Source organism: Zingiber officinale, chromosome 9B, assembly GCF_018446385.1.
Source record: "Zingiber officinale cultivar Zhangliang chromosome 9B, Zo_v1.1, whole genome shotgun sequence".
Taxonomy (NCBI): Eukaryota; Viridiplantae; Streptophyta; class Magnoliopsida; order Zingiberales; family Zingiberaceae; genus Zingiber; species Zingiber officinale.
The window spans coordinates 3234325-3305115 of NC_056003.1; the positions used below are offsets into that span (position 1 = coordinate 3234325).

Sequence of the window (70791 nt, forward strand, 5' to 3'; positions counted from 1 at the left end):
ATTGTATGGCAAGCAAGTCATGTCATTAATGTCGACTTATTGTTGTGGTGCAAATTATATAATTTCTATAATCACTAAAATTATTAGTTTATTTAAGAAAAATGTTTAGTCTATTGACTTGTCCTATCACTATCCTATCATTGCCGAATACTATACACATTAATATATTTGGGGGAAAAAAATACTTTACCCTTCAAATCTATTCGTTTTAGGCTAGTAATATCTTTATGTTATCTAAATATTATCAAGTTATATACACAAAAACACTTAAATCGTCTATATAAAATTTTATAAAATTAGAAGAAAAGGAAACTACGTGGAAGGATAGTAGAGAAGATGTCCAAGACTTGTTATTATTATTATTGTTATTTTAAAGGAAAGTTGGAGGCATCCAAGGATTGATGGGGACAAATCATTACCAGAATTTAGAAAAGATGGGGACACCATGTTTATTGTTGGGGGTGGTGGAGTCTTTTTCTTTGATTAAAATATTCCTCCAAACCTTTATTATTTTAATTCACAATATATATCTATATGTTTATGTATTAAATAAGTTATCAAAGAGGAAGAAAGTTTAGGCAGAGTACTTACTAGTCAATGATTGATTAGGCACACCGGGGGAAGAGAAGAAATGCTTTATATGACAAAAATTAAGGCTTTCAAAAACCTAAATAACCTTCTCTTATGCTAAATTTTAGCTCCTATTTATTCAATTCATTGTTTTTCTAAAAAAAATCCTAAATTTTAGCTTTGTGACGGTCCATTAAATCATTACAATTTGCTTAGGCTTTTAAACCCACTACTGAAGGATGAATCATGAAGAATCTTTCCAAATTCAAGAACAAAGGAAAAAAAAAGAAACATCTTTCAAATTGTACATGATCATGTTCATCATTAAGCTCCCCTCCTTTTTTTTTTCTTTATTGTTTATTTGACTCTTGACATTTTTGTCCACTGCATTGATTACTGAATACCATAGAATATTGATTCATCGATCCCATAGGCTGAAAGAGGATACACGAGCAAGGGCGTGGTTAGCGACCGGTGCAAGCATACGAATTGATCGCCAACAACCATTAATTACCACTCCATTCTTTAATCATCGTCGCTTCTCATAAATTTTGGAAAGGTAGGTGCAACGTAACCCCCCTTCCTTTAATTTATCTTCTTTCTTTTTCTTTCTTTCCTTCTTCCTCTTTAATTTCTTCCTTTTTCGTGGCCTTAAAAATCCACGGCCAGTACTCTATAATTATTATTCCGGCGTCGTGATTCATCAGCACGATCGGTTCCTCTGTTTTTGTTTTTTTCTTTATTTGTCTTCCGGATGCAAAGCGATCGCGTGCTGCAGAGGATGGAGACGGCGGCCGAGGCGGCGGCGGCGGCTGCGGAGGAGGAGGAGCAGCAGCTGCTGAAGGCGGAGATGGCGGTGCACCCGCTGTGGGAGCAGCTGCTGGGGGCCCACGTCGGTTGCCTCCGCGTCGCGACGCCCATCGACCACCTCCCGCTCATCGACGCGCAGCTGGCGCAGTCGCACCACCTCGTCCGGTCCTACGCCGCGGCGGCCGGCGTCGGACGCCGCCCGCCGCTCTCCCCCCAGGAGAAGCAGGAACTCGACGCCTTCCTGGTGAGCATTTTTTGTTCCCATCTTTCGCCGCCTCTATGAGTTCGAAAATATCACATCGCCTGCTGAAATTAATGTCGAAGTCGATCGAACAACCAGGCGCAGTATCTGATGCTGCTCTGCTCGTTCCGGGAGCAGCTGCAGCAGCACGTCCGGGTGCACGCCGTGGAGGCCGTGATGGCCTGCAGGGAGATCGAGCAGTCCCTGCAAGATCTCACAGGTAACAAACTAGTCGATTGATCTATTAACAATTTATCGATCGTTCGAATTCGAATTCGAACGGCATTTAATTAATTCACGCATCGACGATCGCGAAACCGAACTCTCACCGATTCGAGCTCGATCGCTTCGATCAATCTGCTGCGAAATCGACTCGCAATTGGTGGCGTTCGAGGAAGGTGGTGGATGGTGGGAGAAGGGGACCCAAATGCGTTAGTTAAATTAGGTGCGTAAATGGCGACAAGGGAGATCGTCGTCACGCTTGATGTCCCACCTAATTGCTTTGTATTCCTCTTCTTCAGCCGAGGAGCTCCATACTGTCGTAGTTTAATTACTCGAGAATACATGTGAAGAACAATTAATACAAAAAAGAAGAAGTATATATCACTGAGCGTGCGTGTGTAATTAGGAGTGATTCTGGAAGAAGGATCGGGAGCGACGATGTCGGAGGAGGAGGATGAGCTCGGGCAGTTGGACTGCCCTCTGGACGTGGGAGCGGATGGGCACGACATGATGGGATTTGGCCCGCTGCATCCCACTGAATCCGAGAGGTCTCTCATGGAGAGAGTAAGGCAGGAGCTTAAGATGGAACTGAAACAGGTTAGCAAATTAATAGTAGTCTTTGCAGCTAATTCACATTAATTATTAATGTTAGATTTTCATTTATCATAGTTTGGATTGAATTACTATTTATTGCAGGGATTTAGGTCGAGAATTGAGGACGTAAGAGAGGAGATCCTTCGGAAGAGAAGGGCAGGGAAGTTGCCAGGCGACACCACCTCAATCCTCAAGCAATGGTGGCAGCAAAACTCCAAATGGCCATACCCAACTGTAACTCATGCTCGACCTCCATACTACAAAATTGATTTGATTTGATTAATGCATTAATTAATTAATTAATTAATTTCTTCAGGAGGATGACAAAGCGAAATTGGTGGAGGAGACGGGTTTACAGTTGAAGCAAATTAATAATTGGTTCATCAATCAACGAAAGCGTAACTGGCACAACAATTCACAGTCAGTAACAACTCTCAAATCTAAGCGCAAAAGGTATAATATTATTATTACTATGTATAATTAATCTTTCTATAAGGCATAAATATAATTAATTAATTATTCTCACAGGTAAAATGAATGAATGTCAAACAGCTGTGACAATACAAGATTAACCACGAAGACCACTCTAATAACATGGTGATGCTCTGTTTACCCTAAATTACTTCTGTCAAATTGTAAATTAAAGAGTACAATACGTGGATTAATCGTAGCGCAACCTTGATGTGTAGTTACTTTGTCGAGCGAAAGTTGTATAAGCATTTAGCAACTGATTTTATTATGTGATACAATGTTTGATTGGACTTTAATTTGATTTGTTTAATTTATGTGCTTGTTTTCTGTTATGTGAATATGATTAGAGATGTAACTGTTATCATAATTATAGAAATATATTCGGAAAATCAAGTATAATATTTATCATGAAATAAAATTTCGGATAAGAGTTTTGATATAAAAATATAGTTAATAATTATGTATATTAATTTATATATAAATATTTCTTAGGGCGAGGAGTTGATTAGGGAAAATGGCTGGCGATACGGCCGCCACTACCCCGACGCTTTTCCTTCCGCCTGCTATCGTGAGCTCCGGATCGCTGAGGGCGGCGCCGCCGGTCTCAGCTGCCGCGATTTGGGAGACCCTCTTCCAGGTTCTCCGCTCCTTTGGCATTTCCCCTGTTTCTCGGGGTAAGTCCTCGTTCTCTGCATCGCTTCAATAGTAAGTCCTCCCTCGATCAGTTGCCCGACGAGATCGGGCGATTGAATACCTAGTCACCGCCCATTATCTAGCAGTTCTACCCCACCAACGGGGGCAGGACCTACAGTGACCTCATCCGCTACAATAGCCTCAGTCGACGAGGTCCAGATGATGGCCGATCTCACCAGGGGTATGCATGGATACGGGCGTTGCTCGGCTTCATGGCTGATGAAATTCGTCTTTATGGAGATCCTAATGTGCTGAAAATAGTCAAAAAATTTTGCAAGGAAACAGGCGATTGCCTTGAGGTTAACCAAGTTGAGCGATTCGAGCACCTGGTTGTAAAGGCAAGTATATTCATAGATGATGTGAAGAATGCACGCTTAGGAGAGTCCATTGTGGCATTCTCAATTGAAAAATTCACCAAGAAGTGCTGGGTTGTACATTGCATTGCCACGGACACCAAGCGGCAATAGACTAGATTGTTCGGTTACCAGGACAATGAATATGATGTCCTTGTGGCTGGTAATGCTGTGGGAATTGGTTCGAATGTTAAGATGATGGGTTTCATTCTGTTAGTTATCCAAGTATAATAGTGAATCAAAAGGTGCCTGTTTCTGCATCCTAGGTGAATCAAATAGCTGGGAGAGCCTGACGGAGAGGGAGTGTATATCCTGGTGGAGGCTTGTGACAGTGCCTTTGGTAAGGATGATATAACTATTTGGTCGAGTGCTTGCAGCAACCATTTGACGTGGTGCTGAAAGTTGGTCTTTTTTCCATTTTTTGAGCAGGTGGAGGTGCTTGCTGCATCGTTCCCAAAGGCTACACTCTGTGAGCAACAACTGTCGCCTTGATGGATAGAACGACCGCATCAGCGAAGGTGCAAACATGTTGGAGAAAGTACAGAACTTGTCTCTTCAAGATAACTTCAAGTTCTGTTTCTCACCTGTCAACGTTAAAGGATCCCAAGACAATGTATTTTCTCCTGAGATTTGCTCCAAACTAGCCTAAGTTTCCTGGTTAGTTAGAAATGGGATTCCAAAAGATTTTACTCAAAATGACACAGAACTATTGGACCTTGAAACAAAACATTAGGTCCTTTCAATATGCCTATGTTATCTTACCATTACAGCGAGGATACGTTCCAATGTATGCAGAAAGGCTGAGACCATGTCCACAAGCAAAGCTCTCTGGAATGCTAAATGCTTCCAAAGAAGGGTGACCATGATAAGACAGTATCCGTCGCCAAAGCTGGTTACGAAAGGCTGAGACCACTAACACAAGCATTTTTAATGTAAATCCCTATCTTAACTCCACTTTTTTGGGGTTGTATACCAGCTCTTACTTATCCAGTTTATCTAATTTATCTCTGTGTGGCCACCAATGCCTAGGTTTAGCATACTGTGTGGCCACCGATGCCTAGGTTTAGCATATCAGTTGATTTAATCTAAGCTTTTTGCCATTCTGATTTGTTCTTAGTTGTTTGAAGTAAATTCTTGCCCACATAAATTATTATGTTCGTTTTGGAAGTTTAAATTTTTTTTTTTTTTTAATTAGGGAAAAGAATGAATCCATTGAAACATTATTCTTCAACAGTTTTCTTCTGGCTAGAAGATACAAAGTTTCTATTGAAGTCCAATATACTAGTAATCTTTGTGATGCAAATGTAGAATTTTTTGAAGCAAGCAAATGTTAAATTCCAATTTAGAATAGTACACTTAGGAGTTATTTCTTCCTGAGTTAATTGAATTTTTAATTACTTTCTTTTTTTAACTTTATTTTGTCTATATTGCAACTGATGATTGAAAAAAAACTGTTTTTTCTGTTTTGGTAGAAGACATCAAAACCTCTAATGGCTTTGATGAAGTATACTCAGATGTTTGCTCATAAAAAATTGCGGAATTCTCATCCCGAAGGCATCCTCTGTCAAATTCTCTCTCTAATTTTTTGGTTTTCAGAAAAATGTCTCTGATGGTTCAGTAGCTGGTCAGTATTTCTCTCTTTGCTTTTCTTAACTAAGTTATGCATTTTATCTGTTTGTTTTGAATAGGAAAAAGTTGACTGCAATCCCAAATTTTTTCCATTGTTTGATAGTTTTTGCATAATCTGCTTGTTTGTGCATATCTTTAGCATATTGCATTGACATGCTATGGCACAAAAATGATTCAAATATCAGCGTCAGTTTTGGTTCCTATCTAATCTTAAACTCAGTGAATCATATAGACATAGAAACATTCTGCTTGACACTTGGATTCGTTAATAATCCATCTTGCACCATTTGTGCTTGGAAAATGATTCAGCATCAACTCGCTTTTGGTTTGATTGCTAATATGCAAAATATGGATGGTGGCATCTTCTATAACAGTGGACAACATTGCCTAATTCCTGTCTAGGGATTCTCCTAAATGATTTGCTAACTAAATTGACAGCACAGCTTTTGACATGAATATGAGCAACATTGAGTGAGCAGAACATGCATATTTTTCTCGCTTAGAAGATTGCATGAAGCCTAAACCTCTTCAATTGGCTTATTAACAATATTGTAATATAACATAAACATTCTTAAACAACCTCAGCATTATGCTGAACACGTTGTAGACCACCATGAAATTGCTACCATTTACAAGTTTGTAAACTCGTAGATATAGGCTATACTGTAGCCATTCTTTATATTTTCATTCTTAGTAGGCATCTGGCCTTCTATTTTCTCACGGTTAATATGGATTCAGTTATGAAAATACTGAGTTGTCATAAAATATGAAGCTACTAAAGTCGTGGAACATTATACTATTGTTTGTTCATGTTTGTTGCAATGAAATTCTGTTAGAATAATAGATATTTTCTCCTCATTCTATCTATCATTTCACTGTGAAAGTCCTAACTAAGATTGGGCACATTGATCTACTCCCTCTATTGAAGCCTATGCAAGACTATATTAAAAATAGTATTTAGTTCTTGTTAATCACTACTAATTACCTTCACTAAAGTTTTCTATGTATCTCTCTGCCCGTCACGCCTTCAACTCTGACATCAATCAATTCAACTTGTGTAACTATATAATATATTAATCACTTGAACATGTTTATGTTATCTTAACCTATTTTTCTGTTACTTCATCTACCATTAGAGCTATACCTGGTTCTTCGTTCTTGAATATCAATAACTTTGTTTTGCTATTTTATCTTTTATAGTAACCTCACAAATGTATCTTAATATTTTAATTTGCTACATTAATTCTTTAATTTTTTTAAATGCCCAACATTTTGACTAAACTACAACAAATCATACCACAATCTTACTGAAGTTTTTTTTTGGCCTAAGGTGAACAAAATAGTCAAACAAGACACCATAAATTCTTTTATATATATATATATATATATATATATATATATATATATATATATATATATACTATCTTAATTTTTTTTGCACTTCTCTACTATTGAAATTTTCATTTAAATCTACCTAAAACCTTTAGCTTCCAAACTCTCTCCACAATTCAATATACGAGTCTAAGCTATTACGTACACTCGTCAATTATCAAACTATCATCTACAAGTAATATTAACCAAGAAGACTTTTCTCAAATACGACAAGGAAATTCATGTAAAAATTTTGGACTTGGATCTAAACTTTGATGTAAATCTGTATGAAAATCATCTGTTGCACTACCAATTAGTTTTACCATTAGGATACGTTTGGTTGGGTGTAATGTAATCTTGCTTGTAATGTAATGTAATGTAATGTAATCTTGATTACATTACTACGTTTGGTAATGTAATGTATCTAATCTTTGATTACAAGGGTGATTATATTCTTTTGTTTGGTGTCCATTATTTTTTATAAGGAATGTGATTCGTATTATTATAAAATGACAAAAATATCCTGCGACCTCTACCGACGGTCGTTGCACCTCTGCCGGAGCTTGCGGCCACCGCCGTTGGCCTCCTCCGCCGTCCGCCGCCATCGACAATTGTCGGCAACCAGCACGATGACAACCGCCGACAGCGGCGGTAGAGGCGGGTGGCGGTGACAGCGGCGACATCGGGCGGTGGCGGCATCGGGCAGCGGCGGTCGACAACGGTGGGCGGCAGCCGTCGATGACAGTGGGCGGCGACCACGATGGACTAGGGGTATATTCGGCATTTAAATTTTGGTTAAACGGAGACCTCGTAATGTAATCGGATTATATAGTATTTGTTTTGTAATTCAGATTACAAAACTTCACTACCTTTTATAATCCATATTACATTACATTACAAGTTTAAAATTAAACCAAACAAAATAATCAACCTTGTAATGTAATCCTGATTACATTACAAGACAGATTACACTCTACCAAATGTAGCCTTAGTAACTATACTGTCATGCACATATCACTCATCATAGTATTATAATTGATTTACATGTGTTTTTGTCCTTCTTTTCATCCACCATATTATTCAGATGCAGATGTTTTCCATGTTGCTCTCCATATTGTTGATACGGCGAATAGGATCGGCCTCGAAGTTAGAGTCGAAGTTAAGAAAGCTAGCTGAATTGATGGTCAAAGTTAAGGACGGGTCAGCACTCGGGGCTTAGCATGGTCGGCTGAGCACTCCCATCGATCGGATCTTTATCCGATCTGATTCCGAGTCATCTCAGCTCGATTGAAGCCTGAGTCCTCCTGGCTCGATGGAGAATCGAGTCCTCCTGGCTCTATTGAGAACCGGGTCCTCCTGACTCAATGGAGAATCGAGTCCTCACGGTTTGATCGGAGCTTCTAGACATACGGCTCGACCGTACTCTTGTCCGATTGAATGCCGAGTTCTCGAGATGGTCAATCTTTCGCAGTTGACTTAACTTGTCCAAGAGCAATGTCCTACTAGACAACAGAGGGGACTCGGCTAGCTCACCGTTAAAGTATGACTCGTCATCCCAAAACCCCAATATCCCTCTTTGGCGTCTTGGGTAACCGTTGTCAAAGAATCAAGGGAATATTCTCTCTATAGTCTGCACGGTGGAAGTTTCCACTCTATAAGTGTAGGCGTGGTGGGCCCAATTTTGGAAAGGCTATAAAGTGTCAGAATGATTGGTTCTATTTTAGCAATGCATCGATATTCATGCAAAGAGGGAAAACAGACTATATAAGGGGTCTCCTCCTAATGGCACAGGTACGCAAAACAACACTACATTAAACTACACTATCATCGTTCATTGCTCTTCATCTTTTTCCTTCGCCCTCCATCTAACTTGAATGTCGGAGCTAGATAGGAGATTGGATGCAGTGAGGTAGATCGGCTCCCAGCGGAATTCACCCAGCCCTGGCACAGGGGCAGTTCCATCTGCCAGCCGATCAGAAAAGATAGAGGAGGAACGAGTCGGAGATAAAAGTAGTGAGATTTCCAACCTTTGTTGGAATAGGACATTTTATCAAAGAAGGCAGAGCCCGTCCAGGCTTGGAGGAGAAAAACGTCTGGTTCAGATTTCTTAGGATAATAGAAAAATAGAAGACTCGGGGAAGCAAGGGAACACGGTATAAATGAAAAGGGATAATGACCCCACACAATAACCTAATGGAGTTGGGAGCTAATTTTTGGAGGGGAATATGAAAATATCTATAAACTTCGGAGAATCGTGACTGGAAAAAAATAGAAGCATTTGTTGGCTCAAAGACAGTTATCCAGGTAATTTAGATGACAATTTTGTGGGAGTAATGTAGTTGAATGTGTTGATCAATTATTAGATCTAAATATATATATATATATATATAAGCTTGAAAATGTTACAATGCAGCTTAGATAGCTTGAATACATTGTTGAGCGTGGATGTATTAAGTTCTATGTTGGGCCAAAAATGAGAACAAGAATCAGCACTTTAAAAAAATTCTTCCCCATGATTTCCTGCTTTTCTATATACTCATTTCTACTTCACCTTTCCTTTTATTCATAATTTGTTTTCATTAGAATATGTAGGGAAATGGGAACTTGTATGCAGGGTTATGCTTCCTTGTAGACAAACTGCAATTTTTGGACAGTGCAAGGACTTATAAATTGCAAATTCTATGGATGTTTAGAAATTCCTATGAAATATTGGTTTCAAAATGTTCTACAGAAGATTATCTTATGTTCTTAGCAACCTTGTAATTATCATAAACTTTATATGATCAATTCAAGTGATTTTCCCATAATATATTTATAGCATTTTCATCCGTAGATGAAGTGTTCAATTTCTTTGTTTCATCTCAGGTATTTTAAGTTAGTCATATTTTCTTGCAATTTGTTAGCTTAGATTAGCAGCTATATATGTAGATAAGAAGTCACGCACAGAAGTACTTCTTAAAGGTCCAAAAGAATGGAACTGTTGCTCATGTACCACCACCTCGGCCCAAGCGTAAAGCAGCTCGTCCATATCCACAAAAGACGTCTAAGAATGGTTAGAGACATTACTATGTTTTTGGAAATTCTTTCACGAGGAGATACTTTGATATTGTATTACTAAACATTGCAGCTCCTCAAATAGCTCAACCAAAACCATTTCAAGTTACACATTTGCATGAACAAGGCTATGTCTATGGGACCAAGTCATCGTCCTTGCTCAGGAGCTCTTGCACTGGTGCACACTTCTCTTCCTAGGCAGTGGTCCCTCTTAATTCTTCTACGCATTGCATCTAAAAATAGTTGTCTTTTTTGTTCTTGTTTTCTTACAAATAACACAATAGATAATGGTCATTGATAGTGTCTAAAGTCTTTATTAATATTTTAATCAAGGCTCTTGATATGTAGAAGGTACACAACCAGGAGTTATTGTAGTTGAGAATTGCTGTTTGAGCAGTACTGAAAGCCCTTGTGCATCCCAAGCAAGCTGTGAAAAAAGCAAGCAAGGAAACCAAATAGCATTACTTCAGGGTGAGTAATTTTATGCATGAATTAGATAATTGGGTTGAACTTTGTGAAGTTGATTGAGTGTGTTTTTTTTATAATTATTTAGAGATGGTTCTATGTAAATTTCATCCAACTTAGTCGTCCAAGGTCTTAGCTTTCACATTTATCAAAATTTTACTCTCCTTGAGAAAACTTTCTAATCCCACACGGGGAAAAGGTGAGTTTCCTAAAAGTAGTACATGAACTACAGATCCTCAATCACAATTAATGATGTAGAATTAGTGATAGCTGAAACTCTTAATTTTGAAATTTCCATAGGTTTCACTATAGTCTTAAGCATTATTTGAACTATTTGGGGGTGGCTTACACATTTCTTATTCTTCCATAAGACTCGATGGCTATGTCAATAGCAATGCTCAAACCGATTTAGTTTTTTTTTTTTTAATTTAGTAGAGTTTTCGTTGGTCTTCCTCTGCCTTTACTAGAGATTTGTACTCATCTTACCATAACAGTGTTGTATAAACCTTTTAAACTATATATTGAATAGGTGGAAAGAACAAATGTTATTAGATGAATTCATAAATATAATTTGAATTGTATTCTGGATGGGTCAAGTTGATTATAAATTGCTTTGAGTCTTTATGATTTCACGATATCAAATTATAAACCTTGACTTTTAACTAAACTTTTTCTCTTTCTATATGAAGCCATGCCAGATTTTGTTCAGGTATACAACTTCTTAGGCAGTGTTTTTGATCCAAGTACAAGATGGCATTTACAGAAGCTAAAGGAGATGGATCCTGTTGATGTTGAAACGGTATGCCTCTATGTGTGCCTAATTATTCTTTGTTGCATGAAGGACTGCTTAATTATTCTTTATTGTGTGAAGGACTTCCGTATCCAATATATGTATTTATCATCACGAAGACTGTTACCTAGTTGGAATCCAACAGTGGCTTCAAACATGTCCATATCTGGAAGTCTATGATTAAGTAAAATGCAGAATGTAATAGATCTGAGATATCCTTGCAATGTTATTTTGGATGAAAGCTTAGTTACTTATTGCATACTATATAATTGATGACCTATATATTCTTTTCTTTAAAGAATACAGTTATTATAGAATTTGTTTTTGTCACTGCATTTCCTTGCAAATCTAATAGGTTAGTGCATTATTTCCATATATCAAAACTAATTGCCTAATTACCCTTTAGTCTTTTCTTTGAAGAATGGGATTATTATGAAATTCATCTTTTATTGTATTTAACTGCAAGTTTGTAGCTTCCTGCATTTATTGATAGTCAACTTGCACCATTTGCTAATAGGGATGGTATGTAGAAGCAAGTCGAGGGATGACAGTTTTGGTATATCATTAAAGATTATTATCGAAGCTAGAAATGATGTACGAGCAAAGTTGCAAATCTATGCCAATAAACCGGAAATAACTTGATCATCACTAACCTTCTAAATGGAGAGCTTGATCATCTTTTACATGAGGTTCAATTACATTTGACACTTGTCCTCCGAGTGGTGCATATCTAGCTTAAAGATACCTCTCTTGATCAAAGTTCATATTTTTATTTTGTTTGGTCAAACGGTTAGGCTCACCAACACATGATATGGAATAATTGTTGGTGCAACCTTAGGTCAAGGTTGACCTAGGTGACCCGACTCGAGTTGACCTGACTCGAGGTATATTTTGATGTTTGACAAGAATAGAGAAGTTGTATTTTGATGTTTGACAAGAATAGGAACTTGGGGGATTGTGGGTGCAACCTTTGGTCATTGAGTTGACCTGATTCGAAAAGTCCAAGTATGGAGACTTGGCACGGAAAGGTCCAAGCTGGCACGCGAAAAGTCTAAGTATGGAGACTTGACACGGAAAAGTCAGCAGGAGCTTGGCAGGAAAAGTCCAAGCAGGGAGCTTGGCACGGAAAAGTCCAAGAGGGAGCTTGCACAGGGAAAAGTCCAAGTATGGAAGCTTGGCATGGGAGGTCGGAGAGGGCTCGGTAGTTCGTTCTCCGGACTAGGTCGAGAGGGCTCGAGCTCGCTCCGGACCGGATGGAGTCGAGAGGGCTTTAGCTCGTTCTCCGACTAGGTCGAGAGGCCCAGCTCGCCTCCGACCGGATAGAGTCGGAGAGGCCTGGAGCTCGTCCGGACTAGGTTGAAGAGGACTCGGCTCGCTCGGACCCGACGAAGTCGGAGGGCTCGTGAGTCGCTCTACGGACTAGGTCGAGAGGGGTTGCAGTCGCTCCCGACCGGACGAGGGTCCTGGCTCGCTCTCCTGACTAGGTCGAGAGAGCTTGGTAGCTCGCTCTAGATCGGAAGGCTTTAGGTTTTTGGGAAATTGGATCGTCTCACCGACCGATCCGGTATATGGTATCCGATGGTCACGACCGATCCAGTTGATAATCGACTCTTCTGGTCTTCGATCGGTGACCGATGTAACCAAAAGAATGGGAGAAGGAATAGGAGGATCGGTGCGGACCGATCGTACTCAGCAACCACTCTCGGAGAGTTGGGACCGACCGATCGCTAGGCCCGATCGGCCCGCATCGATCAGATTTTCTGGACCGATCGGCCATGCTCGATCGGTCAGCCTAGCCGCGAAAGGCCAGATCTCCTTCGTCTTCTTCGCATGTTCATATAAGAGGGCTAGCTGCATATCTTCTTCCTCTGCTATCTCGAGCTTTGTCATCAAGCTTGGTGAGCCTCGCTAGGTTTCCAAGCGATTCAGCGATGTGGTTGGCATCCGTGAAGTTGCCGCTTCATCAACGAGAAGGCAAGCAAACTAGTGTTTTACATACATATTGTTCTTGACTTCTTGCTGTATTTCTTGTACTCTGATTTTCTGTTGCAAGAGAGATTGTGGCGAGGTTTCTCCACCCAGGTTTTGCAATTTCTCTCATGGATGATCCAAAACTATTTAAGTTAGAGGACAAGGAGCAGGGAAAGGACAATAGAAAATTTTTGAGCTATCTTTTCATTTCTACTCATTCATAGAGATTAAAAATTTTATTGATAATAAATAGTATCTTCTTTGTTATAAATTTAATTCTCTTAAGGAAAACTGGATCACTATTTAGAGAACTGGAACTAACCAAAATCTGGTTTCTATGAAATTTGTTTGCTTTAATCAGAAAAGCTATCTCATGATCTTAAACTTATTAAAACTTTGAAAAGAGATGAAGGGACCATGGTCCATGCATATACATTAAGAAGTGTTATTGATCCATAGAATGCTCAATAATCAATGAAGAAATTGTTAGTATTAGCCCTAGTACTAATATGAGATGATTGATAGGGTATTTTTATATTATATTTTATTAATTAATAAAAAGGAAAAATTGGTTATTATATTTACTTCAGTTCAGTGCCGAATGAATAAGTATAATAATGTCTTAGGGAAGTAGCTTCTAGTCTACAGCATATCAATTGGTTAAATTGATAGTGGGATATTGTAGATATATAGAACGCTACTCTTAACTATTCCTAATCAAGCATTAATATACAAGGACAATATTAATGCGTTGGGACTAGCATGTAGGTTAACAGATGACTTAATCTCATAAGTCATGGATATGAGATATCATGTTGACACATGGGTATATATTAGAAAATATGTACTGAATGATCCGTCATGAGAATGTTTCATGGATCGTTATATGAGTATCATAAACATTCTCATGTGACTATTGGTATGAATAGTCCATAAACCTGAAGTCACTACGATTCCCTATATAAGGAGTTGTGTACTTTAGTATCGGTAAACGTCACCTGTAACAAGGTGGACTATAAAGTCGATCACTGGGTATACAATAAGTTATGCGGAGGGATGTGAGTGATGTAGATGGGATCTATCCCTTCCATATGATGAAAGCGATATCTATGGACCCCTTGATTAGTAGGACATAAGAATGCATGGTCATGCTTAAATGAGTCAATATGTGATATTGAGCTTATTTGATTGAGTGTGTCTACTTATAGATCAAGAAACACAAAGATTGATAAGAGGATGACACAGTCTATGCCTCATTGATCAATCTAGATATTAAGGATAGAAGGATTGAGTCATACAAGATGATAGACACGGAAAGGTTAGGTTGGATCTCGACATTCTCGTCACTTGGGTAGCAATGATGCCTTGTTAGATGTCACTCATTGTTTATGTATGTAAAATAGTTTTAGAGACATTGTCAATGTTACGAGAACCTATTGGGTTACACACAAATAACAAGTTGATTTGGAGATGGTTCATATGATGGATCATTAGATTAAGTCTAATTCAAATTAGACTCATTGAGTTAGACTAAATTGGATCTAACTATTGGATTGAGTCCAATTCGAATTAGACTCATTAAGTCAATTCGGATTGATGATTAATGAATTAGATTCATTGAGTGATTTGATGAATTTGAATTCATGAAGGAAGAGGAGTGTTTAATTTAGACTTGATCATGCATTGGATGAAGAGTGGTCAATTTTGAATTGTTCATATATTGGATGTATTGGATGAAGACAAATATTAATGTCAATTAAAGCAATTGACATTAAGACAATTTCATGAATGAGTACAAAAGGGGTTTTGATTCATTTTCATGAAGAGACTTTTGTGTTCTTGCTCCTTTTCTTCCTTCTTCCACTCTTGGCCGAAATCTACCAAAGAGGTTGCTAGCACAACTTTTGGTTGATTTTCTTTGACACTTCTTGAGTTCGTGAGACGGACGGAAGACTTATTCGTGTGGATACCGAAAGGCGTGAACACTTGATCATGCCGAGATCCAGGCTATCGGGAGTTCGTGTTTACACAACAAAGATAACTCCCTTTAACAAAACTTAGTATATGGTTTTCCTTCGTATGGATCTTCTCGAAAGGAATTAGTTATTTTTCGTTGCGCTTTCTGCGTATTTAGCGCTCTAGTTTCCTAATGAAATTGCATGTTAAGGCTCCATTTGTTTCTGGAAAAATGTTAAGCTGCTTGAAACATTTACTGCATTTTCCAGTGTTAGAGCATCCACATCAGTTTCCCTATTACTATATCTAAAATTTAGGGTAAATGACTCACTTTATTAAATTTAGACAATCACTTTTCACTACACATTACATCAACTACCCTAAAATTTCCATCATCCTTAATTTTTTATTATTTTCTTCTCTTTTTTCTATTTTTTATTATTATATTTATGGAATGAGTGGAAGGAGAGAGATTGAAAAGATTGAGTGGAAGGAGAGAGATTAAAAAGAAATATTATTTTATTTTTAGGGTAGAGATTTCATTCCCTAAATTTAGAGAATCACTATTCATCAAATCTAAATTTAGGGAATGAATAGGGTATAGCTGATGCAAAGGTTTTTTAGCTATCTTATCTAAAATTTAGGGTAAAATCTTTGGATAGGGTAGCTGATGTGGATGCTCTTAGATAGCAGAAGGCTATGGCAAAATAAAAATGATTTCTGTGAAATCATGTCTTAGGAAAAGACTTTTCCTCTTGTAAAGGGAAGGTCATTTTCTGTGCCTATGGCATCATTCTTTATGAGATCATACAATTTAATAATAAAATAATGTCTTGTTTAAAATAATTACTATAATGATATTTAATTTCTAAAACATTTATAAAAAGAATATGGAACATGATCATAAATATTTAATGTTGGGTGGGAATAAATAATAATAACTTTTTTGTATAACAAAAAAAAGATGATAATAATTTGTAAAATATTATAAAGTAAAATAATATTGAAATATTTTACACAGCATGCAATGATTCACCTCTAGTAATATTTAAATGTTTTAAATTACTTTTAAGTTTTAACTGTGTCAAGCCAATGTTAACTTTTTAACTATAATTTAATCAATTTCATAATGATATATAGTTTAACTAAAAGTGATAAAAAAAATAAAGAAATAATGGAATAGAAGTAATATAATTGTTAAAATACTTATTTATTAAAAAGAGTAAAATAAATCAATTATAAATATAATCTTACTAACAAAGTAATTTTAATTATCAAATAATTCTATAAAAAATTGTTAAAATATAGTATAGCTATTAATGATGAAGTAAAAAAATATATATTATGTAAATGTAGGTATTAATAAATAATTAATATTAAGTGAAATATTCTAAAATTAAACTTTATAATTAATGCAATAAATTATGTTAATATTACAAAATTATTTCATTATGAATATAATAATAAATAAAATGGTATAAATATTAAAATGTTGTTAATAGAAGATTAATAGTAAAAAAAAATAAAAAATGATAGCCCGGTGCATGAAGCTCCCGCCATGCGGGGTCCCGAGGAAGGATCCATTGTACGCAGCCTTGCCTTACCCTACTTTTTTCAAGAGGCTATTTCCAGGATTCGAACCCGTGACCTTTTTGGTCACATGGCAACAACTTTACCATTGCGCCAAAGCTCCCCTTCTAATAGAAAATTAATAGTACTAGTAAATAATGCATTAATAATAATATCGTAATAATTATTGAATATTTCCAATAAATGTTTTGTAATTATGATAAATAATGTAATAATAAAATGGTAATCAATTTTAAAATACTAAATTAAAATACAAAATAATATCATGAATATTTAATTTTCTAAATAAACATAAAAATGTCAATATGGCGTGTCGCTTTTCTGTTGCATTTCTCATATTTGCAAGCAAACACCGGTAGTTGTTTTAAGTTGTTCACAACTAAACTAGGATACTGGAGAGCATTTTATTTGAAAGTGTTCTTCTCTGGAAATATTTTACATTAAGCAAATGGAGTCTAAATATTTTTTATGTTACAATCAGCTTTTTTTTGGTGCAAATACTGTAATGTTAATTCTGTAAAATCTGCTTTCCACATGCTTTTTTTATCTGGGAAATTATATTGTTGTTTAGTAGCTTCTTTGGTGTCCTTCATTTTAGATATGTTCTAATTGATCTTCATTTCAAAAGAAAAAAAATAATAAATCCTCTTCACTTTTTTTACTCAAAATTTTGATATGTATTCCTCTAATTTGTTATAGGAAGGGCTAACCACTTCAATTGTTTTCTAGGCTTTATTGTTAATGAGGAATCTGTCCATCAATTTGACTAGCCCTGATTTTGAAGATCATGTAAGTATCTTCCATTATTTGTCAAGTACAACTGCCACGACTTGGTTGCATGCTTGCATCTGTATCATTTTTGTAGGGTAGTTTGTTCATACATGATTGGCTGTGACTACACGCGTTCTTGTTCAATTTAGTATTTGATTTTATGTTAGAGCATTGATTGTAGCATTTCCATTTGCCCATGTCACAATGCTGCACCGGTTAGAATATAGTTATTTAGGCTGAATTATTGACCACTATTTATTGATCAAATTATGAATGAATGGTGGTCCTGTTTCCCCTGCTCTTTTTGGTATCTATAATTGTGCTTATTTATTTAATTTATTTGGGGCCATACGACTTGGGATGTGACCAGTATTTACAGGTCCATTCTAATCCAAATCATGTAAGATAATAAAAATGCATAAAACATGGTTGGGAGTGATAATAACCACTCGCTTTAAGAAAACCAAGATTCTAGTTACAGAGTCTCAAACACCTACCTTCACGTGGGACTCTAATTATAGAATTGACACCAAATAAGTGAGAGAAAGGTTGAGTATATGCTAATGGTTGTTTCAAGTCATTAGTGGTAGTAGTGTTATAATACTGGGCTTATTGTTTGGTTTCCTTGCATGGAAGTTGTTGATTTACTTAATGTATAAGTCTGTAGACAAATTAGAACAAGTAGCAATAAACTTGTGGCTTGACCTGAAACAGTAATTCAGAAAATTGTATTTGGGTTGGTGAAATCACTGTACTGCTACAATACAGCGTAGCTGTTTAATCTTAGCCTTTGAAATTGATATCCCCATCTAGTCCCAAGTCATCTCTGTCTTTGTATTGCAACCTGCGTGACAATTCTTAAATCATAAAAACAATCCCAATATCGACTCTCCTCGAACACTTTGGTACTTTGGCTGGCATCAGAACTCTTCAATGTCGTAAAGATATATTTGTTTGCTACAAACACCTTACGGGTGACTGGAATTACTTACATCTCTTTTATTTTCTGGAGTATCTGATTTATGTTTGCCGTGTCCACAAATTTCGGTTTTCTTTTGCATGTATATATCTATAAATCTCATAAGCTCGTGAACTATCTTATATCAACACATCTGGAGACATTACACTGGATGAAGTTAGGATCTATAGCATAATCAACCTAGCATTTGCTCCATTAGATTTCTATCACTGTCATGAACTTAAAAAGTTCGATTCATGCAGATGAAGTTACTGGCCGGGTATGGCTCTCAAGTGTCGGAACCTAAACCTGTCCGCGCTGACAAGCTACTAGTTGCTAATTAACATTCAACTACTGTTTGTACCTGCAAGATTAATCATTAGTTCTTGATTTGTTTGCAAGCCTCGTCTGAGTACGGCCTTAGCTGGTCTGTCTCCCTCAGTAGCTAGCAAGCAAATATCACAGCTAAAGCCTACACAAAATTGCGTACGATCGGACCAATCCTGAGGTTGCAGAATGCCAAGTGCGAATCTCCTTGTCGGATCGTTCCCCACCCACCACGTCCACTGCCAGGAGGACACACTCAACTAAACCCATTTCATCCATTATAGTCTCTGCAAAATAGATTCACATCACTTCCCTATTCATTCCTTTAACTGAAACAAGTATTCTCTGCATGTGATCGACACATTGGCTTGTAAGAAATCCTTCGAACAGTTAAATTTCTTCAGAGAATGTAAATTTAGTATGACATTAGGCTCGCCGGGGAGCTGCAAGTCTCGGGGCGGTGGCTCTGTGGAGGAGCTTCGGAGTGTGCTGGTAGCCGGCGAACACTTCCTCCCATATCTCCGCAAAGGCCTGGAGGATGGTGGTGTGGTGCTGCGGCGCGTTGAGCGTGAGCAACCGGCGGAGAAGCTCCTGTAGCTCCTCGCTGTCGACAATCTCTTTCTCCACGATCATCTGCAGCATCGACCTCCGAAACTCACCCAGCGGGTCCTTTGTCTCCCTCACCACAGCCACGCTTTCCTCCTCCACCCGCCGCCCGCCACCCTCACTGAAGCTACGCTTGTGCTGCCGCTTCCGCTGCGGCGGCGGAGTGCACTGCGCCCAGGACGCCACGTCCTGCTCTAGATCGCTGAGTTGGCGGAGTAGGCCGGAGACGCTCGGCGTGCTGGCGGAGCTCTCCACCACCTTGATCTCTGGATCCCAGTAGGAGGAGGTGGAGGGCGAGGTCATCGTGAGAGTCTCCCCCGACGACGTCGCCTCACGTGCCCTCTGCTGTGCCGGAGCCGCCGCCGCCGCTGCAATCGTAGATTTCGCGTCGGAGCTCGACGACGAGACCGCCACCGATTTGGAGTTCCGGCAGCCGCATCCAGCTAGGCCGATGAAGGAGCTGCTCCTCCTCCGCTGCGCGCTCATACTCTTCTCCTTCAACGCAAAACTACTTGGCGCTGCATATTGCAACTCATCAACGTTGAATTCACATCAACGAACAGAAGAAGAAAAGCCCCAAATTTAGCAATTCAGCGTACAATAGTAGCGAAGAACTCTTTGAACGGCATTCAACTGGTCCCTCCGATCCGTCGGATAATTTATGCCGCGGACAGCGATCGATCGATCGATCTCCCTCCTTTGCTACGCCCTCGTGGTTCTAATCATCGCCCTCCTCAAAGCATGGCACTCCATGGTGATGAGCTGCCCCGCATTGCCGCTTAAATGGGGCTCAGAAACCAGTAGGCTCGCGACAAGTGAAGGAGAAAGTCTCTGATAATCGTCACGGACACGATTATCTAAATATACCTTCTGAGCTTAGAAATTACTTGTTTCATAATTAAATCTTCGAGCATGGATAAATAAAAAAAATTAGAAAGGAAAAAAAAAAACACTACAGCTAAGATGTGCATGATGATGGGCTGCCGTCCTCGCACGGGAATAAATTAAAACAGGCATTATTAAAAAACAATCCTAAGATTTTCTCAGTCTCAGTTTTTTACTTTTTATCATCAAAATACTGAAAAGTATTCCAATGCTGTGTGACTCAGTTAGCGACCACAGTTCCTGAGAGGAGATGGCTTGTTTCAGTTGCCAATTGGAATTAAATGCAAGTAGGTAAAGGCTTCAGTTGGGGCGGCCAATCAGATTTCTAATCTGTCCTCTTCTGCGTTTGATGTATGAAGTTTGTTTTGATTGTTAATATCAGGCGCAAATCGACATTTTTAAGGAGATTGCTCAGGTAGAGCAGAGCAACGAGGGCCATTCTCAAGTTAGATTCTGTAGTTGAAATCAGAATTCCTGTTCTCAGAGGTTATCGACCATTAAGATCCTGCAATAAACTGTTTCACACATAATTTCTGTTAAATGAGAAGAAATCTTCAACAGTGACCTTAAAACGTAAACTCTAGTTAATGATGTTGGTGAAAAAAAATTCTCAAGGCTAGAGATTTTGTTTGCAAATCTGAATCGGTATATATAATAGTTGTTATGAGTGAGAAAGGTGACAAAGTGGGACAATTTTGGAGAGGAAATGAGTGTGACATGGAATGTGTTTGTCTGTAATCATCCCAACTCAATTGAGCTGGAGTCTCCCACTCTGCTTTAATTCAGATCCCATCACAGATCCAAGGATTTGTAGTCTTGGACATATTCATAACCAACCAAAAGAAAAAAAAAACAATTATCATTTAAATAAAATATACATGTGCTTCAGCTGTCCTCACACATCAGATTATTTTGTACATAATAAATCAACCTTATTCCTTGAAATATTTCGGATCCAAATGGCTCCATTCTATGCAATGCTTGAAAAGAAAGACAGAATTGGGCTGTTTAACTAGAGTTTGTCCAGTTCAATTAGTGGATTTGACTAGTTCAATTAGTGAAAACAAAGAAGAGAGATATGATTAGTGAAAGACTTTTTAGGCCTACAAAGAGAGCTTTGTGGTTCTTTAGGTTGATGTTTAACGAAAGAGAGAATGGTTGGATAAGTGATGATGTGATGCTCTCGCCTAGCTTATTCATCTTTCTTCGACCTCAACATTAAAAAATTGAGATGAATCATGCTTTGGCTTCCCCAGAAATGCCGACCAATATCTAATTGAAAAGGCCTTGATGGTCTAGTTGGTCGAGTATCTTGAGAATTAAATAGTTTGCAAAAGAGAAGAGAGACAATTAGAATTGAGTTGATTGCTTAAATATATTTCTTTAGTTTACTCGATCAATAAATATATTTTAAGAAGATGGAAATGAAATATGCAAGCCGGTTCATTTGGGGAACTTTTCATTTGGTTATAAAGAAACAAAACAACTATATATCAAGGCGAAAGTTTTATTGAGAAGCACAAGAAAATCCAACAGAATCAGTAGATTTACATTTACGGCATCACGGCATCTAGCTATAAATGTAACCGCAAAACCATTTGGTTTCTAAGTGCTAGTTTCAGTCTTCCAGACTATATCTTTGAGGCCTGAAGAGAAGTTCTTGTAAAACTGCATTGAAATGATCATTGTGATTATACATGGAAATGAAGTGAAAGAGAATGCAATTTTAGTTTTTGGCATACCTTGTGAAATTCCAATGTATCGCCGCCCGTTTTACGAAGCTCGACCATGTGAAGAGAAGGAGCTACCTCAAAAACCTGGAGGATAATTATGTTAGGATTCAGTAGGTATGAAGTACATTTTCCCCCTCTCCTTTTGGAATTTTTTTTTAAAAAGGAAAAAAAAACGTACCTATGAAATAAATGATCAGTTTACAGGTTAAGATATGCATACATTTGCTTCATTTGCAGCAAATGTGTGTATTTATTATGGATCGATTAATCCAGAGAATGTATGGTTCGAGCATTAATGTAGCTTAGAAGAAATCTGTTGCATGTACGAATTAACTCAATGCAATGTTATGTATTCATTGTTAATTTTGACCTATCACACGTGTACATAACAAAACCTTGAACTTGGGGCTAAACCAATCCTAATAATTTCATGAAGGATGGTACTGCAATTGATCTTGATTAAAGGCAACTGAAGGATGGTGAGAACTTAAGTATTTTACTTCTCTTGATAACAAAAAAAAATCTTCTTTTGCCCATGGATATAGGACTTGATTTGGCTGAATTAAGTTAAATTCTTTGTGGTAATCATCAATGATTAGGATCTCAAATTCCCAACAGACAGAACGCCAATAGTTAAATGAACAAAGAGAGGCTAATAAATTTACTTACCTCTGTCGCTACAGAAAGGTGCCCTTTTCGTCCAGACTTATCACCTTGTAATTTCATCTTGACAGAAGAAAAGTAGCAATAAGCTAGCTCAGAATACAGTTGCATCAATGTAGTCTCCGTTTAAAAAAGTAGGCATCATAGTTCATTATGTGAACTTACCTTGTAATTGTGCTTGCGCACTTTGAAACCAAGGGGTTTAGCAGCCTCCTCTAGCTTAGATAAGATTTCATTTGGAGGATGCTGAGAAGTGAAGCGTGTTTCTCTTTTGACTAGACCCTGTATACAACAAGGAGATATTGTTATCCTTCGATAAGCAGCACAACTGCAGGTGAAACAAATTGTAAAATGACAGTGGCAAGTTTAATTAAGGACTACCATATAGAATGATTTAATGCAATTCAATTGCCTATCGACCCAAGAGATATCTTCCAGTTCAGTCGAAAAGGAGATACTAAAATTACACACCAATCTCTCTTGAAAAACATTAGATGAGGCACCAAATCCATGGCTAGAAGATTCCATAACTTGGTTTACTTAAAAAATGGATCCATTTGGCTGCTTTTGCAATAAAATCAAAGAAAAAAATGTCCAACAAACATATGGCAAGCAATAGGCTCAGTAGAATGTACCATCTGCTTTTCAAACAAATTTCCCAGATTGAAACCTTGTGATCTAGAAATGAGTTCGAAGGCATTCATTGACTCTGGTTTTTCTTTCTTTTCTGTTACAAGATGTGCCTGAAATACATAACACAATAAACCAAAAAATGTAATTGTGAGTAATCATTATCGGATTTATCTGCATTTTGACATCAGAAATTAACAAATTGCTTGCAAAGAGGTGTCAATGGCTGTGCCCGGGCCGAGCATGCATCTGACTGGGCCCATGGATGCCTGGACAAGCATAAATTGCACTACAGAAAATTAGTTACATTGTGGGTGGCTCGACATGCATGACATGCCAGGTGTCAAACCAACTAATCTTCTTTTCTTAGCTAAAGTCGGCGTCATTGCGCACCTAACTCAACATATCAACCTCTTTGACAGCTCTACTTATACTAGCAAACATACTCATTTATGTTTAGTAATTACCTCTGAGTTATTGAAGACGGCATCAATATCATCAAGGCTCACATCTTCACCACGTTCAAAAGATGGTGGCTTATATCCTTTCTTGAACCATTCATCTGCTAAAATTTCTGGAATTGTTATTCTCTGTGATAAAAGAGCAAGGTGATATTAAGTTTCAAAGCCAAAAAAAAAGTTTGCATTTACATACTAGTAGTCACTGTAACTTCTCAATTTGGTGGTTGAAAAACAAAGGAAAGTAATACAATCAAAACTTACAGTTAGAGGATTTGGATCTAGAATACGAGCAATAAGTTTCTTTGCACCAGACGAGAACCAAGCTGGGAATGAATAATCTGCCTTAGAGATCTGTGGTTTAGGTGAATTAAGATGATACTCAGAAATAGGGAAATATGGACTTATTGATAAGAAAAACAATGATGCATCTACTGATATAACATTTTTACCTTTTTATACAAATTCATGATGTTCGGCTCATCAAAGGGCAAGTATCCAGCCATTAGAACAAATAGTATTACACCACATGACCATACATCTGAGGTTGTACCATTATAGCCTTTATCATTGAGGACCTGAAACCATTAGCAGATTCCAGTTGTTTACTGTAACAAAGCTGCAAAATGTGATCAATGAAAGAAGACAAATTTAAAGATAAACCTCAGGTGCAACGTAGTTAGGAGTTCCACATGTAGTATGCAATAATCCATCCTCCTAACCAACCAAACAAATATAGGATTACATAACATTGGACTAAATCAAGTGAAAAGAACTAAGTTGGATAAACAAGTCAATCCATGGGAATTCCCGGTAAACCAGGATTTGTTGGTTCAAAACATACATAAAATCCTGGTTTACCAACAAAATCACTTACCCGTATTTGTGGGGCAAATGCACTTAAACCAAAGTCAGAAACTTTAAGTACACCGAAAGAATCTAAAATCAAGTTCTCTGGCTGCAAATCAATCAAGTTTCATTAATTTTGGCTGAAGAACCAAGAAACACGTTTTCAAGAAATCCAGTATATGGCATATCCTAATCATTTGTTCTTAAATGAAAATTAGTGTATATGAGCAGACCTTTAGGTCTCTGTGGTATACACCTCTACTATGACAGTAGTCCACAGCATTGATTAGTTGCTGAAAATATCTCCTTGCTTCGTCTTCTTTTAATTTTCCATGGTTGACCTAGATATAAGAAATTTGATCTGTCAATAATAAGAAGATAACTGACTTCCTACTGAAATACATCTACTTAAAACTTTTAGTTGTTCCAATATTCTAGTCTCAACAATGTATCTGAAATGAAAATGTGAATTATGTTGTTAATCTGCAATACTGCATCTAACTTTCTGGACTATGGTAAACATTTGATATAAAAAAATCCTTACTATTTTGTCAAAAAGCTCGCCTCCATCAACTAATTCAAGAACAATGTATATCTTTGTCTTGCTAGCTATAACCTGGGAAATTAAGGTGACAATCAATACTCTCAAGATACAAATCCATTCACTTTACACAAAGTTGTTGCAGTTTCTGAAACAAGGCCATGAAATATATCAATATTTTCAGGAAAAATAAATAGATTCAGTGGATCCAAGTACATTTATTTTTAATAAAAATAAATAACTATCTACAAATATTAGATAGTCTCATACTAGTGCAATTTTTTACATCTTTTTTTTAAAAAATAAAATGTAACAGATATGCTTTCAGAATATTAAGAGACATGGACTAGATATATCTGGTTCTTCTTGGTGGAGCTGAATCTTTATTTCATCCAAGATATAAAGCATAGACATTCACATTTTGTGCATGACATTTGTTGATTATGTATAAAAGATCACTACTAGATATATACAAACAGATAAGTGTATGGGCGGTTACCTAAACTTAGTGTAAATGCATCTAACAACATCTTAATGGCTTCATACACGTTAGTATGTAAATGTAATCAGCTAAAATTGTAAAGGATATATGGTCAAGGGTTGGTCTGCCTTTGAATGAATGATGATGCTAAAAGCAAGTTGGTTGCTCCACGTATAGATGTGTGTATCTGATCAAGCCTACTTCACCTATCATGATGATCCTAGACTCAGATTCATATATAAGAGAAATATGAACCAAATGTACCACTACATTATCTCCTCAAAAACACTGCACGAGTTATCTAAAATTTGAAGTTGATAGCAAATATCACAAAGATAATAATTTAACCATTATTTACACTATGCTTTAAAAATAATGTGGTTACAATAACCATTAAATATCATCCAAATGATCCATAAACTATGTATGTGGCGTGTTTTCATGGTTCTATTAGTTGCCGATGTCATGCAAGACTATGGATTGATTGCTAAATTGGACTAGTAACAAAACCTCAAAGTTTAGTTAAATGATAAATCAGTTATATGCGGCACTTTATTGTGGATTAGAGCAACTTGGACATGGCACATGCCTACATTAATTGTTGTTTTTATTAGAACATGAATACCAATGTGTGACTAAACCCACAACAACAGTAATCATATTTAATTCTAATACTTTTAATACTCACCCTGAAGTTGGAGAAAAAGTACAAACTATGGACAAGTAGCTATATACACAAGAAAGTTCTGACAAGCAAAACATGAAACTGACACATGACCATGACGAAAGTTAAAACATAATAATCAGATAGGTGAAACCAAATCTTTGATAGAGCATGCAACCAATGATTACTTCTACCTTTGATCAACACATTGATAAAGAGAGTATAAATAAATAACAGATAAAGTGAAACCAGCATGAAGATAGATATTGGGTCAAATCTCTTAAGTGAACTTTTCTCAAAGTGATGCAAACCATAGCACGCTACACCCAATAGACTCAGAGAAAATGGAAAATGCAAGCACTCATGGATCCTAGAGGAAAGATGGATAGCACAACTCAACCCTTTGTTGTAAGTAGCAAATTGAGAAAAAGGCATTTCCTATGTTTAGGTCTTCACTGGAGATATATACTATAGATCATCCTTTGTTGTAAATAGTAAATTAAGAATAGGACATTTTTTATGTTCAGGTCTTCACCAGAGATGTATAGCACAATACCATACTGAAAACAATAGACTTTCTTCAGAAGAGTGCAAGAAGAAACCATACTATTTGTGTCTTCACCGACTCATGTGGCCAAATGGAACATGCAAACAAAATAGAGAATGTGCTCAAGCAGCCTTTCACGCTTCCATTGTGAAAGGGAAAGCTGCTGGGAAGAAGCAAGAAATATGAGGGAAGAAGATACCAAAAGAGAAAGTAGTAGATGTTTACAAATTTGGATAGAAAAAAAAAACTAGAAAGCACAAAAAAAGCAACATGAAAAGCAATTTAAGGAAGGAACATGCTAAGGAACTCTCTCTCAGGATGCAACCTGAAGTAGACAAGATTTAGCAGGAAGAAAACCAATAAATTATGTGCAATATAATAAAACATTCTCATAACCAATTTAGATGGCCCATCATGCATACATGAGAAAAGGACTACTAATAAAAATCCATGCTCGGTAATCCAACTGGGTTTTTGGAATTTCCCCTTGAGACGAATTTATCTAGAAGAGGGGAATCCCCCTGCCCCATCACCCCCTGGAGCTTTGACCCCTTCTCCTATCAAGCTACAAACCAAGAAGGCTCCTTGTACCAAGAAAAGTAGCCTTAAACAAAAAGAAGGTTGCTTCACCCAAAAACTTCTTGACCAACTGCATATTGACAATTTGTTATCAGAAATCAATGGTTTCGTCCCCCACTCCAGTGGGTGTATAGAAGGTCAAGCAAGCCCTTGACCAAAGTGAAATTTGCTTAGCTTGGTTCAGTATGCAAACAACTAGCTGTGGATTAATTTTCCATATTAACTGCACCCGTCTGCAGAGATGTTTCATTAGAAAAACATCATGTAAACCATTTTCTTGGTGATGGATCTAGGACTATGAACTCACTTGAAAATGAGTCCTAGAACTATTTTCTTTAAAGACTTTTTTGTCTGCTGATTTGATGAGAATCCCTATTTCATAGGAAATAAACATTTAAGTATATTTGAATGTGAAGGTTCAGAATACAAGATCCAAGCTAGGACCTAATGCTATCCATCTACAAATCTAGAGCACACAGAAGGATAGCTTAAAGTCATCAAACATTATAAACAGCAATCAGCTTCAAGTCACAATGAAGTTAAAAGCAATACTTTACAAGAACACTGAAAAGATACCAAATGCAAGCCAACTTTTCAAGATTATATTCTAAGAGTCCATATAATCTATATTTGAGATACCTCATGAATTTGGACAACATTTGGATGCTTAATCAGCTTCATGGTAGATATCTCTCTTTTTATCTGAATTGAAAAATGTAAGAAATATCAGGTCCTAAATACAAATTAGCTTTCTTATAAGTTTTGGGCAAAAGAATTATTTTGACATTTTGTTTGAAAAAAATAGTAATTCTTTTTCAGTCGCATAAAGCCATAAACGAGGTTAAACAGCAACAATGAATCGATTTTTTCCATTTGCTAAGACAAATTAGACATGACCAACATGGAAATGAAGAATAAAAAATGAATACACAATCAAACCGAGAACTAGTATGAAATTCATATTTTTCAGGGTCGCAATCAACCATCCCATATTTGCGGTTTTATCTCTTCTCACGTTCACAAATTTAGCCAGAGGCAACAAAGACTTACAATTGATCGAAGGAAAACGGTTACCGCGCCAAAATGGCACTTAGAAAACGGTTTTATAGATGTATAAAGTTTAAACTTCAATCTCCCATAAACACCAAAAACACCGATAATAAGATAACAAGACCCCCGCAATTCATCGCACGAGAAGAAAGGAAAGTTCAAACATAAGAACGAAACAAAGAATTGCGCAAAAGCCTTTTTTTTTGTTTTTTTTTTTAAATTCTCGTTCAAAGTATAGGAAGGAAGAAGAAACAGTAAAGCCAGGGGAGACTGAGCAGAAACCTGCTCGACCATCTTGTGGCGGAGGACATGCTGCTTGTCGAGGATCTTGATGGCGACGCTGTCGCCGGTCTGCACGTTGCGGGCGTACTTGACCTTGGCAAAGCTTCCCTCGCCGAGGGTCCGCCCGAGCTCGTACTTCCCCACCCTCGTCCGCGTCGCTATCCCTCCTCCTCCTCCTCCTCCGACGCCGCAGCCTCCGTTGCTCATCTTTCTTCCTTCTCCTTTGGTTTGCTCTTCTTCCTCCGGTACTCTACCTATCAATGGCGTGGAAGGATGGCTCTATAAATATCCGCGTGCTTAATTTAACAAAGGAAGAAGAGGAGGAGGAGGAAGAAGAAGAGGGTTCGGAGGTTAAACCACAAAGGAAGGAATTTTGGGAAGTGTTCCGGGTGGGACCCACCTGACCCCACCAATAATTTACCCGCCGCGTTTATTGATTGGTGGGTCCACATCATTTCTTCTTGTACGCGTGACACAGCTCCGACTTCCTTACCTTGCCCTCCTCTTTTAAAATTTCATTAATGCCCGTCTAAATAAATTAATTAAAAAAAAAGGGCGCCGTTAGTTAAGATCGCCCCTCGTTTTTAAAACATTAAAACTTCTCTTATTTTTTTAATTAAAATCATTTCAAAATAATTAAAATAATAATTATTAATTAACTATTACAATATACAATCATTAAATTTGATTTTACTGACATTGCTAAAAATATATATAAAAGTGTATTGTATGTAGTATTTTTTTTTATTAAATTAAATTTGAAAGCTAATTTAATTTTATATGTTATGAATAAGGGATGTTATTTTAATAATTTAAAATGGGGAGACGTATTCATGATTCTAATAATTAAGGAAGTTTTTTTTATTTTTATATAACCATTCAAATAGAACATAGTCAATTATAGCCTATTAAATATAAGCCATGCAAGTAGTAAAATAATTATTTTCAATTATTGGAGTACCGTAAAAAATCATGGACAAAAATTATAATAACGCCCAGCTTTATTTTTTTTTAAATCATAAAAATGACATTTCTTACATATTTTTACTTAATAGTAAAAAAATATTAAAAGTGTTCGTTCCGATCATCGTCTCCTTCGTAAATCACCATAAAAATTAAAAACAACGGTTCAAAAAAATATATATAATTTAAGTGAAAAAAATTAGTGAATCATTATCTCTAATCCAACCACTAAGTATCACAATTTATTTTATCCCATCACCGCCCATCCCTTTGTCTCATTTTACTAAATGCTATAGGAAAATATTACAAAATATGGAATAACAAATTTTTTTTCCCGATCCCATTTTACTTACCTGCGTAAAATATAATTAACAATGTATATTCTTATAAATATTTTCTTTTATATTTTTATTTGTTAGTATATTTCATAAATAGTTATGAGTGGATCAGGTGAAGTCAAACTCTAAGATAAGATGATAGTCAAAATTAAGGTGACAATCAAGGTTAGAATATAAATAGATGGTCAAGTCATTCTCATCGAGAATCAACTCCTCATTCTTCAACGCTAAGGTATTTAGTACGGAGTCGATTAGCTTCAGAGATGATCGGACTTAAGGACCTCAGTGCTTTATACCTCAGTGCCAAGGCACATCGAATAAACCTGGTTAGCTCCCGCAACGGTTAGGCATATAATACAACTCTCAGTATATGTTCGATCGGCTCAAGGGCCGGTCGGACTTACAGGACATAACTCCTCATCTCTCAGCATTAATATAGGGTATAGTTCTCTATCCCTCAGCATATGGTTGGTTGCCCTGAGAGCCGATCGAATTTACAAGACATAGTTATCTATTCTATAGCACTGAAGTAATTCTCAGCATATGGTCAGTTGGCTCCAGAGCTGATCAGACTTTCAAGACTATGATTTGTCGATCACAATGTCGGTCAGGTTTACAAGGCTCAACGCCCCCACTTATATATAAGGCTAATGTATGAGGTAATTCTCAGTACAAACTTAGTCGATCTAAGAATCGATCGTACTTAAAAGACTTAGTTCCCCATTTCTATTGTCAGTCTCTCATTATACAGCCGATCAACTATTAAGTCGGTCGAACTACCTCCAGTGGACAACATTGTCAAGGAGCTACAACAATACGTCAGAGAATAACAGATATTTGTCAAAGATTAATATTCTGTTGCTATAACATATACGTATTATAAAGTCTTCCTCGAAGGGTGACTATACATCTTCTATTACCTGCTATTCTAATAGCATATTCTCTTAGTTGTCTCATTAATGACAGAAGTTATAAGAAGTGATATACCGATAATGAACGATTCCTTGGAGGATGACTGTACATCTTTCAGACTGTATATCTTCCATCACCATACATATTCTGACATCAAATATTTCTTGTTATCTCATTATTGTGGAGGTTATGAGAGCCAACATAAAAGGGGTTATTACCATTGGTCAAGTACGCAAAAAAAACATCCTCATGCTTTACATTGCACGCACGTATGTATTGTTTATCTTTTTCTTCACTTTTCATTTGACTACCGTACTGACTGAGCGTCGAAGGGTTTGTGTTAGAACCCCCTCCTTGGTTCTCGCTCTAACGTTTCCTTTGCTCTCTTGATGGGGTGCTCGGGAAGGAATATCCTGGAGGAGTGCTAGGCGTCATTTTCTTCTCCATTCTAGAGTTTTCTCTTAGTCAATAATAAAGTCACCTTCCCAACACGCTATTTCCATCTCTTTCGGACATGATTAATCATCTATATTTTTTTATTAATTAATCTAGATATATGAACTTAATTCAATTAGTGTTGATGATCTTTTTCATTCAACGGATAAATTCGATAGTAGGAGTAATTTTTAATATGATAACTAATAGTTTAAACGGTTATCGCCCCTCTCACATTTTATTATTATATATCATTATTAAATGTCGAAAATTAAAATTGATAATATATTTATAAAGTTCATGACTAAGTTATTCATTGGTATCACTTCTACGAGGAAATATCATGATTTGAAAGGTTAAGTATTAAATTTTAAAAATAAAATATATAATAATAAACGGATGAACTAAATCGTAGGACACAAAGTAAGGAAGTTAAATTAAAATTGAATCGAGTTTGAACTAAATTCAACGAGTAAATATGGAGATAAGTGTTATGTTGGTTCAAATTGGAATTGATTTGAAGTTGAGTTATGACCGAATTAAGTTTAATGTTTAAACGAGTTCGAACGATTTAAAAAGAATTAAAATATTTTTTACGAAACTTTTCATTTTTTTTTCTCCCTCTTCTTCCTATACATGTTACATCTTAACTGTACCGTATGCCACCCCTTTGTTCATTTCTCTCTTTTATTTTTTTTCCTCTTCTTCCTAGTTTGCTTCTTCTCCTTGTCTTCTCCAGCGTTAGTAAACCTATAATTTTTTTCTCTCCTCTTCTGAAGCACAAGAACTTTTTTCTTCTCCTTTCTCTTCTCTAGCAAGCAACAATGTAAGCTATCCTCTTCTAGCAACAAGATCAAGTAGCCATCAACCCCCCTATCTTGTTTCTCTTCTAATATTTTTTAAGATTTTATTAACATAATAAAATAGTCATATCTTATTTTACCTTGCTTTATTTGTATTATTTCCAAGCTCACCAAAATTAAGTCAAGATTACTAACCAAGAAAATATATATATTTTTTTCTTCATCTCTGTTTTAGCTACGCCCCTGCTTCAACCTCTAATAATAAATTTGCACCAACAACAAACAAACAGCGTTAGGCTGGGAGAATAAAAAAATTCAAAAGGAAATAGAAAGGGCAAAATAGTACATTTACGACGAGCTAGTCAAAAAGTTGCAGAACAAACAAAGATTCCGTGCGACAGTAACACGTCCGTATGCGCTGCGTCCGCTTCCAACGTCGAAAGGGACGCCGAGCGAATGGCGCATCCATCTGCTCATCTTATCCGGCGGGCCCGGCCTGGCAAACGGATGGGAAATCCAACACGTTCGTTGGCGGTGGCTGAGGCGGCGGCGGCTTCATTGCCACCGCCCGAACTCTCTCTCCTTCAATTATTTGCTTGGCGTTGCGTTTCGATCAGAGATGCAAACTCAGATACTTCAACAAAAACATTCATTGTTTCATGCCTTTTCGGCGCACAGCTGATGTCGATGGCACCGCACGGAAACAATACGAGCAAAGACAGTCGAAGTAATTGGTTTAGTCTACAAAACGAATCAAAGTACAATTATACCCAGTTGTTTCGTTTTTGGTGTTGTGTTATGATATTATGGGCCTATCGATGGGCTCGATTGCTCTGTCGTGATACGGCCCAATTAACACACCCACTTTAGTTTAACTCTCGTCTATATGTTCATTTAATAACCTAATAAATGACCTTGAGCTCTGTACATGAAAGCTTGAAAACATTCGTTACTTTCCTTTACTACTTGTAAGGTTGTTGTTCTTTTTGAGAAATTTATTTATTTATTCTGGACAAACCTTTTAGTCATATATACATTTTTTTTTTTGAGTCTCATAATAGACATGCAAGAGGATGTCGCTACCGGTGTCGTTGGAATGATACCATCACCTGTTCTATGCCTCCCCTACTCATGATTCGTTTACAGATAAATCCATACAATCGTAGCTGTGATCGGGTTCTTGTGCTGCTCGCGAGCATTGATCTAGCTAACAAGACAACTCAGCAATTAATGAATCAATTATTCGTCTTGTTTCGTGAAGAGTAGCGCTACCGTTCTTCCTTCCCGATAAGAAATTGACTTCGCCAATTCATGGTGAAATAAGAGGTGGAAACGCGAAGAAAGTTATAGTACGAATGCTTCCCTCCTCCATCCCAAATATGAAATATTATATCTTCGTCGTCTCCTTCGCAGATGCGAAGAGAAGTGGGACAGATAAAAGAACAAGCTGGAATTGTTTGGATCCTGGTGTTTGAGCTGGCACTGACTTCTTCAACACCGAGAGCCTCTTTATTAAAAACAGCATGAGAAAGCAGAGGGTGCTGACCTCTGTCTCGCAGCTACCTTTTTCTGGTCTGGGCCACTGGCATTATACACGCATTAGAGAAGCCAAAAGTGCTAACGAGATGCCTAATCGGCTTCTCTTTGCTTGTATCTTTTTGCTCTGCTCTGGTCGGGATTGTGCTGGTGGTGAATGGTGATGGTATTGGTAGGAAGGGGAAAGAGAGCACTGAATGCAATGCCCGGAAGGAGAAGGAATAATGAAGGGAAAAAAAAAAAAAGGAAGAGAGAAGGACAAAGGCTGGACCGAGACCACGTGCTTCCTCCTCTTGGCCATTAATTACCCGTTCACCGGCGGATCTTCCCACCCATTTAATACCACCCTCACCAATAATAAGCCGCTCACCTACTACGCTCGTCTGCCATTACTGATGCCAACGGCCACGGTGAAGGCGGTGACCACACTCCGCCCTCTTCACCCTCGCCTGTCCTCGCGAATGGAGTGAACCGCAGTCTGAAAATGAGGAACCGGCTCTGCCTCGTTGTAGTCGTCGTCGCGCTCTTTTTCTCGTCGACTGGGGAGGCGCAGACGGCGGCGGACGCGGAGAGGGAGGTGCTGCTCGAGTTCAAGGGAAACGTGACGGCCGACCCCGGCGGAGCGCTCGCTTCCTGGGTCGTCGGGGGCGACCCCTGCCGCGACTTCGCCGGCGTTTTCTGCAATGACGCCGGCGCCGTCGTGAAGATCGTCGTCCACGGCGCTGACCTCGTGGGTGTTCTCCCGGCTTCTCTCTCCCGCCTACGGTCGCTCCAGATCGTGTCTCTCTTCCGCAACCGGTTCTCCGGCGGGGTGCCGGCGGAGTACGCTGCTATCCGGAATCTCCGCAAGCTCAACGTCAGCAGCAACCTCCTCTACGGCGGCGTCCCTGGGTTCTTGGGTGGCCTCCCCGGGCTCCGCCTCCTCGACCTTTCCTACAATGCCTTCTCCGGCGAGATCCCCACCGCCCTCTTTAGTCAGTGCCTGAGGACGCGGTTCGTTTCGCTCGCTCACAATGCCCTTTCTGGCTCGATTCCGTCGGACATCGCCAATTGCTCTAGTCTCGTTGGAATCGACTTGTCCTTCAACAATCTCACGGGAGAATTCGTCCCTCAGATCTGCCAGCCTCCAGCCATCAACTACGTCTCCGTGAGGCAGAATTCGCTATCGGGAACAGTCGCTGACAAGGTCTCGATGTGCCAGAGCTTGGAGCTTTTCGACCTCGGGAGCAATTCCTTCACCGGAATGGTGCCTTTCGATCTCCTTACCCTGCAAAATCTTAGCTACTTCAACGTGTCGTCCAATCATTTTCAAGGGGAGATTCCGGAGATCAGCGTTTGCAGTGCGAGACTAGGGTTCTTTGATGTCTCTAGCAACCAGTTGAGCGGTGGAATTCCACAGAGCATCACAAATTGCCGAGGGCTGAGGTATCTGGACGTAGGGTTCAACAGTCTAAGCGGAAGCATTCCGCCGGAGATAGGGAACATGAGGTCTCTCTCTGTTCTTAGGCTAGGGAACAATGCCGGCATTGGAGGATCGATTCCGGTGGAATTTGGGGGCATTGAGCTGCTTCAGATTCTGGACGTCCACAATCTTCAGCTTTCCGGCGAGATCCCTGTTTCACTCAGTCAATGCAGATTCCTTCTTGAGCTGTGAGTCATAGCTACCAAAATCTTCTCAATCCATGAATTCCTTTGAGTCTTATCTTTAGGCAATCAATGAGTGTCAATGTCACAAATTTTCAGGGATGCGTCCGGCAATCGCTTGGGAGGGGGAATCCCAGACACCCTTAATAACATTACCTACCTCAGATACCTAGACTTTCACCAAAACCAGCTCAATGGAAGCATACCATCAACTCTGGGACAACTCACATATCTTGAATACCTTGATTTTTCCGAGAATCATCTGACTGGAAACATACCAGAACCTCTTCGAGGTTTAACTTCGTTGAGGTTCTTCAATGTTTCTGACAATAATCTATCTGGACCCATTCCATCAGCATCTACAATCCAGCAGTTTACCAATATGTCATTCTTAAACAACCCATTGTTATGCGGCCCTCCATTGAGTACCCCCTGTTCTTCAAGCATCTCTCCTCGGAGAACAAGAGTATTGGCCACCCCTGCAATCATAGCAATCGTTGCAGCTGCTATAATATTGATTGGTGTCATTGTGGTCGTCGTCATGAATATCCGGGCAACTAGGAACAGGGAAATCCAGGAAGAGATCTTGGTTTCTGAGAGCACTCCTCCAGCTTCAACAAACTCAAACGTGATCATTGGAAAGCTGGCTCTTTTCAGCAAGAGTTTGCCATCTAGGTATGAAGATTGGGAGGCAGGAACCAAGGCATTGCTTGACAAGGACTGCATTGTCGGTAGTGGATCAATAGGAACTGTGTTTAAAGCCACATTCGAGGGTGGTGTTTCAATTGCAGTGAAGAAACTCGAGACACTTGGCAATGTCAGGAACCAGGAAGAGTTTGAGCAGGAGATTGGCCGTCTTGGTAGCCTCAGCCACCCAAATTTAGTAGCATTCAATGGTTACTACTGGTCATCCACTATGCAGTTGATTCTGTCTGAGTTTGTTCCTAATGGAAATCTATATGATCATCTCCATGTTTCACGCAATCTGAACTCAGGCAGTACTAGTAGTGGTGGCACGGGTGATTTGTTCTGGTCTAGGAGATTCAATATAGCTACTGGAGCAGCAAGGGCTCTTGCATATCTTCATCATGATTGTAAGCCCCAAATTCTACATCTTAATATCAAGTCTACAAACATACTGCTAAATGAAGAATACGAAGCTAAGCTATCTGATTATGGACTGGGAAAGCTGTTACCAATCCTAGGTAGTTATGCCTTGACCAAGTTTCACACAGCAGTAGGCTATGTTGCCCCAGAATTGGCTTCACAGAGCTTCAGATATAGCGATAAATGTGATGTCTACAGCTTTGGGGTGGTTCTATTGGAGATTGTTACTGGAAGGAAGCCTGTGGAAAGCAGAGGGGCATCTAAGGTGGTGGTATTGCAGGATTACGTGAGGGGTATTCTGGAGGATGGAACTGCATCTGATTGTTTCGATAGAAGGCTGAGGGGTTTCTCAGAGACTGAATTGATTCAGGTTCTTAAGTTAGGGTTAATTTGCACTGTGGAAACACCATCAAGAAGGCCAAGTATGGCAGAAATTGTGCAGTATCTGGAATCGATCAAAACTAATTCATGATCTGACTCTAAAGTCAAATCTAGAATTGGATGCCAACTTAGTGGATGTATAACTAATTTATGAACAAGCAACTGCAAGGGACCCATAAAGTTAGAAAATATGATTCTTTTTCCAATTCCCAATTTGTTCTTTGATTACACTTGTGATTGTATTTTTATGAGACCAAGATTTTTCTTGGAGCGGAGATGATTTTTTCATTTGAGGGAAATTGTTTATGAAACTCTTCAAATAGGAGCAATGCTTTAGACCATTAAGCTTTGTTGTTGGTTTTTCTAGTTGAACAGTGATATTTTGTTGAAAGAACACTAATTCTTGTTGAGACACAGATGACATCTTCTTTCAGTTTACTAGGTGGTTGAGATTAATACTGTCATCCTCAGCAGCCACAAGTCGGCAAAAAGGCAGCTGCGCCAACCCGTCTCAGGGCCAACACGGAATCCTCAGCAGCCACAAGATTGAAGCTTCAATGGTCCTGACACAGTAATTTCATCTTCATCTAATAAGAAAGTAACGAAGGTAAGAATCCAGCCAACTTGTCAAATGCCATTAACTTATTGCCGAGGTTGAGGCTTACTTGTTGATTACTTTTGTCTTGATGAGTAGGATGGGGTATCATTGCATGTGCTCTTGAATTCTTTGCTATTGATTTTGATATGGACACTTCTGACTCTGCCACTTCTCCTTTTCCAACACCCCAAACTTGGTTGCCACTCAACTGGCATAAAAAATTATCTTCAACTTGAATTGTGCTTGTTTGGTTCAAAGAAAACATTAAGAGCTGCAATTATAGCAGTTTTTTTTCTTCTTCAGAGAATGTAAAATTTAGTGGTCTCTTCTACTCCTAAATCAAATTGCTCCTACTCTTTCTCATACTTTCGTGTTACCCAACCATGAAATTCTGGCATCTGAAGCAGGAATTGTGCTTGCATATAATTAGTGTTCAGGAACACTAAGAGTCCAATTAAACTGCTTGTACAGTAGGAGAAGAAAAATCTGAATGATCCCTTACATTTGGTTGAATAAGGAAGCTTAATCCTTTTCAGGTAAGGCTAGCATCGTTTCATCCTATTTCATCCTCAAATCTCATCTCTTTGTTTGCTGATTTTGATCACTGCAGGGACTTGTTACGGCTTGTTCTCTACCAAGTCGTGCTGTCAAAATGAGAAGCAAAAAGCTAAGAGCACAGAGGTATTCGCAGAAGATGTCAACCTAATGGAAACTTCTATAGGAGGATATGTCCTATCTTTGCTGCTTTGGCAGCAAAGATTTTGGCAATTCTGTACATTTTCTGCCTCGATCTCAGACTGTGTTGATGTCCCAAAAGAGTAGGAAGAGACAGAAACTGATGAGAGTGCCTTGAGACTGCGTTAAAGAGTTTTGCAAAAGAGGTAAGCATGCATTGAATGACTCTGATTAGTTTCTGCAGTTCTGAGGCATCATGGACCATCTGAAGGTGATCCCTTTCATGGTCCCATTATTCAACTAATTCATGCTCGGAGTCTTAAGGCCTGGATTTGAGCCGTTGTCTCCATCTGAGAAATTTAAATACCATCAGTTGGGTTGTTTATTTGGAAGATCTTGTCGTTTAATCTCTTGTTTTTATGTGATATGGTTTTTTTTTAGAAACTGGGAAGGGGAACCGTTCCAAACAACAATAACACTTGATTCCTTTTTTGATTGAAATCAGGGCAACCCATCAGTCTACTTCTACACACTGCAAAGGGTAGCAAAGACACAGCATGCTAGCTCCTTTCTCCTGTTTACCTCGAGCGAAAAGTGTGCAGGAAGGGAAATTGAAGTTCATGGAAGAATTTCTACGTGATTTGTGAAAGGAAGAAGAAGCATAGCTGGATCAAAAAGACATAACTAGTGATTTTATTTTTTTAAAATATCAAACTGCCTTTGTGGGCAAGGGCTTACGTGGTGTGAGGAAGAGGTCAATTGGGTTAGTGGAGCTTTGGATCATGGCCGGCAGGATGCTGACAATGGCAATAGCCAACCAGTTCAAGATGAGGTTTATTGAGAAAGAAGATTGAAGATTAAAATGATCCTTTAAATATTCAACCCCTCCTCCATCAAATTTGTCTTCTCCTCTCCAGTTCTCCTTTCTTTGTGATTTAGATGTGTTATTAAAATTTTCTGAAAAACACTTTATTTGTGTCTAGTCACTTGAGAAATATTTTTTTTCCATCTAAAGGTTAGGTAGATCAAATAATTCAGCCCCACTTGGTTCGCCTAACTGGACTAATAGGCATGTTTGACCCACTTAGACTTCGGTGGGACTAATTGACAGTTTTGGTCCACTTAGATTGATTAGCTCGCCCAAATTACTTGGCTCATCTAGATCCTTTAGCCCGTCTAATTCAACCCAACTAAATGACTAACCTTGATGGGTTAATCGGATTGATCAATTTGAATGGACTAATCGATCTAACTAATTAATTTGTTGAACATAATCTAGGTTAGCTTGGCCCAAATGATCCACTAAGCTAGCTACCTTAAAGCCAATTCACTTGCCTCGGGCTATGCTATAGTGGAAGAACGTTCAATTATAATCCAAGTATTCATGGTTTAATTCTCAATTATGACTTATTTCTAAGAATTTTTCCTCTAAATAGTACTCATAATCAAGGGATGCTGGACTTCTAGACCGCCGATCATGAGCGCTTTCTAATTTACTCTGACAAGCAGACGAGAAATTTCTATGGAGGCAGGGCCAATCGTATCAGATTTGACGTTATCTGACCTTGTTAATATTTTTTCTTAAAATCAATCCACTTGCCTCCATGGGCTGACATAGATAATACTTACACGTAGTATTGTTGCAAAATGTTACAGGTCGATCCCAGTGTATGAGCAATACTTCACTGGTCACCTGACTCTATGGAAAGAGACAAATAGAGGATATTTATTTATTTATATTAGATATCTAGATCTTATTAATTTAAAGGTATGAGCTCATTCTATCCATCAAATAAATTTAAAAAATACGATAGCTCCTGAATGATGCTTCAGTTTCACTAGTAATTCAATCATCATAGATATCACTTCACTAATTTTTAGTCGCAAATATGTCCAGTGTAAGAATTAAACCTTAATTGTTTGAGAAATATACATATCTCTGACTCCCACATCCACCCCTATGGGGTAAGATTTGTCTTTTCTTTTTTTTAATCTAGGTATTTAACTATTTGAATCAACTAATTCTAGAGATGACTAATCTAATTCTATAAAAAAATTTTATCGATCATCAGAATAAATTAAAAAGAACTCATAGAAGTTTATCCGAACGACTAATATTTTTAGAATTGAAATTTGATTCTTAAATGTATGATTGACCTTTTGGAGAATCTAACCGCTATAGTAGCCAGGTGCCAAATTTATCCATTCATATGTAGATCCGTTACCATGGATCCTTCCCCGGGATCTCACATGGTAGGAACTTCGTGCACCGGACTATCCTTTTTTATATATAGATCCGCTACATTAATAGTCCCTCTATTATCGATCACATGGATATGAAATGAGGTACATACAAGTACATAAGTGTCAGACGTACGATGAAATAAATTTTAGATCACTAACTTTTACATCAAAAATACCATATACCCACTGCCTATGCTACACACTGAGAACTCAAATTTGTCCATTCAAATGATCACATGAACAACATGAATTAATAAACTCATAAATGATTATATTTTCATAGACGTTACTTATAATTCATTACAGATCATATAAAAAAGATAAATTATATAATTAATGGCCAAAGAAATTTATTTCAAATACATGCATCAGCTAAAATTTGATCTCTATCCTATTTTAATAAACCTACTATCCTCTAAACACTCATGGGGACATAAAATGAACTCATTAAACAAAGACTGAGGACTCCAACGGACAAATAACAAATCTATTTATTATTATATTACGACCCAAATTGTATTTTACTGTATTTTTAGTTTCGATAAATATAACCATCAATAATTTTCATTTATTTTTTTTAAAAAAGAAATATTGCTCGTCAATGCCACAGGCCCACAGCCCTCCGCTGCTTCCTGATCTAGCGTTCTCCACAAGACCTAACCCTCGGTATATTAACCCTACGGAGCTCGTCCCCAATCTCCACCTACCCTACCCAGTTCAAAGGTTCAACCGATCATGGCGTCTTCGTTGATGCTCAGCACGGCAGCTCGTCTTCCCTCGTCCTCGCTCGAGATCCGCGCCGCTCCCCGTCGCCGCTCCGCCGCCGCCTTCACAGTCCGCGCCGAGGGTGGAATCAACCCCGACGTCCGCAAGAACGAGGAGAAGGTCGTCGACTCCGTCGTCGCCTCCGAACTCACCAAGCCTCTCACCGCCTACTGCCGGTACTCACCCCGCTCTCCCGCTCCTCCTCTTCCTCCTCCTCCTCCATGTTCCTCTCTCCGACCAACTAAGCAAGCATTCTCATCGAGATCTGTTGTCAGGTGCTGGAGATCGGGCACGTTCCCGCTCTGCGATGGAAGCCACGTCAAGCACAACAAAGCCACCGGCGACAACGTCGGCCCGCTCCTGGTCAAGAAGTAGGCGAAGCCGCTGGGCAGATGAGTCGAGAAAGGGTGATTGAATTTGGCAAATAAATGAAGCACTCGATGCTCTGTTTTGTGTTTCTTTCTTGTGGAAAAATGCATCTGGTATTCTGGTTCATGCCCAAACACTACCGAATAGATCAGGGCTTTGTCCTTTAAAAGAGATCTCTTTTTTAGATTCAACATCAAGAAGAAGGTCTAGCTTATTACCCATCCGCATATCTTCACCCCCTCTTCCTTTCATCGGCTTCCAATTTTTTTAACCCTGCGACGGTATCAAAGAAATACGGAATGATGCGGTGAATAAGGTGGTCCGAGTCGGGTCTAAGTCCAAGTCAGTTAACATGAGAGTCAAAGTCAAATAAAGATCTACAGTAGGGGCTAACTCAGACGGTCGTCTCGACCGAGAGGTCATCCATCGGACCCTGGGGTCGGTCGGATGCCGAGCCCTTCATTCGATCGGATCCTTGGGTCGGCCGGATGCTGAGCCCCTCAGTATTGGTAAAAAATCTCTAAGTCGGGTCAGCGTTATCCAAAGCAAGGTTCACTTCATCGTTTGGGGTTAGCATAGTTAACTATTTTGACCGAATGATCTATCTGATCGGACCTATGATCTGATTGGACAAATTGGACATTTGGTCCAACCAAACTTTGGTGCCAAACGGAGAGGCTGAGCGAAGGATTGGTCCTCGGTGACATTCCTCAAATCCAATCGGGTTGCTCTTGTAAGCGACAACCGATCAGACTACATGAGAGACTCAGTCGGTTGGCCAGTTACGCATATTGAGGGTCCCTTAACTCAATGGTTTCATATTCCTTTTTGACATTTTGTGCTACGTATGACAAAGAATATTTTATATGCAAGTTGTACATTAAAAGCTTTCACCTTGCTAAACGCTGAGATTGCGGATATATTTTGGGAAAGCTATTAGAGCATCTTTATAGTATGTCTTTTTTAGAAACATTTTGATATTTATGCACAAATAAATAGTAACACTATAAAAGGGGTCTCCATCTACAAGCACAAGTATGCGACGCTACACAACTTTACATACTCATAGCTATTATTCATTTCTTATTCATCGCCTTCAATCGGATCATTGACTTGAGCATCAGAGGGCATGTGGCGAGGACTTCCTCCTTGATCCAGTTGCTAACGCTCTTTTGGACACGCAGGATCGTTCAGAGCCATCTTTTCTAGCTTGGAGTCTTCGCACAGTCAATACCAGAGTTACCTACCCAACACACCATCTCCACCGATCACGACATTTTACTGAATTGCTTTATGAACTTTCATTATTATTTGATATGGCGAGTAAGGCAGGACCCTCAAAGTTGGGTTCGATGTCAATAAAGTCGACTAATGTGGCTGTCAAAGTCAAGAATGGGTCAACTCTCAGGTCGTAAGTCAAGAATGTGTCAACTCTCGGGTCGTATCGATTGTTAGGACCTTGATGCCCAGCTAGAGCGGGTGAATAGCCGATCACCCAAGTCGTTCGCTCCCTACACTCGTTAGGACAGTGGAATATAAGAATGCGAGTAATATGAAAGCTAACTACTAGAAGACTATAAAAAAAAATACAAACAAACCGCTAACACATTCGTTTAACGTGGTTAGGATATTATGACTCATACTCTACGGCTGTTCGTAAGGTGGACGATCTCTCAATCCGTCGGTAGATCAATCCCCAGAATAATGGATCAAAAAGAATTTAGATATCTCCACAATGGTATGATATTGTCTACTTTAGGTCTAAACCCTCATGATTTTGCTCTTGGACTATACCCAAAAGACCTTATGCTAATGAAGATATCTTTTTTCTTATAAACTCATGATCTTTCCCATATGGTTTCAATGTCGGACTATTTTTACAACTTTGTAACTCCAACAATCCCCCTCAAATGAAGGACCGCAGGGCCCCCCTCAAGCGTCAGATCACTTTTGACCTGCTTAGGGCCTCCCCTCGAGTGTCGGGTTACTCTTGACTTGCTTAGAGTCTCCCCTCAAGTATCGGGTCACTCTTGACCTGCTTAGGGCTTCCCCTACTTCATTTAAGGTTTTGTTGGTGCGGTTTGCACTAATGGTCTAACTCAAGTTTTGATGAATGACAAGTGAGTTAACTTAGGTGTTGTTGTGATCTAATTACTTTACCGAGTGCGTAGGAATTGATGAGTCCAACAAATCGGGCACCAGGCTGAAATCCAGCTAGGTTCGCGGGACTGGATAGCTGGTGCAAAGTACAGATATGTCAAAGGGCCGACTGAATATATGACAGGAAGTCCGGTTGGGTCCGTGAGACCGGACAACCGACAGAAGTCCAGTTGGGTCTGTGGACCAGACAACTGACATGAAGACTTGGTGGGTCAGAAAACTAATCAAACCAACTGCAAGATGATAAGTAAAGGTAAGTCACTGGAGGAGAGTAACTTTGTGAGGACGCGTCCCAGTTGAGGGAGAGTAGACGTCGGTCCAGGTCAGGTCCATTTTGGATCCCTAACCTGAGACCTTGATTAGTTCCTGGTCCTGGAAGGACAGGAACTAATTACTACTTCTTATTTTTCACTATGCAAATTTTGTTTTGTAGGTTAGATATTTTAGTTTTGGACTAATACAACTTGCAGGGCAAAAGGAGCAAAAAACCTTTGGATGAACAGTACCTGAAAGCACCTTCAATGGCTATGGAAGGCACCTTCGCACTGTTTATGAAAGACGCCTTCAATGGCTTGAAGGTGTCTTCTGTAGGATAGAATTCAAACATCATTGCGGATAGAAGCTGGGCTGTTCGGGATCAGATTTCTCGGGTTGGAGGCGCCTTCAATGGCTATGGAAGACACCTTCTAAGATCTTTATAAGGATGCTTGCCCAAAGCTTCAAGCACAACTTATATACGAACTTCCACGCAATCTTTTGGGCTTCCAAGTGTTGCTACTTCATCCTCCTGTTGTGCTGTGAAGTTGCTGTGCCCGACAACCATTCCGAGGACTTCCGATCGCGAATGATAGACCAACATCGACAAACAAGCGTTCTAACTTCAATTCTTACTTGTCGGTAACGAAGCTATTTTGTTATATTTAATTTTGCACAAAGGAAAGTGTATCATGTTACACTTTTCTATTTCTTATCCTTGTACTCGATTCCCTCTTCCGGAGGTATGAAAGAGGTATTTTAGTGGATTACCCATCGATAGGTCTGCGGGACCTGGGTCTTGGAGTAGGAGTCGCCGAAGGCTTCGAACTAAATAAATCGACTGTGTTTTCTTATGTTCTCCTTTTTTTACTTAATTTCCGCTATGTGTACCTTTAATTTCAAAATCAAAAAGATGAATTTTCAAAACCACGTGATTCACCCACCTCTCACGTGTGACTCGATCCAAGAAATGGTATCAGAGCAGGTACCACTTTGAATTGGTGTAATCACCAATCAAGCAAGGGGGTATTTTTTTTCTCTTTCAGATTTTGAGCTTTTTCAGTATAGTCCATACTGGTACAATTACCTTTTTGGATATTTTTTTTCATTGCAAATGACTCTGAATTGGTGCAACACCAATCGAGTTTTAATATATTTTCTTCTTCTCCCACACTACTAATCCAAGACCTAGTCTTGGGATTTTTTTACATTTTTCTCTTTTGTGTGCAAGGTTCATGGCCCAAAACGAGGGATATTCTACCGTACATCCTCCCCTCTTTAATGGTGATGACTTTTCATATTGGAAGAAATAGATGGAGGTATACCTGAAGACCGACTTCGACCAATGGTTCAGTGTCACTAAAGGATACAAGATGCCTGTTGACAACGCCGGAATTCCAATGGACCCGAAAAATTAGAATCCGAAAATGAAGAAGAAGGCCCAAATTAATTTCAAGGCCTTCAACACAATCCAGTGGGGGCTAATAAGGAAGAATTGAATCGCTTGGCCCACATGAAAACGCGAAGGAGCTATGGGACAAACTCATAGAACTACACGAGGGAATCAACGATGCAAAGGTAACAAAAAGGGATCTGTTTTTAAATTATTTAACATAAAAATGTAGGAAAGAGAATCTACGAGTCAACTACATGCGAGGATAAAGGACATCCTCAATGGACTTCACACAATCGACCACCAGATGGAGAACCGAGATCTTATAAGGTATGCTCTAAACGCATTTCCTCGATATGCACTGTGGACATCTATCGTGAATACCTATAAGATTTCAAAGAATTTGTTCAAGTTAAAGTTAGATGAACTTTTTTGTGAATTAGAGCTACACGAACAAACTAACGCCAAACCTGAGAAAGATGTTGCTTTTATTGCAAGAACATCAAAAGAAAACACTACAAAAAAAACAAGGGCTTTAGAACCAATTTTTGGACCTTCTGAAGCATATTCTAACCGATTCAAATAAATTTGAAGTGGTTCCATTATTGACTCAATTTCATTCGCTCCTAGCGTCTATTGTACCACAACAACAGCTGGTGGTGAAACAAGAATAACCATTCCTAAAAGAATTATTCGAAGGGGTTATAAACAGCCCCAACAGGTAGTCACAGAAGCGGTTGTTTAACCGCTGGTGTTTCTAGTCTTTGGAAGTGGTTGATAACCGGACCTATAAACATGCATCACATTCAATTTTCTAGCGCTGTGGTTGCTTTGTTCTTGAGGCAGTTAACTAACGCTTTAAATTAATATATAGGAGCGGATATTCAGAATGCTTGTACAAACTTTTAAAGTTGTTGTAAACTGTTTGTACATCCATGGGCACTGCCATACAAATTAATATATGTTATCCCCTGTCTCCTTTGTCCTCTTGCATTTCTTGTCTGTTCCCGGGTCGAGCGGTTTGACTGCTCGGCAGGCGTGTCACTTCTGTCGCCGATTATAGGTATCGGTCCGACCGGGAGGACTCCCGATCGTATGCTCGGATGAGATTGCTCTTGCCTGTCTCTGCTGCCTTGTGCCCCGGCTGAACGGATAGCCCGCTTGGCCTTGAAACCTTCTTACCTTGAGCATCGGAAACCCGACCCTTAGTCGGGTTGTCTTTTATTCGGCGGGGGGATTCACGGCCGGTCGGCATGCTGCGTCCGGTCATCGGCCTGCTTCGTCCGGTCGGTCGGGTCTCGGGGTTGAATCTCTAGACTTTTGACCTCTACGTACCGTTGACCTTCCGCCAATGAGGATCCCCTGTCCTTACCATCGGATCACATGCCTCCCCTTCAAGTCTAGTCGAAGGAGGCACTAAGTCCGACTGACTGGACTACCGGTTGGCCGGAGTGACACCGCTTTCCCCCTCTCTGGAATGTTCCTCCTTACGGCCGTTCGCCTTCTTACTGTTGCTGGCGACGGCCAATGCTGGCGCCCTTCGGATCTCCTCGTAATTCATGCAAATCCTCTCCATTAAGACCGAGCACGCGCGCTGCACGCCGTAATGGCGCTCATTAAATGCGCCCCTGTGGCCTGGTGCCACGTGGCGCCTCCGCTGGCGTCATCGTACGGCTCGGCGACGTGTCCGAGGGGACATCGGCGGTTTGAAATGAACGGCCCGATGTGGGCCTCGGTTCTTGTGACCTGCATCCGACGGTCGAGGTCGATCAGGCCCGACCTTATAAAGCCTTCACCTTCTTCCTCCGCCGTACCCTCGCCTTCGCGTGTCCCGCAACCTCCCTCGGTGCTTCAGCTTTCCGGCGACTCCGCTTTTCCCTTCTCCAACGATTCTCCGCCTTCTTCCTTCGATCCTCACCTCCTTTGTAAGGTTCTTCCTCCTTTCTTCCTTTCATCCCTGTGGTTTCTTCGCATTCACGGCCGCGTTTCGCCCTTTGGTTACTGTTTTGCTCCTTTTTTTCTCTTGCGCATTTGCTTTCCCTTTTGACTTCTGCTTCTTCCATTGCTCTGGCGATGGCAAGCTCCTCTCAGCCTGCGGACCCGGCTCTCGGCCCATGGTATACCACCATGGAGTCGCGGTTCGATCGGCGCGATGCCGAGAGCCTATTTAACGCTTTCGATATCCCTTCCGACTTTGAGCTAATTTTACCTTCACCTTCCGCTTGGCCGCACAAACCGTTGAGCGACGCCTTTTGTCTTTTCCGCGACCAATTCGTAGCTGGTCTGCGGTTTCCCCTCCACCCCTTCATTGTCGAAGTTTGTAACTTTTTTGGCATTCCGCTTGCCCAACTGGTTCCCAACACCTTTCGTCTCATGTACGGGGTTGTGGTCTTATTTAAGATACACAACATTCCCCTCTGCCCGGAGGTCTTCTATTATTTTTATTACCCCAAGCAGTCCGAGCCAAGCCGGACACTTATCTGTTTCAAGCTCGGCCCGGCTTAGTCTTTTTTGATAAGTTGTCTTCTTCCAACAAACACTGGAAGGAGAACTTTTTCTACCTTCGTGTTCCCGGGCGGCTCCCCTTCCGTACGAAATGGCAGGTCGGACCGCCCATCTCTCCCGAGCTGAAGAAATATAAGACCCGACCGGACTATCTTCAAGTAGCGAATCTGCTAGCCGGTTTGAAGCTCGACATCAACAAGCTCCTACCTGAAGGAGTGATGTACATATTTGGTTTGAGTCCGAGCCGGACCCCCCTCCCGAGCAGCTTCGGTAAGAACTTCACTTGTACATTTGCCTTGAGTTCTAACTGATTTCCTTCTCTTTTCTTTGCAGCGAATATCGTAATGGAGTCAGTGCTGTTCAAAATTTTGAAGAAGAAAGCGGCCGCGCTCGAAGCAGCAGCGGCCAAGGAAATGGAACAACTTGGCATTGCTCCAGTCGGCTCTCATGAGGAAGAGAGTGAAGCGCAAGCAGGAGAGTCGGCCGCTCAGGCGTCGCCTATGGATGCGGCTGGCGGTGCAACTGGGAGCAAAGAACCGTCCGTTCAGGAGGAAGATTCCGAACCGGAGGACGAGCTCCCGCTCGACAGGAAAAGACGGCGAGTTGAAAAGCCCCTCCGTTCGGCAACCTCCACCGTGCAAGCGTCCGAGCGGACGGGCATCGCCTCTCAACGCGGCAAAGCACCATCGGTCGAAGCTCTATCCTCCGACCGGACTCCCTCTCAGCTGGATGCGGCAGCGGCCCCCATCGAAGCGGTGCCGGTTACCTCCCTTCCTCCTGCATCGCGCCGAGCCCTCCGCTCGGGCATTTTGTCTACATTCTCCAGCCCGACATCTGATCCTTTGGCGTCCACTTAGACGACTTCGGGCCGGCGCCGCACTGTTAGGGCCACTCTGCACCTACCTACCGAGGCGTTCATGGCCGAGTCCGATCGGCCTACGACCCTCGAGCATATGATCACTATGATGGGGCCCCTCGCCGAGATGTGGGCGGACGCTCGGGCCCGTGTGGCCATGATACCGCTCGACAAGCTGGCTGACAACCATATGCAGCAGTCCACAGGGGTAAGGTTTACTTCTTCTTCATCTAGTTTCCCCGATTGGCTTCTTAACCTTTCAGTGTACATCAGCGATGGGTGGAAGAGATTGCTGTCTCCAACCGCTTGGCGATGGTGGAGGACGAGCTGAAGAGGCTAAAGAGTCAGGGCGGCCCATCGTCTTCCCGAGGCCCTTCTTATGCTGAGCTGCAGAAGGAGCTCGACAAAACCAAGGATCTGTTAGAGGCGGAGAGGAAGAAGACAGTCGACCAGACATACATGTTGGACCAGCTAGACAAAAAGGTCAAATCCTATTACCGCAAGATTGATCTGGCCACCACTCGGAAGAACACCGCCATAGTTGATCTGGAAAAGAAGAATGTGGAAGCCCGAGCTCTGCAACAACGTGTGAATGAGCTGGCCGAGCTGCTAGAAGGGGAGCAGAAAGGCCGCTTGGAGGAGGTGACCAAGCTGAAGGACGATTTGAAGGACCTGCAGGGGGCTCTCGATGCTTCCCGTGCTGCCTTCAAGGAGTACCAAGAGGCGAAGCCGGGCCGCGTCGCCGCCTTGAGGCAAAGCTACATCCGCTCGGCGGAGTTCGTGGAGAAGGTGTGCGACCGGTTGGTCATCGCCTTCGAGTTGGTCATCGCCTTCGAGTTGGTCATCACCACCACGGCGGATTATCTGAAGTCCAAGGGTCAGCTCCCCGAGTCCGTGGTCATCCCTGCGACGGAGCATGCGGCGCTTCTCACTACCATCCCAAAGCATATCTTTGACTTCCTTGAGTGAAGTATTTTCAGGGATGCTTCCAATCGGCGAGTCTTTTATTTTCATGTGGCCTCTGTAACTTTTAACTGCTATCTTTAAATCAATTCCCGCTCTTGCTGTGTTAACATTTCATTTCGAGTATTCCTTTTAACTGTGCCGACCGGTCGCTCGACTTTTTGCTAGGGATTTCTATGAGCTTTTCGCTTAGTGTTTCCCTTTAATGCGCCGATCGGTCAGACGACCTTCCACTAGGGATTTCTATGAGCTTTTCGCTGTGTTTCCCTTTACCGCGCCGATCGGTCAAACGACTCCCCCTTTTTTCATGGATTCTCTACTAATGTCTCGCTGAAGTGCTTCGACGCAACACTGCCTCATCTGGGGGTTTATAGTCGCCAGTCCGACTCTAGAGTTTAACGTCGCCGCTCGACGGTTTTCAAGCCGGGGGTTTATAGTCGCCGGTTCGACTCTAAGATTTAATGTCGCTGCTAGACGGTCTTCAGGCCGAAGGATTTATAGTCACCGGTTCGACTCTAAGATTTAACGTCGCTGCTCAACGGTCTTCAGGCCGGAGAGTTTATAGTCGCCGGTTCGACTTTAAAATTTAAGGTCGCTGCTCGACGGTCTTCAAGCCGGGGGGTTTATAGTCGCCGGTCTGACTCTAGAGTTTAACGTCGCTGCTCGACGGTCTTCAAGCCGGGGGGTTTATAGTCGCCGGTTCGACTCTAGAGTTTAACGTCGCCGCTCGACGGTCTTCAAGCCGGGGGGTTTATAGTCGCCGGTTTGACTCTAGAGTTTAACGTCGCCGCTCGACGGTCTTCAGGCCGGGGGGTTTATAGTCGCCGGTTCGACTCTAAGATTTAACGTCGCGAGACCGTCAGGTCGGGGGGTTTATAGTCGCCGGTTCGACTCTAAGATTTAACGTCGCTGCTCAACGGTTTTCAGGCCGAGGGGTTTATAGTCGCCGGTTCGACTCTAAGATTTAACGTCGCTGCTCGACGGTCTTCAGGCCGGGGGGTTTATAGTCGCCGGTTCGACTCTAAGATTTAACGTCGCTGCTCGACGGTCTTCAGGTCGGGGGGTTTATAGTCGCCGGTTCGACTCTAAGATTTAACGTCGCTGCTCGACGGTCTTCAGGCCGGGGGGTTTATAGTCGCCGGTTCAACTCTAAGATTTAACGTCGCTGCTCGACGGTCTTCAGGTCGGGTGGTTTATAGTCGCCGGTTCGACTCTAATATTTAACGTCGCTGTTCGACGGTCTTCAGGCCGGGAGGTTTATAGTCGTCGGTTCGACTCTAAGATTTAACGTCGCTGCTCGACGATCTTACGGCATCAAGCTAGTGGCTCGGATAATATATGCCCGGCCGAACGTCATGGGGTCTTCGACATTGAGCTCATGGCTCGGATAATATACGCCCGGCCGAACGGCATGGGGTATTCGACATCGAGCCCGTGGCTCGGATAATATATGCCCGGCCGAACGACACGGGGTCTTGCCCTCATGCAGCTATCCGCTTGGCGCACAATGCTCATGCCTTCCTTTGTTCTTATAATTTTTCATTCCTACAGCTAAAGGATACATCCGAACGAAATATTCATGAAATATATTACATCGGCGCACCTTTCATCCGGCCCGATAGGGATGGAGGTGGTTTGCACTCCACGACCTATCCAACCACCGTCCATCTTCATCCTCCAAGTAGTAGGCTCCCGATCGGAGCTTCTCGACGACTTTGAAGGGTCCTGCCCAGGGAGCCTCCAGCTTGCCTACGTCCCCGACCGGCTTCACTTTCTTCCAGACCAAGTCACCCACCTGGAATGCTCGGGGAATCACGCGGCGGTTGTAGTTTTGCTTCATTCTCGCTCTGTAGGCCATCAGCCGGACGGACGCTTTGGCTCGCTCCTCGTCGATCAAGTCCAATTCTAGCTGCCTCCGCTCGGAATTATCCAAGTCGTAGTTCAGGATCCGGACGGACTCTACGCCGACTTCGACTGGGACGACCGCCTCACCTCCATACACCAGGTGGAACGGTGTTAGTCCCGTTCCCTCCTTAGGGGTCGTGCGGATGGCCCATAAGACTCCCGGCAGCTCATCCACCCAGCTTCCTCCCATTTGGTCGAGTCGAGCCTGAAGAATTCGAAGGATCTCCCGATTGGCTACTTCCGCTTGACCGTTACTTTGGAGATACGCCACAGACGTGAAGTGCTGCTCAATGCCATATCCCTTGCACCATTTCTCGAGCTGCTTTCCGACGAACTGTCGCCCGTTATCTGACACGAGCCGACACGGAATGCCGAACCGACAGATGATGTGTTGTCAGATAAATTTCTTGACTATCTGCTCGGTTATCTTGGCCAATGCCTCAGCCTCCATCCACTTGGAAAAGTAATCGACGACCACCAATAGGAACTTCCGTTGTTCGGTTGCAATAGGGAAAGGTCCTACGATGTCCATGCTCCACTGGTCGAATGGGCAGAACACTGTGGACACTTTCATTTCCTCCGTCGGCTTATGAGAGAAGCTGTGGTACTTCTGACAAGAAAGATATGTTGCGACAGTCCGAGCGGCGTCCTCGTGTAGAGTTGGCCAGAAGTATCCGGCTAGCAGGATCTTCCAAGCCAAAGATCGGCCGCCCGGATGACCACCGCAAGATCCTTGGTGTACCTCTTGGAGAATGTACTCGGCATCTTCCGAACTGACACACTTCAGCAGCGATCGGGAGAACGCCTTTTTGTAAAGCTGAACCCCGATGAGCGTGAACCAGCCGAATCTCCTCCTCAGCAGTTGGGCTTCATCCCGATCGGACGGCGTGGCACCCGAGCGCAAAAACTCTGTGATGGCCGTTCTCCAATCGCTCGGGAATGTGAGGCCTTCCATCCGGTCCACGTGCGCTACCAAAGATACTTGCTCGATTGGTTGTTGGATGACAACCGGCGATATTGAGCTTGCGAGCTTGGCTAATTCATCTGCCGCCTGGTTCTCCGTTCGGGGTATCTTCTGGATGATCACCTCGGTAAAGCTGGTCTTGAGTTTTTCAAAGGCCTTTGCGTACAACCTGAGTCTTGCATTGTTTATCTCAAAGGTGCCCATGAGCTGTTGAGCGGCTAGCTGGGAATCCGAGTGGATCACCACCCGGCTGGCTCCAACATGTCGTGCGGCCTGCAGTCCGGCTATGAGGGCTTCGTACTCTGCCTCATTATTTGTTGCTCGATAGTCCAGCCGGACGGACAAATGCATCCGCTCTCCCTGAGGCGAAAGTAGCAGGATCCCAATTCCGCTTCTGAGCCGAGTGGACGATCCGTCCACATATATTTTCCATGTAGCTTCAGGCTCGGGCTTTTGTACCTCAGTCACGAAATCTGTCAAGGACTGTGCTTTGATCGCCGAGCAGGGTTGGTATTGGATGTCAAATTCGCTCAGCTCCGTAGTCCACTTGATGAGTCGTCCGGATGCTTCAGGGTTCAGGAGTACCCTTCCCAGCGGCCTATTCGTCATCACAATAATGGTGTGCGCCAAAAAGTAAGGGCGCAACCTCCGAGCGGCAAGGACCAAGGCGAAAGCCAACTTCTCGAGACCGGTGTAGTGAGACTCAGCATCCTTTAAGATATGGCTTAAAAAGTACATAGGCTGTTCTTCTCCGTTCAGCCTTACTAATGCTGAGCCCACAGCATGCTCAGTTGAAGATAAATAAATGCGGAGTGGCTCACCTACGGCCGGTTTCGCCAACACGGGTAAGGAATTCAGGTAAGTCTTCAGTTCCTCGAATGTCCGATCGCACTCCTCGTCCCATTGAAACTTGGTAGCTTTGCGCAGAATCTTGAAAAACGGCAGGCTCCGGTCGGCTGTCTTAGAGATAAACCTTGGCATCGCCGTTATCCGACCGGTGAGACGCTGTACCTCTCGAAGATTTCTGGGAGGCGACATGTCTTGCAATGCCTTTATCTTGCTGGGGTTCGCCTCTATGCCCTGCTCGATCATGATGTAACCCAGGAAGCGCCCGTCTTTTGCTCCGAACAGGCACTTCTGAGAATTAAGCTTGACTCCGTATCTTCTTAATGTTTGGAAGGTCTCCTCCATATCCGCATAGAGATCGGCCGCCTGGAAGGACTTGATAAGTATGTCATCCACATACACTTCCAAATTGCGTCCGATCTGCTCCCTGAAGACCTTGTTCATCAAACGCTGGTAGGTGGCTCCTGCATTCTTCAGCCCGAACGACATTACATTGTAACAGTAGGTGTCGTCCGCCGTGACGAAGCTGACCTTCTCCTGGTCTTCTCGGGCGAGCGGCACTTGATGGTAGCCTTGGTATGCATCCAGTATGCATATCAGCTCGCACCCGGCCGTGGAGTCCACCAGTTGATCGATCCGGGGCAGGGGGTAGAAGTCCTTCGGGCATGCCTTGTTCAAGTCCCGGAAGTCGTTGTAGACCATCCACTTGTTGCCCGGCTTGGAGACCAGAACCACATTTGCGAGCCAACTCGGGAATTGCACTTCCCTTATGTGGCCGGCCTCCAGAAGCTTCTCTACCTCCGCCCGGATGATTACATTCTGCTCAGCGCTGAAATCCCTCTTCCTTTGCTTCACTGGCCGAGCGTCCGACCGGACGTGAAGCTCGTGCTGCGCTACGCTTGGCGAGACCCCTGGCAGCTCATGGGTCGACCAAGCGAAGACATCATAGTTTCGCTGTAAGCATTTGATCAGCCTTTCCTTCTGCTTCTCCTCCAGGTCGGACGCTTTGAAGGTGGTGGCCTCCAGTCGGGAAGAATCAATCTGCACCTCCTCTTTTTCTTCGTAAACCAAAGAAGGTGATTTTTCAGTAATAGCATTTACTGTAAAATATCGGAAATAGGCGAATATTAATAAGGGAATTTTCCGGAATTTTTGAAAATTTTTCGGAGCTCGTACGGACGAGTTACGGGGATAAAAATGGGGCCAGAAAAAATCTGTTTAGATTACCCCATTTAAATAAGGAAAAGTTAAAATTTTCTTAATTCTTTTCCTTTATTTAATTTTCCTTTTTCCTTTATTTTTCGCCAGTTTCTCTGTTTCTCCTCCCCGAAAACCGCTCGCGCCCTCTTCGCTTCTTCTCTCACGCCGAAGCCCTAATCTCCCTGCCCTAGCCACCCGGCGCCGCCCGACCGTCGACTACCGCAGCCTCCGCAGGCCATCTCGTGCCCTAGCCGAGCTTCCTCCTGTCGAGGCTGCGCCCTAGCATCCTCTCCCGCCATCACAGTGAGCGCCGGAGCCGATCCCTAACAGCGTCGCCGCCAATCCGACCCGACGCCACTGTCGCCGGAGACGCACGGAGCAGCGCCTCACCTCTGGTGCCCCAACATCGACCACCACAGTGTAGCGAGCCCTGACGCTGATTTCCTCTCCTCCGACACCCTCTGCCCTCGTCCAGCCGCATGCCCTAGCCGGAAACCCACGACCACCATCTCTCTCCGGTGGCCACAGCTTTGCATTCCTCAGCCCTAGCCACTGCCTACTTCTTGAAGTGGTGTCGACGTCGACTTCTTCATATCTGTGCGACTGTTTCCCTTTGTGCTACACTACCCTTCCAGCACTGGATCTCAGCCTCGGGTTGCTGTGAATTTGCAGACAGTGAGTAAGGTGATCAGACCCCCCAAGGTGAGCCTTGATTTGGTCTTGCATGGTTAGCATGTACACTCTGTGAATTAGATGTTTGATTTGTCTAGGTGCTGATTTGAAAGGGCTGACTTGCTAGGCAACGGTTCCACCTCGCTCCGGATAGGATTATTGGCAGCAACTTCGTCTACTTTGCTGCAATAGCGAATCTTCTCCAGCTGTGATTTGAGGTGAAAATGTGTTTTATGTATGAATTGATACGTACCTAATTTGGTTATAGGATGATACATTGAGGGCGGATCCTTGTTGTAAATTGAGTTGGTTTTAAATGAATCTAATGGAACGATTAGGGTTAAGACCATTAACCTTAGTCAATGGTTAGAATTAATTTTGGGTAGGCAATTGGTTATGTTAATTAGGGTTTTCCCTGATATTAGTTTCGTGGATTTTATTAAGCTATTTAAATTCATTTGAATTGTAGCTAAATAAAATATATCTATATGTTCGACACAGGACTTTGATTCGGGACGGTATCTCGACGAGTATCTTGATTCTGATTGGCCTATTGGAGGCGGGTACTTTGACTTATGTCTTTGATATGCATAATAATATGTTTAACATATAGCAGTGATTGTGTAATCATTTTGTTCGGTTGGTCACTACATGATAGTTACATGGTTGCTTGTTTATTTATTCTGCACTGCATATTATTTACCTGATCATATATGCTTTAGGTAGTGACCCAACCACATGCTATGTTATCTTCTGGATCTAGGGTTTATTTGATGCCCTATCTGATTTGTGTACCTTCTATCTGATACATCTTCCAGTGGTACACACTTTGTATTATTTATATGGTCATTACTATGTTATTCATGAGATTGTCATGCTTAGTGTCATGCATCATGATTGCATGCTGTGCGATTGTCGACTCCACTATGGTTGAGCCCATCGCCAGTTACATGTACTGCACACACCACCACCCATGGGTTAGTGGTATATCAGACAGGTGTGTGACGGTTCTGCTGTTTGGCTCCGTTGGTGTGAGGACTCAGCGTGGTAGCCGGCAGTTAGTTCCGCTCTGTTGGGCTCCGCTGGTATTTAGTGTAGCAGCGTGGTAGCCGGCAGATGGTGGACTCTGTTTGGCTCCGTTGGTCAGATGACTCAGCGTGGTTGCCGGCAGAGATATCCTCCCCATCATCGTGTACCGGGAGATGAGAGCATTGAGCTCCCCCATTTATGATTTGGGGTCAGAGGACAGGAGTACTCCGACAGCATCCCGTCCACTCGGTCGCTCTGCAGGAGCAGTGATGTCAGAGTGCACGGTCACCATATGCATTTATTGCATTTATTGTTTGTGACTGCTGCATTTACTTGCTGCATTTATATGGATGCATATGATTGACATGCATACAGGATTATGACTTCCTCGGTCTGACGACCCTGTTACCTTTGTACTTTGATCCCGGTTAGTACAGCTATCTCCTGATTTCGTTTTAGTTGCATTTGTCCTTCTTGTATTCAGGAGACTGTACGCATGATTAGTGTTGTCTGTTATTTGTTTTATTATGCATATCAGTTGTACCTGCTGAGTGTTGGACTCACCCCGTTTCCATTGTTGATATATTTTCAGGTTGAGGCTGTCCGGAGCTGTTCCAGTCGCTGGTCCCCATCTGCTGGTTTTTGAGTTGTTATGTTATTTTAGCTTTTCTCTATCAGACTTTGTTTTAGTCTTGTTTTGGATTTTACATATGGATATTGTATGGAATCCTTCCGTTTGATGGACTTTTGATATGATTTGGATTTTATTCTACTACATGCCTGCCTGGATGGCAGAAGAGGTGAGTTCGTCGGATTTGAGTTTTACGAGTGTAGTTGAGTAGGGTGGATTTCGAGTCAGAGTATTATTGTTTGTGATTACTATTATTAACTGTGTGGTTGTGATAGCCAGAGGCTGAATATCTATATAAACTGCGTGGTGATTGTTTTTATTTGTGTTATTATTCCAGCCGCATGTGGCTGAGGTATATAGTGCTTGTAGAAAAGTTTCAGATTGTCCGCCGTACAGGGGAGATGCTGCCAAAATTTCTTCGGACAGAGACTCCTCCGGGGCGTGACAATTTAGTGGTATCAGAGCAGGTATACGATACTTGCTATGCGTTTTGGATTTTCGAGATTTATCTGATACCAATTTATTTAGTATCAGAGAGAAGTTTTGCGATCGTTGTTTTCGTATTTTGGATATTTGGGATAACCTGATACCAAATTATATGGTATCAGAGCGCCAAAGTTTGGCGATATTTGTTGGGTTTCCGTGTGTTGGATTTTTGAGATTTATCTGATACCAATTTATTGGTATCAGAGCAGGGTGTGATACCTGCTTTTAGTATTTTGGACATTTTTATACTAGCCCTAGTTGCGAGACATATTGGTCTAGGCAGTTATTTTGGGTTGCACGGATTTTTCCGTTTCGATTATTTTATGGACTTCCGTTTTGGATTTATATGGATTTCCGGTGTTTGTTCTTTCTCGTACGGAATTTCGAGGTCATTTTGGGGACTGGACAGCGACAGAACATCTCCAGACAGCAATTAGGTATGATGTCATTTTGGTAGTTGGTTATACTGGTAGTAATATCTGTAATATAATTTAACAGATATGAGGCGATCTACACGTATTGCTGCGAGACGTGGTGCTGGACGACCACGTACGAGGACCGCGGGATCTCTGGATACGCCAGAGATGCCTTCTGATGATGAGCCTGTCAGCCAGGGACAAACTCAGCATACTGTGGGTGCGTCGGGCTCTCAGACTCCGATGTCTCCCTTAGAGGTACCTACCTCAGCTGCACAGACAGTATCCACTGCTACTGTATTTCCGGTACCACCAGGGGTACCATTGGCATTCCCGACACCAGCTCCAGCCCAACCTACGGTGTATCCGGCACCACCGCCACCTGGACCCACCGTGTATCCGACACCACCGCCACCTGGGCCTACCGTGTATCCGGCACCAGCAGCCCCTGTGCCCCCAGTACATACAGTGTACTCAGCAGCACCTGCATTAGGGATACCGGCTACTCCACATTCGATACCATTGCCTACCGTACATCCAGCTGCGGCCACCTATGTTCACCCTACAGTGCCACCGACAGCATATGCTCCAGTTTACCCAGTAGCACCGGGAGTACCTCCTTCGGTTTATGCACCTGTACCACTTGTAGCACCAGCTCCAGTGTTTCCGCCAGTCCCGACAGCCGTTCCGACACACCTCACTGACATTGCCGCGGCACGAGCCAGGATTCCAGTGTGGGCAGAATCGATGAAGAGTCGATTCACAGAGATCCGAGTGTGGCCTTGTCTTGGATTGAGACTATGGAGCAGACTTTCTTTTATATTGCTTGCTCCAAGTGGGAGAAAGCAGAGCTGGCTGCTTTTCACTTACGGGACGCGGCCAACACTTGGTGGCTTACCCAGCGTTCCATCATCGGTGAGCAGAACATCACTTGGGCCAGATTCAGAGAGGCTTTTGAGAGCCGTTTCTTTCCACGAGCTTATCAGATGGCTCGCCGGCAGGATTTCCTGAGTTTGCGACAGAATAATCGGACAGTGACTGAGTATAATGTAGAGTTTGACAGATTGGCCAGATTTTGTCCAGAGCTGGTTGCTGAGGACAATTCACGTATGCAGCAGTTCATTCAGGGGCTGGATGGACATTTGCAACTAAGACTTGTCGGTCTTGGTATCACATCTTATGCGGAGATGTTGGACAGAGCTCTCATTATTGAGTCAGCTCAGCAGAGAGTTTTTCCGGATAGGAAAAGGAAGCAGCCGAGTCAGACATCTGGACAGATCCAGCAGCCTCAGGCTACACCACAGCAGAGCAGGCGTAGTCGATCAGATCAGGGTACATCTGGGGTATCACGTAAACCTCAGAAATCAGGGCAGTCTTCTTCAGGACGTTTCCGGTCTTCCCAGCAGAACCGGAAACAACCCGCCAGCGACATTCGCTGTTTCAGATGTGGGTCCAGAGATCACATCACCTCAGCCTGCTCTCTGGGACAGTCAGTTTGCTTTCATTGCAAACTGCCTGGGCACCAGAGCCGAGATTGTCCGCAGAAGACTCAGCATATGACTTCCGGAGGGTCTGATCATGGAGGACAGTCCGGTCAGTCCGGAACTTATCGAGGAGGGCGACGAGCCCAACCTTCACATGGTCACCTGCAGCAGCGGCATTTGACATGCTTGGACAGGAGTACTCCAGTGCTTCCATAGCACCCCAGAGTACTGTTCCGGGACTTTATTATCCGACGCAGGGGCAGTATCAGATGCAGCCTCAGCCTTTAGGCCAGTACCAGACTCAGTCTCAGCCAGCTGCACAGTATTAGTCGCCGTCCTCTCAGTCTTCTCTGGCGCAGTATCCAGCACCGCCTCAGTGGCAGGCTTCTGCCCAGCCGCAGCAGCCACTGGCAGCGTTACCTCCTCCTCCTCCTCCGCCAGAGACTGGACGTGTTCATGCGATGACCAAAGAGGATGCACAGCGAGCCGACGGATCCGTTTTCCGCGGTATGATTTCTATTTATGCCTTATCTGCAGATATACTGATAGATACTGGTAGCTCGCATTCATTTATATCTCGCACTTTTATGCGGGAGGTTGGTAGATTACCCACTTTCAGACCCCAGCGATTGACCGTCTCCCTACCGTCCGGTGATTCATTGGACGTCACCCAGGAGGTCAGAGGTTGCCCGTTAGATTTTGGCAACCTAATACTTACAGTGGATCTTTTAGTATTAGAAATGGTCGATTTTGATATTATTCTTGGCATGGACTGTTTGTCATATCATGCCACGATTGATTGCCAGACGAGGGTGGTCACTTTGGCCTCCGAACCAACCCTCGTGGAGTTTCATCGAGACGACGGCTTATCGATCATTTCGGCGATTCAGAAGCTGCTGTCACATGGTTGTCGGGGTTTTCTGTTATCTTTGATCGATCTGAGGACGTGATTCGCAACTCTCAAGCGTTCCTGTAGTCAGGAGTACCGGATGTATTTCAGGAGCTGCGGTTTGCCTCGAGGCGGTGGAGTTCGCTATTGAGTTGATTCCGGAACCGCACGGCATCAAGCTCCTTATCGTATGACACCAAAAGAGTTGAGCAGTGAAGGTTCAACTCCAGGAGCTTTGGATAGGGGATTTATTCGCCTAGTGTTTCTCCATGGGGTTCTCGGTGTTATTCGTCAAGAAAAAGGACGACACCATGAGGTTATGTATTGACTACGGTGCAGCTGACCAGAAATAAATATCCTTTACCACGGATCGAGGATTTGTTTGATCAGAGGTACATCGGTGTATTCTAAGATTGATCTGCGATCCGGATATCATCGGTGAGAGTCAGATATTCAGAAGACAGCTTTCCGTACTCGATACGGTCATTATGAGTTTTTGGTAATGCCATTTGGGCTTACCAATGCTCCAGCGGTGTTTATGGACTTGATGAACCGCATTTTTCTGGAGTATCTGGATCAGTTTGTTATCATTTTCATTGATGACATATTGGTCTACTCGCATTCCGAGGAGGAGCATGCACAGCATCTTCACATAGTCTTAGAGATTCTTCGACGACATCAGCTGTACGCGAAGTTCAGCAAGTGTGCGTTCTGGCTATCCTCAGTCGGTTTTCTGGGACACGTGGTTTCTAGCAGAGGTATTTCAGTTGATCCTCAGAAGATCGAGGCTGTCACCGGTTGGGAGCAGCCGAAGTCAGTTCAGGAGATCCGCAGTTTTCTGGGATTGGTCGGATATTACCGACGCTTTGTCGAGGGTTTCTCGCGTATTGCTATGCTGCTGACACGCCTTACCAGGAAGGGCGTGAAGTTTACGTGGATCGAGGATTGCGAGACCAGCTTTCAGGAGCTGAAGCGGAGATTAGTGTCGGCTCCAGTTTTGGTTCTACCTTCTGGAGGCACTTCTCTTCAGGGTTTGGGCGCTGTTCTGATGCAGCACGGCAGAGTAGTCTCTTATGCATCTCGTCAGCTGAAGGAGCATGAGAAGAACTACCCAGTTCATGACCTGGAGTTAGCCGCCATCGTATATGCTTTGAAGATTTGGCGTCATCATTTGTACAGTATTACATTTGAGATTCTCACTGATCATAAGAGTCTCAAATACATTTTCACTCAGAAGGAGCTTAATCTCCGACAGAGGAGATAGATGGAGTTCCTGAAGGACTACGATTGTACCATTAGCTACCACCCGGGGAAAGCTAATGTGGTTGCAGATGCACTCAGCAGGAAGTCCAGAGGGACTTTGGCTTTGTTGGTTGCTACTCGGAAAACCTATAGGTTCCACTGTACAAAAATTTTGTACAAAGGTCTGAACCTTTTCCTAGCTACCATGTGTTCTTTTTAAATTAAATTTTGGATTGCCTGCGGAACTTAACACGTTTGATCCAAAACTTAATCTATTTGTTCTTTTAGGTTTTGACTTGGATCTCCTGCGGAACTTAACACGTTCGACCCAAGTCTCCTTAAGTTATTAATTCCATTAAATATTAATTTCCATAAAAGGTTCCCAGTACTGACGTGGCGAGGCACATGGCCTTCTTGGATATGGGAGCAACCACCACCGACTAGACAAAACCTTTAATAGAAAGCTAATATTTAATTTCCTAAAATAACTTTAGGTTAACCAAAGAGAGCAATCAAATCACAAGGAAAAGAAAGAAACAAAAGAACACAACTTCGAAAAAACATATTCGAAATTCTAGAACGTAAGCCTCTTGTATTTGGTATTATTTCCATAAATAACTAGCATGATGCGGAAATAGAAATTACTAGTTATACCTTGTAGAAAAACTTCTTGATCTTCTATCGTATTCCTCTTCTAACCTCGGACGTTGTGTGGGCAACGATCTTCCGAGACGAGAAACCACCAATCACCTTCTTCTCCTCCTAGCTAGGTTCGGCCAACAAAGAGGAAGCTTCACCAAGGAGGAAAAACAAAATACTAACCAAGCTCCAAGAGATGCTAGCTTTCTCTCCTTCTTCTTCTTCTTCTCCGAGTAGTATCCGGCCACCACAAGAGCTCCAATAGAAGGGTAGGGTTCGGCCACCACAAGAGGAAGAGAGGGAGAGGTTGGCCGGCCACACCAAGGAACAAAAGAGGGAGAGGAATAATAGATGTTGTGTCTTGTGAAGGCACCCTCACCCCTTCTTTTATATTCCTTGGCCTAGGTAAATTAGGAAATTTAATTACAATAAATTTTCCTTAATTTCCTTGACATGATTTAATTGAGAGAAATAAAATAAAATTTCCCCAATTAATTTCAAGTGGCCGGCCACATCATTGGAAAACAAAAGAGGACAAGTTTTAATCAACAATTAAAACTTCCTAATTTGTTTCCGAAAATTTTAAAAAAATAAAATTTCTCTTTAAAATCTCTTCATGGTTGATAAAAGGAAATTTCTATAATTTTAATTTTATCAACATGTGAATAATTTTTAAAGAAAAATAAAACATCTCTCCAATCTACAAATAAGGAAAGAGATCTAATCTCTTTCTTTAATCTTTGTAGATCTTTTAAAAGAGAGATATTTTAATTTTAATTCTCTTTAAAATATATCTTCCACATAATAATAAAATTTAAAATTAAATTTCTTTTTAATTTTATTTGGCCGGCCCTACTAGCTTGGGTTCAAGCTAGGGCCGGCCACCTCATACCTAGGCCGGCCCTAGCTTGATCCCAAGCTAGCTTGGCCGGCCCCTATTGGGTGGGTATAGAAGGTGGGTATAGAACTCTATAAATAAGAGGCTACGATAGGGACCGAGAGGAGGAATTGGTTTTGGTCTCCCGATAAAATTAAGCATCCCGTGTTCGCCCCGAACACAACTTAATTTTATCAATGATAATTCATTCCACTAGAGAACTATCATTGAACTACCGCACCAATCCCAAATTACATTTTTGGGCTCCTTCTTATTATGAGTGTGTTAGTCTCCCTGTGTTTAAGATATCGAATGTCCACTAATTAAGTGAGTTACTGACAACTCATTTAATTAATGTCTAAGTCCAAGAGTAGTACCACTCAACCTTATCGTCATGTCGGACTAAGTCCACCTGCAGGGTTTAACATGACAATCCTTATGAGCTCCTCTTGGGGACATTATCAACCTAGTATCTCTAGGACACAGTTTCCTTCTATAATCAACAACACACACTATAAGTGATATCATTTCCCAATTTATCGGGCTTATTGATTCATCGAACTAAATCTCACCCATTGATAAATTAAAGAAATAAATATCAAATATATGTGCTTGTTATTATATTAGGATTAAAAGCACACACTTCCATAATAACCGAGGTCTTTGTTCCTTTATAAAGTCGGTATAAAGCGACCTCAAATGGTCCTACTCAATACACTCACGAGTGTACTAGTGTAATTATATAGTCAAGATAAACTAATACCTAATTACACTACGACCTTCTAATGGTTTGTTCCTTTCCATTCGGGTCGTGAGCTACTGTTTATAATTTATAAGAGAACCATCATCTTCTGTATGTGACACCACATACTATGTTATCTACAATATAAATTAAATGAACAACTACAAACAAATGTAGATAATTAGACCAAATGTGATTCTTTATTCATAATGAATGTTTACAAAGCTTAGGCTTTCAGTATGCACTCCAACAATCTCCCACTTATACTAATGACTAAGCTGCCATATCTTCTACCATACATCTGATTCTCATTCCCTCCACATGCCGATCGAAAGCTTTCGCCGGATGGGCCTTAGTGAAAGGATCTGCCAGGTTATCCGCTGATGCAATCTTGGCGATGACAACTTCTCCTCGCTTCACGATATCTCTTATCAGGTGGTACTTGCGCTCTATATGTTTACTTGCCTTATGGGCTCGTGGTTCCTTCGAGTTTGCAACTGCACCGCTGTTATCACAATAAATTGTGATGATTTTGGGCAAACCAGGAATCACATCTAAGTCCATTAGAAAGTTCCTGAGCCATACTGCTTCTTTAGCTGCCTCAGAGGCTGCTACATACTCAGCTTCCATGGTTGAGTCCAAAGCATATTTGCTTAACACTCCTCCATGAAATGGCTCCACCTCCTAAAGTAAACACATAGCCTGATGTAGACTTACTGTTATCCCTATCTGATTGGAAATCTGAATCCGTGTAACCCACAGGGAGCAGATCGTCTGCTTGGTAAACTAGCATATAATCTCTAGTCCTTCTCAGGTACTTTAATATATGCTTTACCGCAGTCCAATGTCCTTGTCCAGGGTTACTCTGATATCTACTGACCATGCCCACGGCAAAACAGATATCAGGTCTCGTACATAGCATTGCATACATTAGGCTTCCTACAGCTGAAGCATAAGGAACTGCTTTCATGTCCTCTATCTCTTTCGATGTCTTTGGAGACATCTCTTTAGATAGAGCTACTCCATGTCTAAAAGGTAAGAAACCTTTCTTGGAATCCTGCATCCTAAAACGAGCAAGGATTGTATCTATATATGAAGCTTGGGACAGACACAACATTCTTTTCTTACGATCCCTTATAACTTTGATCCCAAGAATGTGTGCACAATCTCCTAAGTCCTTCATATCAAATTGTTTGGACAACCATACCCTTACGTCTGATAATACCTTGACATTGTTGCCAATTAACAAAATATCATCTACGTATAGTACAAGAAATACCACCACGTTTCCGTTACACTTCTTGTATACACAAGATTCATCCGGACTTTGAATAAATCCATATGACTGGATTACTTCATTAAACCAGATGTTCCAAAACCTTGAAGCTTGCTTGATCCATAAATGGACCGATTAAGCTTGCACTAGATGCTCTTTCCTTTTCAATGAACCCTTCGTTGCTTCATATGGATGTTCTCTTCAAGACTTCCATTAAGGAAAGTCGCCTTGACATCCATTTGCCAAATCTCATAATCCATATGAGCAGAATGGATAAGAGTATCCGGATAGACTTAAGCATGGCTACCTGGTGAAAAGGTTTCTCATAATCGATTCCCTCTTTAGAGTGTACCCTTTCGCAACAAGCCTAGCTTTGAAGGTTTCTACCTTCCGCATCCCTCTTTTTCTTTTGTAGATCCACTTGCATCCAACGGCTTTTACACCATCAGTGGTTCTACAAGCTCCAGACCTTATTAGAGTACATGGACTCTATTTCAATTCATTGCCTTTTGCCAAGATCCATCTATATCTTGGAGTGCTTAGTCATATGACGGGATCAGGTTCGTTTACCCGGATCAAGTCCAAGACTCTCCCAAAACATGAATCTTTCAGTGCCTCACAACCCTCCCACTACGACGAGGTACTCTCGTGGTTGTGCATCATGTGTGACACGTGTTGCGTCTCTTGTGGTACTTCATCTTGTATTGTTGGTACTGAAGTAGACATGTCCTCTCTAAGTTCTTCTAAAACAACTTTACTCGGGCTTGTGATCCATTATATAGTCTTCTTCTAAAAACTGGGCATTGGTGCTAACAATGACCTTCTGGTCTTTAGGACTATAAAATAAACCACCTTTCGTTCCTTTGGGATATCCTACAAACACGCGAACTTCTGTACGAGATTCTAACTTATCAGCATCTGGTTTCAGCACATGTGCTGGACTACCCCAAATCCGAATATGTCTTAGACTGAGTTTTCGCCCATTCCACAATTCTATGGGAGTAGAAGAAACTGATTTAGAAGGTACTAAGTTCAGAACGTATACTGCTGTTTCCAGAGCATATCCCCAAAACGAATTTGGTAATTCTGAATAACTCATCATCGATCTAACCATCTCCATAAGAGTCCTATTCCTTCGTTCTGCTACACCATTCTGTTGGGGTGTTCCAGGTGCAGACAATTGGGATTGAATCCACGACTATGATAAGTAATTCCTAAACTCTCCTAAGAGGTATTCGCCACCACGATCAGATCATAGTGTCTTGATACTTTTACCTAATCGTTTCTCCACATCAGCCTTGTATTCTTTGAACTTGTCAAAGCATTCGGACTTGCGGCGCATTAGGTAAATGTATCCATATCTTGAATAATCGTCTATGAAAGAGACAAAATATTCAAAACCTCCTCTTGCCTGGACAGACATAGGACCACACAAATCAGAGTGAACCAACTCTAACACTTCTTTGGCTCTATACCCCTTGGCCTTGAATGGCCTCTTGGTCATTTTACCTTCTAAGCAAGATTCACAAGTTGGAAAATTTTCCAACTCTAATGAACTCAAAAGTCCATCGGCTATAAGCCTCTGAATCCTACTTAAATTAATATGACCAAGTCTTAGATGCCAAAGATATGCTTGGTTCATTTCGAAGGTTCTTTTCTCTTATTAGAATTAGAAGATGAGTTATAAATTTCATGTTTTGCTTTGTGGAAGAAATTGATTTAAAATATACAAATTGCCAACTAATGCACCAGAACAGATAATCACTTTATTTCTTTTAATAACTACATCGCTACGAAAGAAACCGAATATCCATCTAAAAACAGTTTAGAAACTAAATTAAATTCTTTCTAAACTGGGTACATAAAGACAATTTCTTAAACCAAATTTTATTTCTACTAAAAGATAAGTAGACGCCTCCCACTGCAATACCGCCACCTTAGTAGCATTGCCCATGTAGACGGTAATCTCCCCTTCAGATAGTCCTGGAACCCCTGCAAGGAATTACAGACATGATCGGTGGCTCCCGACACCAGGTGGTGGTAGATAACACCGCTAAACATGTTTCAACAACTAGAGCATGAGATATACCTTTGTTTTGGTTCTTACGAGGACAATCCGCCTTGCCCCGACTGCTTGCAGATGAAGCACTTGCCCTTCGGCTTCTTCACTCCAGCTTTATCCCGTACACTGAGATTTATTCACTTTCTTTGCTGAACCAAATTGTTTCTTCTTCTTCTTTCCTCCGGTTTAGAAGTAGAACCATTTTCAAAGATAGTGAATTTGAGAATTTTGACGAAATAATCCTTCTGCTGTTTCACAGTAGTTCCCCTAATGAATAAATCCTCTTATTCATATTATAGTTCAAAGGAACCGCTCAAAACTTCTAGGTAGCGCTTGGAGGATCATATCGATCCGGGTTTCCCATCAATTTCTCCTCCAAGGATCTCTATCTCGTTCGGATAAGCCATCATGTTTAGGATATGATCCTCACAGGAGTACCCTCTTGCATGGTGGCTGCCATTATCTTTCTCATAGCTTCTTGTCTAGAAGCCCTATCCCGATGACCAAAGAGTTCCTTGAGATTGTTCATAATATCATAAGCTGTTGGTAAATCTTGATGCTGATGTTGCAATACATTTGACATTGAAGCCAAAATGTAACACCGCGCCATCTCATCTGCCTTTACCCATCTCTTATGATATTCAATCTCCTCTTGGGTAGATTCACCAGTGGGTGCATCAGGACAAGGTTCAGTCAGTACTTTAAGCAGTCAGAACAATATCCGGGTTTCTTTTCCAATCTATGTAATTTGGTCCAATAAGTCTATTTTGTTGAAGTATGATGGACAGGTTGAAAGTCATCCTAAGAATCACAAATAACTTTTGGTCAGAACTCTAAATTTAGAATAATATTGATTCCTCAAACAATACTATTTTAAATTAACCAACACCTCATAACACCGTGAATTTTGTATGCCACGTTAGTGTGGACGTATACAATTTCAACATTTGTAAAAGGAGGGTTTTAACCCATTAATTTTATTATCTTGTCAACCTAACTTTTGACAAATAAAATTAATAGTTGGTATTATTTGGTCACACAAATAATAGCAGTGACTCCGTTGGGGAGGATACTATTAGATGTGTCTAAGTGTACACCATTACTTGACACTAAGTCCATTAATAAGATTATGCCCCTTCCGTTGGGGAAGATCACACGCTCTTAATTAACTTCCTATAGTCATCCAAAAATGGAAGTCTGTTCTAGTGATCCGCAAACAAGCTCATCCGTTATGGAGGAAGGCACTCAGAGCCAACGCGCAAGCTTGTTTGCATCACTTACAAACCAGTAATGGAGACCATGGGATTTACTTAAAAATCTCTCTCCCACTTAGTTATTTATAAATGAGGAATTTTAACTATGCTAGCCTACTAAACTTGTAAACTAACATGCACACACAGCACAATATAAAAGCAATAAATAGAAAATCTAATTTTCAACTATTATGGCTTTTATCTTTAATTGTCCTCCGTGTGTTGTCATCCGAAGCTGCTGCCATATTTGGCCACCGCCACCGGGTCTAACTGTCGCATCCATCTTGCTCCTAGTTCCGCTGCGCCTCTGGTCCTTAGAAGGTTCCACGCTTTGCAAGATTCGATCCACGACATAAATAGAATTTTACATTTTGATCCTATATTCCATAAAAGGAATGTACATGTATCTAGATCAAAATAAAATCCTAATAAAACTAAATACAGCTCCTCCTGCAGTATTTTAATACAATCATGCACACACATATAAATTGCCCTTGACATGTCCAAGGGTCCAATCACACACATAATTAACTAAAAGCCATAATAGTTGGATCCTGCATCCATAGAGTTAGCACATCCTACTATTAACCCGCCTAAATTATGTATGACATGTGCATAATTAAACTAAATACCAAATACACAGAGGCAAAACCCTAGCTCGATACCAATTGTTGGTTGCTACTTAAAACCTATAGGTTCCACTGTATAAAAATTTTGTACAAAGGTCCAACCTTTCCTAGCTACCATGTGTTCTTTTTAAATTAAATTTTGAATCGCAGAACTTAACACGCTTGATCCAAAACTTAATCTATTTGTTCTTTAGGTTTTGACTTGGATCTCCTGCGGAACTTAACACGTTCGACCCAAGTCTCCTTAGTTATTAATTCCATTAAATATTAATTTCCAAAGGGTTCCCAATATTGACGTGGCGACGTCTTCTTGGATATGGGAGCAACCACCACCGACTAGACAAAACCTTTAATAGAAAGCTAATATTTAATTTCCTAAAATAACTTTAGGTTAACCAAAGAGAACAATCAAATCACAAGGAAAAGAAAGAAACAAAAGAACACAACTTCGAAAAAACATATTCGAAATTCTAGAACGTAAGCCTCTTGTATTTGGTATTATTTCCATAAATAACTAGCATGATGCGGAAATAGAAATTACTAGTTATACCTTGTAGAAAAACCTCTTGATCTTCTACCGTATTCCTCTTCTAACCTCGGACGTTGTGTGGGCAACGATCTTCCGAGACGAGAAACCACCAATCACCTTCTTCTCCTCCTAGCTAGGTTCGGCCAACAAAGAGGAAGCTTCACCAAGGAGGAAAAACAAAATACTAACCAAGCTCCAAGAGATGCTAGCTTTCTCTCCTTCTTCTTCTTCTTCTCCGAGTAGTATCCGGCCACCACAAGAGCTCCAATAGAGAGGTAGAGGTTCGGCCACCACAAGAGGAAGAGGAGGAGAGGTTGGCCGGCCACACCAAGGAACAAAAGAGGGAGAGGAATAATAGATGTTGTATCTTGTGAAGGCACCCTCACCCCTTCTTTTATATTCCTTGGCCTAGGTAAATTAGGAAATTTAATTACAATAAATTTTCCTTAATTTCCTTGACATGATTTAATTGAGAGAAATAAAATAAAATTTCCCCAATTAATTTCAAGTGGCCGGCCACATCATTGGAAAACAAAAGAGGACAAGTTTTAATCAACAATTAAAACTTCCTAATTTGTTTCCGAAAATTTTAAAAAATAAAATTTCTCTTTAAAATCTCTTCATGGTTGATAAAAGGAAATTTCTATAATTTTAATTTTATCAACATGTGAATAATTTTTAAAGAAAAAATAAAACATCTCTCCAATCTACAAATAAGGAAAGAGATCTAATCTCTTTCTTTAATCTTTTGTAGATCTTTTACAAGAGAGATATTTTAATTTTAATTCTCTTTAAAATATATCTTCCACATAATAATTAAAATTAAATTTCTTTTTTAATTTATTTTGGCCGGCCCTACTAGCTTGGGTTCAAGCTAGGGCCGGCCACCCAATCTCATACCTAGGCCGGCCCTAGCTTGATCCCAAGCTAGCTTGGCCGGCCCCTATTGGATGGGTATAGAAGGTGGGTATAGGTGGGTATAGAACTCTATAAATAAGAGGCTACGATAGGGACCGAGAGGAGGAATTGGTTTTGGTCTCCCGATAAAATTAAGCATCCCGTGTTCGCCCCGAACACACAACTTAATTTTATCAATGATAATTCATTCCACTAGAGAACTATCATTGAACTACCGCACCAATCCCAAATTACATTTTTGGGCTCCTTCTTATTATGAGTGTGTTAGTCTCCCTGTGTTTAAGATATCGAATGTCCACTAATTAAGTGAGTTACTGACAACTCATTTAATTAATGTCTAAGTCCAAGAGTAGTACCACTCAACCTTATCGTCATGTCGGACTAAGTCCACCTGCA

The 70791-nt window shown here is 41.2% G+C and overlaps 6 protein-coding genes across 8 annotated transcripts; 4 read left to right on the forward strand and 2 right to left on the reverse strand.

The window, feature by feature from the left end:
* The first annotated feature begins 976 nt into the window (after positions 1–976).
* Positions 977–3222, forward strand: LOC122023523 (homeobox protein knotted-1-like 3). Of its 3 annotated transcripts, none has more exons than XM_042581652.1 (7): positions 980–1129; positions 1333–1624; positions 1721–1841; positions 2250–2440; positions 2540–2671; positions 2754–2890; positions 2966–3222. In XM_042581652.1, the coding sequence occupies exons 2-7, from the start codon at positions 1352–1354 to the stop codon at positions 2967–2969; spliced, it is 858 nt and encodes a 285-aa protein (XP_042437586.1). In that variant the 5' UTR covers positions 980–1129; positions 1333–1351; the 3' UTR covers positions 2970–3222. The 3 variants fall into 3 exon arrangements, with proteins under 3 accessions (XP_042437585.1, XP_042437586.1, XP_042437587.1); XM_042581653.1 differs by having other exon boundaries at positions 1349–1624; XM_042581651.1 differs by having other exon boundaries at positions 977–1624.
* A 5096-nt stretch (positions 3223–8318) lies between these two features.
* Positions 8319–19231, forward strand: LOC122025145 (protein REVEILLE 6-like). Its single transcript, XM_042583911.1, has 8 exons — positions 8319–8339; positions 9205–9258; positions 9883–10006; positions 10082–10186; positions 10357–10479; positions 11163–11272; positions 17510–17569; positions 18773–19231. Exons 1-8 carry the CDS (start codon positions 8319–8321, stop codon positions 18851–18853), a joined length of 678 nt encoding a protein of 225 aa, XP_042439845.1. The 3' UTR covers positions 18854–19231.
* Positions 19120–20370, reverse strand: LOC122023592 (transcription repressor OFP8-like). Its single transcript, XM_042581780.1, has 2 exons — positions 20042–20370; positions 19120–19960 (listed from the first exon to the last, which is right to left on the reverse strand). Exon 2 carries the CDS (start codon positions 19926–19928, stop codon positions 19263–19265), a length of 666 nt encoding a protein of 221 aa, XP_042437714.1. The 5' UTR covers positions 19929–19960; positions 20042–20370; the 3' UTR covers positions 19120–19262.
* Positions 20371–21814: 1444 nt separating this feature from the next.
* Positions 21815–29181, reverse strand: LOC122023590 (CBL-interacting protein kinase 9-like). Its single transcript, XM_042581779.1, has 14 exons — positions 28805–29181; positions 28112–28174; positions 25205–25276; positions 24894–25001; positions 24689–24769; positions 24475–24528; positions 24264–24389; positions 24076–24165; positions 23821–23943; positions 23359–23466; positions 22889–23005; positions 22730–22786; positions 22070–22144; positions 21815–21995 (listed from the first exon to the last, which is right to left on the reverse strand). The coding sequence occupies exons 1-14, from the start codon at positions 29009–29011 to the stop codon at positions 21933–21935; spliced, it is 1344 nt and encodes a 447-aa protein (XP_042437713.1). The 5' UTR covers positions 29012–29181; the 3' UTR covers positions 21815–21932.
* Positions 29182–33800: 4619 nt separating this feature from the next.
* LOC122023589 (probable LRR receptor-like serine/threonine-protein kinase At1g12460) lies at positions 33801–37268 on the forward strand. The gene is made up of 2 exons (XM_042581778.1): positions 33801–35441; positions 35535–37268. The coding sequence occupies exons 1-2, from the start codon at positions 34276–34278 to the stop codon at positions 37012–37014; spliced, it is 2646 nt and encodes an 881-aa protein (XP_042437712.1). The 5' UTR covers positions 33801–34275; the 3' UTR covers positions 37015–37268.
* A 3817-nt stretch (positions 37269–41085) lies between these two features.
* Positions 41086–41745, forward strand: LOC122024493 (CDGSH iron-sulfur domain-containing protein NEET-like). The gene is made up of 2 exons (XM_042583137.1): positions 41086–41381; positions 41481–41745. Exons 1-2 carry the CDS (start codon positions 41176–41178, stop codon positions 41578–41580), a joined length of 306 nt encoding a protein of 101 aa, XP_042439071.1. The 5' UTR covers positions 41086–41175; the 3' UTR covers positions 41581–41745.
* Positions 41746–70791: the final 29046 nt, after the last annotated feature.

Excerpts from the sequence above, each read along its gene's own strand:
- LOC122023523 (XM_042581651.1), top strand. The coding sequence starts at position 1,325 with ATGCAAAGCGATCGCGTGCTGCAGAGGATGGAGACGGCGGCCGAGGCG. Across the intron at positions 1,625-1,720 it reads AGGAACTCGACGCCTTCCTG|GCGCAGTATCTGATGCTGCT; the intron begins GTGAGCATTTTT and ends TCGAACAACCAG. Across the intron at positions 2,672-2,753 it reads CCAAATGGCCATACCCAACT|GAGGATGACAAAGCGAAATT; the intron begins GTAACTCATGCT and ends TAATTTCTTCAG.
- LOC122025145 (XM_042583911.1), top strand. The coding sequence starts at position 8,319 with ATGGAGAATCGAGTCCTCACG. Across the intron at positions 8,340-9,204 it reads TGGAGAATCGAGTCCTCACG|AATCGTGACTGGAAAAAAAT; the intron begins GTTTGATCGGAG and ends TAAACTTCGGAG. Across the intron at positions 9,259-9,882 it reads GCTCAAAGACAGTTATCCAG|ATAAGAAGTCACGCACAGAA; the intron begins GTAATTTAGATG and ends CTATATATGTAG.
- LOC122023592 (XM_042581780.1), bottom strand. The coding sequence starts at position 19,928 with ATGAGCGCGCAGCGGAGGAGGAGCAGCTCCTTCATCGGCCTAGCTGGA.
- LOC122023590 (XM_042581779.1), bottom strand. The coding sequence starts at position 29,011 with ATGAGCAACGGAGGCTGCGGCGTCGGAGGAGGAGGAGGAGGAGGGATA. Across the intron at positions 24,770-24,893 it reads TATACCACAGAGACCTAAAG|CCAGAGAACTTGATTTTAGA; the intron begins GTCTGCTCATAT and ends ATTGATTTGCAG. Across the intron at positions 23,467-23,820 it reads CCGTCTTCAATAACTCAGAG|GCACATCTTGTAACAGAAAA; the intron begins GTAATTACTAAA and ends TATGTATTTCAG.
- LOC122023589 (XM_042581778.1), top strand. The coding sequence starts at position 34,276 with ATGAGGAACCGGCTCTGCCTCGTTGTAGTCGTCGTCGCGCTCTTTTTC. Across the intron at positions 35,442-35,534 it reads TGCAGATTCCTTCTTGAGCT|GGATGCGTCCGGCAATCGCT; the intron begins GTGAGTCATAGC and ends ACAAATTTTCAG.
- LOC122024493 (XM_042583137.1), top strand. The coding sequence starts at position 41,176 with ATGGCGTCTTCGTTGATGCTCAGCACGGCAGCTCGTCTTCCCTCGTCC. Across the intron at positions 41,382-41,480 it reads CCTCTCACCGCCTACTGCCG|GTGCTGGAGATCGGGCACGT; the intron begins GTACTCACCCCG and ends ATCTGTTGTCAG.